The sequence below is a fragment of the Ambystoma mexicanum genome, chromosome 10 (genome assembly GCF_040938575.1).
Source record: "Ambystoma mexicanum isolate Mex_15411 chromosome 10, UKY_AmexF1_1, whole genome shotgun sequence".
Classification (NCBI taxonomy): Eukaryota; Metazoa; Chordata; class Amphibia; order Caudata; family Ambystomatidae; genus Ambystoma; species Ambystoma mexicanum.
In genome coordinates, this window is record NC_090932.1 from 738,677,772 (window position 1) to 738,749,860 (window position 72,089).

At 45.1% G+C, this 72,089-nt stretch overlaps 1 protein-coding gene across 1 annotated transcript; it reads right to left on the minus strand.

Moving 5' to 3' along the window:
- Nucleotides 1-19,866: 19,866 nt before the first annotated feature.
- On the minus strand, nt 19,867-50,377 carry SERP1 (stress associated endoplasmic reticulum protein 1). The gene is made up of 3 exons (XM_069618377.1): nt 50,092-50,377; nt 48,569-48,644; nt 19,867-20,288 (listed from the first exon to the last, which is right to left on the minus strand). Exons 1-3 carry the CDS (start codon nt 50,173-50,175, stop codon nt 20,248-20,250), a joined length of 201 nt encoding a protein of 66 aa, XP_069474478.1. The 5' UTR covers nt 50,176-50,377; the 3' UTR covers nt 19,867-20,247.
- Nucleotides 50,378-72,089: the final 21,712 nt, after the last annotated feature.

The following is a 72,089-nucleotide window of genomic DNA, read 5'->3' on the forward strand; positions in this document are numbered from 1 at the left end:
CTTTGACCCCAAATGGTTTAACAAAGACAGAAGGGGAAAATGGGAAGAGGACGAAAGACGGGATCGAAGAGAGGAGGCAGGAAGGCAGAAGGGAGGTACAAGGAAGAAATGTAGACAAGAAACAAGGGGAGGAACGCTAACTATAATAACTGAGCTGGAAGGAAGAAACGAGGGAGTGTAGGCAACAGTGTTGGCAGAAAACCCAAGGACGTTGCAACGCGTCCGAGAGCCGGAAGTGACGAATGATGACAACTGGCGTCGGACGTGCAGCAACAAGTAACTAGACCTGCACACGACGCTGTGAAGTATGTGCTGGAACCTTCAATGGCGGACGCCGTTTCCATCGGTTCCACACATGCCAACCCCCCAGGTCGTGACACTAGGGTCAGGAACTCTGCCCAACTGCTTCAAGCACATACTGTGGACACATCCGACGCCATGCCCACTGACCTGTGGTAAACTGACATTGATGCCTCCACTTGCATTGACTTTAATTATCAGTTAACATCCATTGTGTTTCTGATCACGCGCGTGGCTCACACTGTTTTCATCACATCTTGCACCTACCCTGCTATCACATGTCAGCTGCATTCTTTCTTGTCTAGGACTCATGTCATCAAGGGGGCCAGGTGCACCCCATTGTGAACCTTGCAAGAACTATGATGCCCAGGAGAACTGGCGCATGCACTGATGACATCATCACATCCGGTGCATGTAGTGTATTCCGCAAAGCCGGAAACTTCTTTGTTTGCCAGCTTATCTAGCTGAAATCTACTAGCTGGTGCTCCTCCATGCTTTTTTGTGTCATCTCTATGTATTCTTGTGTAACTGCTTTTCTTCAAAGCCCCATAATTCTTCTTGGTAAAGTGTCTGCTATCGTTTTTTGTGGATGATGTGTTTGGACGATTAGTGTGTATTTCCTGAAACCTTTACCTCAAGGATTATTCAGACTTTTGTGTTCTTTCTCTTTGATTTTATTTGGATTGTGGAAGTAGCTCTCCTTATTTCTGCTTGCCCCTTTCTCCTTTGGACTGCCTTCCTCCGGAGCTCCTCCAGTATTTCTTCGCCGACCATCTCATATGCGTGGCCCCGTCTCAAGACTACATCTCAGGGGTCGCTCGGGGGGTTTTTGTGCCTTAGGGCTTTTTCCCCTTTTTGGCGTTCCGGGAGGGGGGCCCCGGGCACCCTTTCTTGGGTAGCACGGTGGCTTCCTTCCGTGGCCGTCCATATCTACACAAAAAAAAGGAGCGACCTAGAAGAAGAGGAGAGAAGGGTATGGAAAGGAAAGAAGAAGGTGATGAGCTAGGGGAGGGTGGAGAATCTGAAACAACGTACTCTGACGAGGATTTCGCAGACCCCAGTGACAGTTTGCAATGCCCAAAGAGTGAGATCACGATGGCTACGCCGCAGCAAGTACAAGAACTCGTAGCAGCTGTCCAGAGTCTAAACGTGGAGATGCAGAATCTAAAGGCCACGAATGCCGCCCTACAGCAAAGGATGACTGAGAGAGAACGTTTCCCAACGGACTTACCACCGCTTCCCCTTGTTTCGGGCAAGTTTGATGGCTCACCAAAAAAAGTCAAAGAGTTCTTGGATGCCTGCAATTTACACTTTTCATTTCGCCCCCAAACCTTTGCCTCGGACCACGCCAAAGTGGGGGATATGATCACTCATATGACTGGTAATACCCTTGCATGGGCCACCCCGCTTGTGAACCAACCTGACCCTGTCCTGCAGGACTATGATGCGTTTAAAGCTCTGATGCAGCAGACCTTTCTGCATACAGAAAGCACTTTCTTGGCATCAGAAGATCTTCTCGATATTCGTCAAGGAAATTCAGATCTGTTGACGTACATAACCGCCTTTAAACAGGTGGCAGCCGAAACCAGTTGGCAGGAGCAGGCTCAGTATGCCATTTTCCGGAGAGGTTTGAGAGAAGATTTAAAGGATGAGCTAGCCAGGATAGAACGACCCGTATCCTTTGCTGAACTCCTGACGGCCACCCTCCGAATTGATTTCCGCATGACAGAACAACGCATGGAAAAGAAAAGAACCAAGATAAATGTACCCCCTCTTTCAGAGACTCACCCGGCTACATCCGTACCCTTCCAACGAACCACCAAGGAAGAGCCAATGCAGATTGGAACGGCTCGAGCCCCGCTCACACCAGAGGAACGCAAACAGCGCAGGGATGGCGGCCTGTGCATGTATTGCGGGGCATCTACACATATGTTACGAGACTGCACGGATGTTCCGCCCAGGAGGTCGGGAAACGCTCGCCCTCGGTAAGTGTTGGGACTCACTACCGAGGGGCTGGTTCAAGTCATTATGCTCCTCTATCTGTCTCCTCGTCGGAAGTCTCAGAGGACTCCCGTTTGATGGTTCTCACGGTGACTCTTAAATTAGAGTCAACTGAACTGACTACCTTGGCTTTACTGGATTGTGCGGCAGCCGGCAATTTCATTGATACCCAATGGGCTGAACAAAAGGGTGTTAGAAGAATTGCCAAACAAGAAGACCAGAAAGTTGAAGGGGTGGACGGGGAACCATTAAGTTCTGGCTTGATCACCCACACCACAGAGGAACTTACCTTGTTGATACAACAACACTCAGAAAGGATCATTTTTGATATCATCAGAGCCGCGCATTTTCCCATCATCCTGGGGATCTGCTGGCTACGCAAACACAACCCCTATATTGACTGGTCAAGAAACTTACTGAATTTTCAGTCCACCTTTTGCAAATCTGAGTGTTTACCCGAACCAAAATTTGAAACTGTCAAGACTTCTAACAGCTGTGAGACCAAGACCGTCCATTGCTTGCCCCATTACCTAAAGGTGTTTACGGAGGTAGTTACAGAGAAGAAACCCATCGAGCTTCCTCCACATCGTCCCGAGGATTGTTGCATAGAATTAACTCCGGGAGCTCTGGTAGCATTCTGCAGAATGTTTCCGTTGTCATTAGAGGAGAAACAATATCTCAGAGAATACTTGTACAGCAACATGGCCAATGGCCTCATAAGACCCTCAAAGTCTCCCGCAGGGGCCTCCATGTTCTTTATTTCCAAGAAAGAATCCAAGGAATTGAGGCCATGCATTGACTATAGAGGCCTAAATAAAGTCACTGTGAAGGATCGTTATCCTATGCCTTTGATAACAGAAATCCTACAAGCTGTTCACGGAGCCACGATTTTTTACCAAACTTGATTTGAGAAATGCCTACCACCTTCTCCGCATACAGAAAGGGGACGAATGGAAGACGGCCTTCCGGACTGCGTTCGGACTCTTTGAATATCAAGTGATGCCGTTCGGTTTGGTAAATGCGCCTTCAGTTTTTCAACGTTTTATGGACAGATTGTTTTCTGATTTGTTATGTCAAACCACTCTAGTATATCTCGATGATATCCTAGTATACTCCAACAGTCCTGAAGAACATGAAGGCCATGTCAAGGAGGTTTTTCGAAGACTTCGAGATAACCATTTATCGGTTAAACTCGCTAAATGTGTGTTTTCAGCTTCGTCTATCCCCTATCTGGGATTTATCCTGTCTAACGAGGGTATTTCAATGGATCCCAACAAGGTGTCTTCCATACTAGAATGGCCTTCACCCTCTTCGGTAAAAGAAATCCAAAGGTTGTTGGGTTTGGCCAACTTTTATCGGAGGTTCATTTCTAATTTTTCTCAGAAGATCCTACCCATTACTTCACTTCTCAAGAAGTCCTCAAATCCATTCAAATGGTCTGCAGAGGCCGAAGACAGCTTTCAAGACCTTAAGAATGCATTTTATACATGCACCCATCTTGCTACAACCTGATCAAAATCTGCCCTTCGTCCTTGAAACCGACGCCTCATCAGCCGCCATAGGAGCTGTTCTACTCCAAGAAATCCAGGGAGTAGAGCATCTAGTCGCATACTACTCGAAGACTCTTAACGACAGTCAAAGAAACTACTCTGTAATCGAACGTGAATAACTAGCCATGAAATCTGCCTGTGTGGAATGGCGTCATCTCCTTCAGGGAGGCAGACATCCATTTACTATCTGGACCGACCATAAGAACCTGCAGGTCCTGAAACAATTTGAGTGTTATAACACCCGACAGGCCCGTTGGTCTCATTTCTTCGCCCAATTTGATTTCCACATCACTTACATCCCTGGGAGATTGAATGTCCTGGCTGATTCTCTTTCACGTCGTCGTGATTATTCACCTGATTCAGACTCCCCTCCTGAGCGCATGTTCCCTCAACCCAAGTGTATCGGAATGGTTTCCACGTTTCTCAGTCAGGTAAAAGAAGAGTCGGGAGATCGTTTTGAGGTTGAGAAACATCCCAAAGATCTGGCGTATGAAATAAGAAATGGTCTTTACTTGGTAAAGGGCAGACTCTACTTACCCACGCCCACCTTTCGCAAGAAGGCCCTGAAATGGTGTCATGACTCTAAACTTGCAGGCCATCGAGGCTGAACAGGCACTCTTGAGTATCTTCAACGACACTTCTACTGGCCGAGAATGAAGGAGGATGTGGATCGTTATGTTCAGTCTTGTATCGTCTGTCTTCGAAGCAAGTCTTCCCATCAACGACCGATCGGATTACTTGAACCTTGTGCTATACCTGAAGGCCCTTGGAGCTCTGTTTCAACTGATTTCATAGTGGATCTGCCCATTTCTCAGGATGCACGTGTATTATGGTGGTTGTTGATTCATATTCCAAGATGGCACACTTTTCCCCTTTGCCCGGAGTTCCTACAGCCGCCAGGATGGCTGAAGTGTTTCTCCAAGATATCTTCAGATTACACGGAATGCCCTCTAAAATCATCTCTGACAGGGGGAGTCAATACACCTCCCGCTTTTGGAAAGCCCTCTGTGAGCGGCTGGGAATTGAAAGAGCTCTCACTTTGGGTTTTCACCCACAGTCCAATGGACAAACTGAGTGGCTAAATGGAACTCTTGAACAATACCTGAGGTGCTTTGCCAACTCCCAGCAGGACAATTGGTGCTCGCTATTGGCTTTAGCTGAAGTTTCCTACAATAACTCTCTACATTCTGCTCTAGGGTTCAGTCCTTTTTTCTGTACCTATGGCTACCATCCTCGGTCTATTCTTCCTATCTCCTGTCTCTCTACCAATGTGCCATCTGTAGATTTCTCTCTTACTCTCCTTAGAGAAATACATAAGAAGGCAGGGGAAAGCCTTAGGGCAGCGCAAGATCGGTACAGGTTTCAAGCCAATAAACACTGTCAACCTGTCCCTGGCTGGGGAGTGGGATCTCAAGTAATGCTTTCCACGAGATACCTCCCACGTTGGGCCCATCCATCCAAGCTGTCTCCTAAATACTTAGGGCCTTTCAAGATTATTCAAAAGATCAACCCTGTGGCCTTTCGTCTCAAACTTCCAGCCAGCCTTAACCGGGTCCATCCGGTCTTTCATTCATCCCAACTAAAAGACTTTCATGTCGACACCTGGACTCGTCAAACTGAGAGAGTCACTATGCCTTTGGCTTCCCCCAGGAGGAATATGAGGTACCGCAGAGGCAAATTGGAATACTTGGTACAATGGAAAGGTTTCCCATCCTCGGAGAACTCCTGGGAACCCATCTCCCATATTACTGCCCCTTCCCTGCTGCGCAAATTTCATTTATTTCATCCAGGAAAACCAGGGGGAGGAGCCATAAGGAGGGGGCATACTGTCATGCCGCGAGGCAGTTGGAGCCTGTGGAGCCGCTGGCGGCACAGATACTAGCACTTCACACGCCCCGCTCACCCGTCACGTACTCCGGTAGTACCGTTCTAGTGTTGCGCGCTGACGCGACTCGGAAGCTTAAAAGCCTTCCGCTTCCGGATCGCAGACACGTTGCAACGCTTCCAGTTTCTGTGTTTACCCGAGAGTGCTCTACACTCTGTACTTTTCGCAGCTTCTAGCTCGTGTATTTTCTCCGTTCGGTCCCCGATCCCTATCGGGTCCCGTTTCCTACACTCCTATTCGCCTGTTCCTTATCGCTGAGCTCGTTTTCCCCGTTTTTCTTTTCAGTTCCTCTCATTCCCCTTACTCTCTCCCTCCAGTCTTCTTGACCACCCCGTCCCATCTTCCTTAACCCTGATTAACTTACCTCTGCTCTGATCTGTCTTCTTGTTTCTGTCTCCTCCTTTGTCTCCTCTCATCTTTCTGCTGGATTCTCTGTGTACCAGACCCCGGCCTGTTTATTTCGGATTGTCTACTCTTCTGCTTGGATACCTTCTACAGTTGCTTTCTGTGTACCAGATCCTGACCTGCTACTGGACTGCCGACTAATCCTGATTCTATTTCCTTGGATTGGGTTTCCACCTAGTGATCTTCCTTTCTCCTTTGGACTGCCTTCCTCCGGAGCTCTTCCAGTATTTCTTCGCCGACCATCTCATCTGCCTGGCCCCGTCTCAAGACTACATCTCAGGGGTCGCTCAGGGGTTTTTTGTGCCTTAGGGCTTTTTCCGCTTTTTGGCGTTCCCGGAGGGGGGCCCCGGGCACCCTTTCTTGGGTAGCACGGTGGCTTCCTTCCGTGGCCGTCCATATCTACACAAAAAAAAGGACCGACCTAGAAGAAGAGGAGAGAAGGGTACGGAAAGGAAAGAAGAAGGTGAGGAGCTAGGGGAGGGTGGAGAATCTGAAACAACGTACTCTGACGAGGATTTCGCAGACCCCAGTGACAGATGGTAAAGATCCTTGCCCGCCAGGCCTTTTCTTCCGACCGCTGCTAGTAGTGTGGGTATAAAATGTGTGCTGCAGCTGAGGGATGCATCAGAGAAGCTTTGTCTTGCTGTACCACAAGCGAGACACATCTCTGTTGGCTTCATGGATTCCCTCACTTTCACCATGTTTTACAGACTGCCTAGTTTCACTTTCTGGTACAGATCAGTTCCTTGTATAGTAGGCACTATTAGATAGTTGTAGATTAGGAAAGGGAGTCCAGAGTATCTGCCCAGGGACTTAAGAACATAGGCAGTGGCAAAGATAATGTTTTCTTCCAAAGGACTTTCCCTTTATGTTATGTTATTTGGCATTTATATAGCGATCTATATATCATTGGTAAGACCTCCTGGTAGGTTGAACGCCTTCGGGGACCGCAGTCCGGGTCAGTAGAGAGAGTGTTGTAGGGTGTGTGGGTGCACCAGTTATGTGTGCAGCTGATGTAATTACCCGATGGTAGTTGCATCCTAGCGTTAGGTGTGGTGGTGATAACATCTGTTGAATGTGTGCAGTATGGTGGGTGGACACCCATACTGGGTTCTTGCTGTGTTAGGCCCTTTAGGATGCTTATGTGTGCCGCTAGGCCAGTTTGTCATGGGATATAGCTACGTTTTATTAGAGTGATGAGGTATTCATGGGGTAGTGTTCGTATGTGAGCAGCTAGGCCAAATTTACCGAAGGGTATAGCTGTACTCTAATTGTGTGATGGTGTAGAGAGTAAGCGTAGTGCTATGATATGATATGATGATTCATGCACAAAGCGCCTAAAAACAGTGCGCTTCGAAAGCGCTAGGTGACAAGGGGGGAATGAGGGAGAACGTAAAGACACTCCCACAGGCGAAGCGCAGCATGAATTTGAAGACTAGCTACTGTACTCGATCTGGAGAACCCAGATAGTGCCTGTGCCAAGGCACAGTCAGGAGTGCATTCCTGGGTATGATAACTGGGACCAGACGAGATGGGTACATAGCGACATTGCGGGGGCCGGTGTAGGGGCAAACAGAAGGCATGAAGGGGCAAGAGGTGTGGAGAGACATCACAGGACCAGAGGGGCCGCGGGTATACAGCGACATCAAGGGGACCAGACAGGCTGGGGTACACTGCGATATCTAAGGGGACCGGTGGGAAGGTGGGGCGCATAGCGACACCGCAGGAGCCAAGGGGCTGCGCACATAGTGGCATCATAGTGGACCGGCAGTTTGGGCGCAAGGACAAGATGGTCTGAGCAACAGTGAGACGTGGGGACCTAAGGGGTTGTGGGACCGAACGCCCTCGGGCACCACAGTCCAGGCCATTAGAGAGCGTATGTGTCGTAGGGTGTGTGGGTGCACCATATATGTGTGCAGCTGATGTAACTGCCTGATGGTAGCTGCCTCCTAGTATTAGGTGTGGTGGTGAAGATATCAGTTGAATGTGTGCAGTCTGGTTGGTAGACATCCAGACTAGGTTCTGGCTGCGTTAGGCCTGTAGGACACTTATGTGTGCAGCTAGGCCATTTTGTCACAGTATATAGCTACGTTTTATTAGTGATGAGGTGTTCATGGGGTAGTGTTTGTATGTGAGCAGCTGGGCCGCATTTATCGAAGGGTATAACAGTATTCTAATTGTGTGATGATGTAGAGAGTAAGCGTAGTGATATGATATGATGGTTCATCAATAAAGCGCTTAATCATAATGCGCTTTGAAAACGCTTGATGACAAGGGAGGATGCAGAGACACTCCCACAGGCTATGAGCGGCTTGAATGTGAAGACTAGCTACTGCACTTGGTCTACAGGCACCCAGACTGCGCAAGTGCTAAAGCACAGACAGGAGGGCATGCCTGGGAACGGTACATGAGGACCGGGAGGCTGGGTACACAGCGACATCACGGGGGACCGGGATAGGGCCAAGCAACAAGCATGCAGGGTACAGAGAGACATTACAGGGCCAGAGAGGCTAGGTATACAGCGACATCAAGGGGGGCCGGAGGGGGCAGGGGCACGCAGTGACAACGTGGGACACGAGAGGGGCAAGGGTATACTGCGATATTTTAGGGGACAGGGTGGAAATCTGGGGGTGTGTAGTGTCACCACGAGGAGGCAAGGGCCTGTGTACCAGAGCAGAGTTTCCTCATTTGTACTTATCGTCCCTACCCATGAGCCTTGAACAGTGATAATGTAGAACAACAAGTATTGCACCTTTTTCCTCCCATTGTTGCTCTTCTCACACTTTCCAGGACATATAAGGTTTGGAGATCCCCTGCGTCAGAGTTATGGGATTTCACATGGATTGGAGTGGGTTGTAATCGCAAACAGTTGAGTTGCAGGTCAGGAGAAAATGACTGACTATTGCTCTTCTACAAAATTCTGGTTTCAAAAGTGGTTCCTTCATATCAAAGCTCAGAACCTCATGGTTAGGGATTGGCTCATCTTTGTTATTGATTTTGATGGGACTGCAGATCAGGATCTCGGTGTGGCACCCATTCAGGCACATAAAGCTGTGGCTTGTCTATGCTTGGATTTGGTATAAAAATACAGTCATGCCAAGGTTGATGGATTTCAACCTTTCCAGATGTATGGGGAACAGAGGGGGAAGTCAGCAGACAATCGGAAAAGGATCTTGAAGGATTTCAGCAGTACAGTGAAGGGCTTCATGCAAGTATTCAAAAGGCCAGTGGGAGAGTGCCGAGCCCTCTGGTACCCCATATGGTTGGTGAGGGTAAATGAAGACCCAAGTTACCCATGGGAACCTAGCCCCCACTGAGGAATGTGATCAGGCAAGCAAGAGCAGTTCCAGTGATCTCCATACAGTCTTCCAGAAACTGAATGAGAGCATAGAGGGCTACAGTGACATATGCAGCCGAGACGTCCTGTAGGAAGTGTTTTATGGATTGGTGGTGGTCAAAAGAGTCCCTTCTATGAAGCTGGGAAGGGAAGTCCCTGTACTCGTGGTGGGGATGAACACTGACTGCCATTCATGGAGGAGCAGGTCTCTCAATGTATTCGTTCATTTTATCCAGGACCACCTTGTCCAAAAGGTAGGTTTGAAATTGGGCAATAGTTTGCCGTGGTATCTGGGTCAGCACTGGGCTTCTCAGCAGTTGAATGACCACAGTCTTGAGTGGCTCGAGCCCCTCTCTATCCCTGCAATTAACAATGAGTAACAGTCAATATGAAAGAATATCTAAGCAAAATACCTTCTGAAAACGTTGACCTACTTTTGGAACAGTTTGAAAGACTTGTGCTATAGCGTGGGATGAACAGGATACACAGGTTTAGCAATGTATTTCACACAAAGGAGGGCCAGATGAATGCCTGCATTAATGGGGAAGCAAACAACAAAACCAGTAGAGCCTCTGCGGCTTTACCAACGTAACAGTTAGCGATCTAATGATTAATTAGCCCTGGGGTCTCCAGTGACCGTTGGTCCTCACAGTGGACAACACCAGTAACCCTCCAAGGTAAAGGTCGAAGTTAAATCTCAGGTGATACACAATACTGGTTCTAGCAAGTATTTCTTCCACCATGCTGTTGTGCTTGTTTCACTGGCTATTCTGCCCACCAGCCAAGGCTCGCCCTCTAGGGTGGAGTCTGTAACAAGCTCAACCATGGTGGCCTTCTTCAACTGGCTATGGACCAGGTCTGGATTATAGCAGCAGCCCCTCTCCCATCTCAGATGGCTATGGAAGTATTTTGTCTTCAGGGATATCTGTACTTGGCCGGTATCTGTGTTATAGCACCATTAGGCTTGCTACATTATGCTCTGCCTTTTGTCTGGTGTAGGTTAAGGACTGAGCAATAGCATTCATTAGGCTAGGTCTCCTTGCTCTTTCTAGGTATAGGGTCTACTAACTGTCAGTAAGCTTATTGACAGTTACAACTGATTGACATTTTAGGTCAACACTACCAATTGATGGTCATCTTACATTGACTGACATGCCAAATTTACATGCATTTACCTGGTCATTTCCCACAATGCTTCAACTTCTCTTTCGGAGAGCTACCTTAACGGCAGTCATAGGCAGTGCTGTGTAGATAGTGCACCCAGTACATGCTGTTTGCCTTGCACAAGTTCAGAAAACATAGCAGGATTATGTGCAACAGTGGTTTCACTCAATCTGTACAAAATGATAAGTCATGATTAAATAAGGATGCACCACAGTGAACAAACCATCTACCCGACGTTGTGGGCATGTCATACATTCCGTTACACATGCTGTGCCCACCGGCCATGTTGTGTGCAAAATCTACACTGCACACGTTGGCTGCCAAAAGGGAATTGAGAAAGGACTACGGTGTAAATGAGGAGTAGGGCAGGGCATGAGGAAGATGGTCCAAGAGTACACAGGGAGGAGACGGTCAGAGTCAGTGCAGGAATAGATGTGATGGCCAGAAACATTATTTAAAGTCTAAGTGGTACATCCCAGGTGAACCATACTAAAGCATGGGATGTAAATTGTTATTTAATTAGCAGACAGCTTCTCAATAGATTGGCAGGAAGAGGCCAGCTTTTTGGACGAGAAATGTGGGCAGCAAAGAATCGACCAATGGGAATTGTTGATGAAACGTAGGGAAGACAAGACTGTGATGCACAGTCCTATTGGAAGAGAAGGGGAGTCAGCAAATGGTTGCATTGTATGGGAGAGCTATGGAGGCATCACTAGACGGCCTATTTAACATGTCGACCAACAGATGGCGATCACTGTGTTACTTTCATTAACATTCATCAATATCCATCACTCTGTAAGGGGGGAAGTTAACGTTGGTCCATTTGTATGTCAACCCTTTCTTGCGCATCAGTACACATGTATCTTATTTCCTTCACCACTTCTCTGGATCGGCATCTTCACTCCCTCATAGCCTGTGCTCGTTTATACGCCTTACCATCCCCTAAAATGCTTAATAACCTAGTGTAATGGCAAAGCAATCTTGTCATTATGGTCGTGCTACATGATTGGCTAGAACTCTAATGGCCTGCTTTTCCCCCAGTGTTCATAATTTCTAAAGTGGGACGACATACGTGCCAGATAAACCTCCACTTGGTTCTCTCAGAATCAGTCATTGCCTCCTTGCACTGAGAGCTTAAAACCTCAGTACACATGGTTGGAGTCAGGGAGAAGCTCTTTCCTCATTGCATTGCTCGACGCTCCACACATATTTCAGCGTGGGTTCTTCTCTCCCTCGGTTTGGGTGTTCCATAGGGTTTTGCAGCACAATGGTCTCCCCTCAAACATATGCCGAGCTTCCCTTAAGATTGCAGAGGCTGGTGAGCAATGTATGCAATGTAACGTTAAGTCATGTTTTGGTGTGCATGTAAAGCACACATGCCAAGAACAGCATTTGTCACTGAACTGCTTTAGCATGCACTCACCATTCTTAAGCCACAGAGATGGGATTTCTGAAGTTTGCAAAAATTGAGAGGATCTTCAATGCTTCTAAAAGAATTCGAAAGAACATTCCACAAATAGCGTACTAATGAGGAAGGTTGCACAGCTAATTCTGCTTCGTCGAAAGTGTGGAAGGATTTACCTTCCTTTGAGGAGCACAAATGTCTAGACAAAAAGTATTTCCTGAGGCAAAGCCCTTAAACGTTTGGACCAACTTTCGAGACAGCGCATTGCATTAAGAATACATTCTTAAAAATGTGTTGTCTCCACCCGGAGCCAATCTAGTGCTCCCAGGTTGAGTGAAATGCGAATATGTGTTGGGGTATTTGACAGGAGGCATGCAAATGAATTCTCCAGCCTTTGTAATCTCGTATGTAAGACCTATATAGATCCCATTCTAAGAATAGCCTTGATGGAGCAGGGTTGGGCCAGGTGACAGTGAAAGTCTCCTGATCACCATTAGGTGAAAGAGGCCAGTGTAGCTAGAGATAAACCAATTACCAGGAGAGCAGATGTGTCTTTTTTAACTAATGAGGATGATGGTGAGCATTAGCCTAAAGATGTCTGCCAAAAGAGGAAGAGATCTGGGGGGTTGGATTTCTCAGAGTACCTCCCTCGCTCAACAGTGCCACATGTGCCAGAATAAGGCTAGACGTAGTAATTCTTGTAGAACCGGCATTTCAAACATCACAACCTACAGCTTTGATTGATAGGTGGATTGCACAGAAAGGCAGTACTGTGTGGACCACTGTAGAGCATTTTTCATGTTCACTCATTTGTGAGAAAGCGTATTTGGCCTGTTGAAAACCTGTTAAAAATGGAATTGTATAGGTTTCCCTGAAAGGCCAAAAAAACTGTTGTGCCCTCAAGAACATACATTGCATGGTGACACAAAGGCAAAGGATCAACGATGGCCAATGACACACACCAAATCGTGTTGCTGTGGGGGCTTTAGCAAGGTACACTACTTAAATTAGTCAATAGGATAAAATGGTAGATGCTAGTTTCCAGCCTTTGAGTTAAGGTTTTAGATTGACTAGTTGCAGAAATTAATAGTCTAACAGGGAAGAACCTATATATCACCAGAGAACCAAGGAGGTCTCACATTGAAAAAGGGGCAGGATGACCAAATATTAAATACTATTTGGACGTCAGATTTGAATTTTGCATGACACATAAAGACCACAGTGCAATCTAGATCAAGGTGGCTTTGCTATATCAAAGTGCTTTTGCTTTACCATTGTATAATTCAGACATCTGGTGAAATGTCCTGTCCTTGACGTCATGCATAGCAAAGACAGAGAAACAGCTTAAGCCGGTAAAATGGCTCAGCAGGTTAAGCACTCGTTGCTGTAATCTTTGTTGGATATGCAGGTCGCAGGTTCAAATCCCAGCAAGGTCGACTCAGCCTTTCATCCTTCTGGAGGTCGACAAAGCGAGTACCTATTTCGATTGGGTAATAATACATGCAAATATGTGCTTTGGAGAAAAGCGCTATACAAGTATCAAATTAATATTATTTATTAAATATAGCTCGTAGCACAAGGTGCCAGTCATATCTTCTTCACACGTTACTGTTTTCTAGACTAAGTGCACAAGGCTGGGAGTACAGGTAAGTTACAAATAGAGGTTCATCCTCCCCAATGTCTTGGGTATCATGTAGAATGAACCACACTTGCCAAAGTGTGTTTGGTTGCAGAGTCAAGTATTAGGGCACACTACCTCTTTGATTTTTACGTAAAAGAATATAAGTATAAATAAAAAAACACACCATCAGTTATTCATTTCACCTAGCATTATGAAAGTGACATTTAAAAAAAAGAAATTGCTTAAGCTATAACCAACGTCTAACGAGAAATTCTAAATACTACATTATAAATAAGAAATCATAAATCACCTGGAAATCATTATGCATAGCCAGTCAGGCCACATTTTTCTGCATTACATTCGTTGATATTTGAAGCTTCTAAAGAGCGCTGTCACCAAACATGGTCTGCTGGCACTAAGAAACACGCGCATCATTACCATGCAAGAGAATGGCATTGCTGGAACAGCAAGGCCTTACGTTTATTTCTAAAGCTCACACTATTTGCACTTTGGCAGTTGGATTTCAGGAGGCCGTAATAGCATTGAGGTGCTTGGACAACAGAGCAGCTACCAAGGCACCAACCTAAAGAACCTCACTGCAATATTCAAGGAGTCAATGTAGTACAGGCTGTGTCACGGTACGTGGTGCTTCAGCAGACTAGACATTACTTTAGAGACAAGCCTGTAAAAACACTATGTAGAATATAAGCTGCATTATATATAAAGCCAGTGTAAACTGGCAATAATAGGACTTCTGTGAGGTTTTAGTCTGAATGCAAGGCAACTGAATGGTGCCACATCTGGGGGCAATATGCAGGAACCCACATTGGCATAACAAATCTTCGAAACATTAAGGGTTACAATTCATTGCATTCTGTGGAAAGGGAAGAAAACTGAGAATCCTTCTGATAACATTTAACGGGTAAATGCCAGCTTTCATCACATATGCACTTGGTGTACTCTGCGAGCATTTTGAATCAGCAGGACGTACAGACTTCTACCTTGTCTTAGGGCTGTGAACAGTCACCTACAGCAGTAGGCAGGGTTGTGTAAGAGCCACTGGTGACCTTAGGCTCAGTAGAAACGCTGTGCCAGCTGCATACTTATAAAGCTCACATCGATATGTATTGAAACGTTCACCTAGTTGCTATGTAAAGACGAAATTCAATGCAAAACCATGTGAAGACCTTCAGAACCCTCAGGGTGAGCTACTGTTTCAGAGGGGGTGGTGCAATGGGCACAGCCAAGAATCCATCTTCCAGAAACAAGGCAGGGCCCAAAGGCCGAGATCAACCTCTCCCAAATACCTCCTCAGGGTGAATGACAACCAATATAGAAATCTGCTCCAAGTGTTTAGGCGACAGACGATTCCATCTAGAGAGCCTTAGGGAGGGAGAGAGGAAGTGAGTTGCTCCAATGATTGAGTTTATTATTGCATTCACTCACTCCAGAATTTCGAATAGTATTTTGTTATTGTTTTACCAGTGGTTTATAGTACTGTAGACACGGTTTTGAGTCTTGGTTAAAAAAAAAAGTTCAGATATTCATTGAAACTGGATTTAAGCCATTTTTCTACTGCGTATGTTAAACTATCGAATTTCAGATCCGGTTAAAATACAAACAAAGGCCTCTATTTGAGTCAGTAATGTGTTATTCCAGTTCAAAAAGCAGTCCTTCATAGTCCCCCAACACTAAGGAATGTGCTAATAGTAAATCTAAATTGGTCCACAATTAAAATTTGCAAGCAACACACACATGCAAACCACACTGTCACAGAATGGTCTTCAGATGATGATGATAATAGGACAATTGTGTCGCCCTTGCTGTAAGCCAAACAACACAGCTTAGCAATGCAAACTTTGGTCCACCCAAATATTGCTGTGACCTAGTAGAAAAGGATGGCCTTCCATAAGCTGGTCTGCAAAGTGTTATGTGCTGGTATGATATTAAACAGCCATCAGCCCTCCCTCTCCTCCACCCAAATGGGTTTACCAAATATTGCATTTCCCAGACGTGGAGGTCTGTGGGAAGATACTTGGGGAGTGCAAGAGTCTCCTGGCTTAGGATTTCCTCAGTGTGGCCAACCCAAGGCACACTTGCATTTCCCGTGGTCATGCACCGCAATGCCTTACGTGCATCCGTTTCTGGCCTCTGAAGTCAAAATAGATGAGCATGGCAATTTCAAACAGGAACCAAATGTCTGGGCAATATAGTATGCGTCCCTGAACTATGAGACTGTGAGCATTCTAATTTAAAATTACATCGTAGGAGTTCGCTGCCCCAAAACACTGTGCAAGTTAAGATCTTATTGCAATTGGCATTAACTTTAGCAGCGTTTGCTCATCCTCTACAATTACCCAAATAAAAATGTAAAAATAAAATACTGGCACAGGGCAGTTGCATGCGCCCATGCAAATGCTCTCCACGCCAACGAACCAAGCTGAGATATATTATTTTAGATCTATTTATGCCACGCACCACTGCTATTTCCATGGTCTCCAGGTGCTCTCATTGCTCCATAAGAGAAAAGTGGGGTGGGTTGGATAATGAAGAAGAGAGGGATAAAACAGGTGTTGTGCTCATCTGTTAATGCATGTAGAACCAGGAGTTACTGGCTTTTTTTTGTATGTTAGGCTTTGTTCTGTGCACTGAATGGTTCCGGATGGGCAGCGTCCATCGATTGTGTGGTTGGGTGCTATTTGGATCTGTGTGATGATTTGAGAGGGATGTGCAGTTTGGTTTATTTCGTGGAAAGGTTTGTCAACTGGGAGTGTGCGGTGGGTTAAAGGATATGTTTTGGGTGTTCTCTGGCTATTGTAGCAATGTCATGGTTTTCATTTTGGAGGGCGTTCGTCTTTACATAGGCATGCTGAATTTGGGTGCAGTTTGGGCGGTGTAGGTTTGAGGTGGCTTCCCCGTAAGGATGATTGTTGTCTAGTAGCCGTTAGACCGTTTTAATCCCAGCAATTTAAACAAGCATGTTTCAGGTGTTCTCTGAATGTTAGGTCTGCCGTCATCCCAGTTGTCTGCAGGACAGAGTTCCCCAATTTGCCTACGAGATTGGAGAAGGCAGTTTTTCTGAATTTTGATTTCTCAGAGTGTCTTGTTTCTATTTGGAGGTCAGTGTTAGATCTGAAGGTTCTTCTGGGAACGTATTGGGTGATATTTGCTTGGGGTAATGCAGCTCTTTGCCTATGTAGTGATCTATGGTCAATGCAGGGGGGGCTTCCAAATTGATTTGTTTCTTGATTGGTAGCCAATGTAGCGTTCTCAAGGTTGGAGTGATTCAGTCTCTTCTATTCATTCTTGGGAGTAATCTTGCTGCTGTGTTTTGGATGACCTGTAGTTTTTTTTGGTGAGGTATTTGGGAATTCCTTGGTAGATTATTTGCATAATATATTCTTGATAGTGCCAAGGAGATAACAAGGGTTTGGTTAGGGAAGTTGAGCTAAGGGAAAATTCCTCTTACCGGATGAAGGGGGTAGAACAATTTTTTTGCTATTGCATTGACCTGTGTTTCCAGGGTGAGACCATTGTTTTGTTAGTGTTAAAGTACCTACCTGTGCAGGGCGACAGCTGGATTCTAGGGGGCGGGCTCATTCTTGGCGGTTGTATCCCTGCCTCAGGTTGTGGAGGAGGCGCACCTTTCTGGGCTCACTTTCTTTGAGGGTACCATATGTCCAAAGTAGAGCGGGGCACGGGTGCCGTCAGCGCAGTCATGGAGAACGGGCTTTTGTTCCAAGCCTCGGTCTCGCAGCGGCACCCGTTCGCGCATGCGTTTCCACCTTGCGCCTGAAGCCTCTCTTTCATGCCAGATCGCCATTTTAGCGATCTGGTACAGGGAATCTCTGCGTTTCAACGCGGTTTGGTGTTCCTTCCGCTACGCTCCTCCTTCGGCATTTTGTTGCCGTCTTCTGGTTCCTGTCCTGGTGCTGGGGAAGGGTTCCCTTCCGTGCCCTTCCTTGTGCTGGGTCCTGTTCTGACTTTCCTTCCCTTGCTTTCCCCTGCCTTAGACCGTAGCCCGCTTGCCCAGTCCGGTCCAGCCCCCTCCTGGTTGTCCCTTCCAGACCTTTCCTTCATTTCTTCAATCTCCTACCTGCTTTCGCCTGCCTCCTTGCTTGGGTACTGGAATCCTTGGCTCTCATCTGCCCCGCTACTGTGAAGATCTCCTTGTCATCCTGCCTGCATTGCTGCTTTGGGCATTCCGCTCACTGTCTATTGAATTACATCAAAGACCTTCCATACCAGTGCTTGCACTGTTCTGGCGCCACGTTAAAATAAGGGAAGAGTCATCCGTGATATCAGGAGCTGGTCCCCATTCAATCCTGTGTTTTCAGGAGGGATCCGGGGCCGGTTCTTTGCACCACATTTCTTCGTCCAGTTGACTTTGTCCTCTGCGGTCAGCCCACACCTACCACGACCTGGCTACCCCAGTACGCAAGACCCCTGGAGAAACAGGTACGCATCATCCACGGGACACACGGCTTAACTGTTAGCAGGATTTATAAAGCGCACACACGCCCGAAGGCATCATGGCACTATGAAGAACCAGGACAGTTAAATATAGGCAGACGAAGAGCGTTCTAGAAGAGCAAAGTTTTTAATGTCCGTCGGAAGAGAAGGTGGTCAACAATCTTCCGAAGGTCGAGAGGAAGTTCATTCCAGGCCTTTGCTGCCACAACAGAAAAGGCACAACTCATGAGTATTCCCAGGTCTTTGATTACTGTTGAGAGTTCAGGTTAGATTCCCATACTCCTACTTGAGTGCCAGGTGAGAGAGGTCCTCATTAGGTTATCACAACTGAAAGCCCTTGTCAGCTATTAACCAACATGTAAATGGCACGAGCCTTACCACCCTTTCAAATATGGGCCAAATTATCTGACCTTCAAACCCTGTTTGAGTTACTTTCATGGTCACATCATCCATTTGATTTCGAACTTCTCATTGTGGAGTCTTGGATCAGAAAGTGGGCACATTTGTAAAATGATTGGCACCCTGCCAAGACACTTGGTGGATCCTTTTAACCTACAGAGCAAGAAAATGTGAGAGTAGTCACAATGAATTAAATTCATAACGATCCTGCCCACCTAAAAAAAAAAAAGAGGAAAATAAAAGGCTGCTTCATTTTTCAATGCCATTTAAATACACATTTAAATACGAAACGTCCAGTAATTAATTACCCACCTTTCAATTGATTTCTCCTTTCAGAGATTAAGACAGTGGCCCTCATTACGACCCTGGCGGCAAGGGGTTTACGCCAGCGTAAACATCGCCGACCCTTACCGCCTGATCCCTTAGCGCCATGGCGGATCTAACACCTGCTTTTAGCAGGTGTAAAAATCCATGGCGCTAAGGGACCTTGATGTTAATTACGCCACCGTAATTTACGGTGGCGTAATTAACGCTTTCCCCACTCCCATTATGCCCTATGGGGAAAAAAATGGGAATGGGGAAGGGTAAATGGGGATTGGGGACTTACCGCCCCGCCAAGGTCGGAATGGGGCGGTAAGTCCGCCAACCACCATGGCGGAGTTGGCAACTTAGCGCCATGGTCCATGGTGCCAATAGCGCCATGGACCTCCGCCAAGGTCGTAATGAGGCCCAGTAACAGTTACTTTGCATAAAAATTAAGTAGATGCATAATTCAAAAATCACCATGTCATTATGAAGATGCTACCCAAGAGAACCACTCTTGTGGAAAGATTCCTTCGGTTAATCACATAACGCTGACGATAACCACATAAGCAACTACATTCGAAGGTCTTATTTTTTATTACAAAATTGTCCACGTCGGTCCGCTTTATTTTTTCACCTGAGAGGCACATTACAGTTTACCCATCAAGTCCCTTGACACCTCCCCCAAATGGCATATACGAACAAGCAGCCCTAAAAAATATTTTTTTTTAAACGTGGAAAAAAACAAAGCATTTTAGTGCTTAGTGTTTTAGCATCACTTTCGACACCTCACGGCCAGCACATCTAAAATTCATATTATCTCAAATGGCTGACTAGCACGGAACAACCAAGGTAAAATGCAAGTCATCATTTGGCCTGTGTGAATAGGTAATGACAAACAAGTTTTGGGCTTCTACCTTACTCAGTAGGCATAAATGAATGCCCATTTCCATAAAATTCCTTCACGGTTTGGTGTAAAATGGAAACCAATTCACTTTACATATTAAAAGCACAAACATGAGATAAGCAAAGAACCGCCTACACGAGGACAGATTTAATTTCAAAGTATCTACATTGCATACAGAATGATAGATCCACATAAAACATGAATTTACATTTTGTAGAATAAGTAGCTCCACGACTGCAGGTCAACTTTTATTGCATTACGCTTATGGTGCTTTTCAAGGCACTGTGGCATGAACAAAAACTTGGAATGGCTTGTGAAGACACTTGGAATGACTTGTGTGAACGAGGCCATGGAAAAAGTCAAGAGACCGTGGAGAGAGCCATTCTGGAACAGGCTGTAATGCAGAGTTTATAAGCCAGGTTGGATACCAAACATCTTGAATAACAGTTCAAGTTACTTTTCACAGGAGAAAGGAAACCGCTTTCAGATCATCGGATTCACATGCCCATCCGGATGCTCTGAATAATCTGGAAAATAGCTGAAAGGAAAAAAACATTTAAAAAAAATTATGTTAAATAAACCAACCCAAAACAAACAAAAAAAAGATGAGAAGAAAACCACACAAGTTAGAATGTTTAATCTATACCTGCCCAACAGAAAATGCCAGTAACTTTTCAGAAATGTCCAAGATTGCGTAATGACCGACCATTAACCATAGATAACATACGTTGTCTGCAGTATAAAATGTACCCGACACCCAAATACGCATCAAAAGACGATTTTACAAGAAAACAAGTCAATGTTTACACCAACCTTCTTCAGGGAAGTTCCTTTTTACTACTAATAAATCCAATTAGGACTGTGTTCCTCTACTCTCCTATACTTTCAGCCTGCCTTCGATACAAGGAGAAAGAAAATCGAGAGTGGTAACAGGGAAGCTGCTTTGGCCCAGGTTTCAACCTTTAGTAAGCCAAGATTTGGCACAACGTTGCCATTTCTTTTAACAAAGGAAAGTACATTGAACAGATGAGAGTCTACATTTGCACTTTTCTGCCAACGGGTCCCTTCAGCGCCATTTGTCATTTGCTCTAAGAAGTGAAAAAAAGTTCTATTCAGCTTTTTTTTTTGCTTCTTCGTGCATAAAGTGTAAATATTGGCAACCATTTACAATGGATTCCTACGGAATCTTCTTGCTTTTAGCAGGTACAAAAAAAAAGGTGGATTACATAGGAATCCATTCGTTTTTCGCTAACATGGAAATGTCATGTTGCCGTAAAGCCAGGTTTTTTTAAAGTAGAGCAGGAATGTATGGCAGACACAATGATTCCATTGCATGCTGCCATCACTTCCGCCTGCACATACCACACAAATGCCCTACATTCAAAAGTGACGTTAAAGAAGGCATAACACTCGTACACGCCCACTGCACCACACTGCGTGCTCTGAGACTTTGGAAATGATGCCATATGTGATTGAGGAGCTAAACTAAACATTTAGTGCTCTGTCTTACAGTAGTTTCCCTTTAGGTGTTTCTATGATGTTGGTAGTATATTTTAAGCGGAACAGGAATCTTCAAATTACTAGTCTTTCTGTTTCAAAAAGCGAGAGCATGGAAAAAACGTGCATCTTTCTAACAATGTCAGTAAAACGAACCCTTCATCCCCACCCCTAAAAGCCCTCTTCCACCAACAGTACTGAACTAGTGTGTAAAACGCAAAGGCCAATACTGGCACCCGCTCACTGTAAAACGCTCTGCTGCTTTTAAGCTAGATTTGAGCTATAAACTCAAATAAAAAATGGATTAGAAGTAAGACACATTTATAGTAGCATGGCGACAGATTCACCGTTAGTTCAAGTATGCATCACCAAGTTGTCCTCTTCCAACTAGAAAGCAAAATGACATCAACACAGAAATGTTACAAGACTAGGAGTAGTGTCTTGATGACGTTATGGAAAACTAGGCTATTGTCAATGGTCCTGATGTGCGAAGGGAGAAAGTCCCAGAGGCGGGGAGAGCAAATGGAAAAAAAAACACACACACACATCAACTTCGGCGTTGCTACGGTGCAGTGCTTGTAGAAAATTAGACAAGGCTGAATTAAAATTTTGAAATCAGGAACACTCAAATGGTTGGTGGACGACTCAAAGGACAATCCAGAGTGATTTAAAATTTGATGATTTTGTCCATAAGTGGCCAGTGCAGAGAAACAAATACAGGGGTGAGGTGGTCCAATACCCAAAGTTCAAATAACTGATGGGTGAGACAATCTCTGAGGACACAACAAGAGGAATGAGGGGCAGGATGGGTGTGAAAATCAATGTAGACATTAACTTTATAGGGCGAAGTCGCACTCTTAAAGGTAAGGAGGTGAAAGAAGCAAGTGCTTACCACTTAGTTGCTTTTGGAACCAGACTGTCATCAAGACTAAAAGCAAGGTTTTTGACTTCAAAAGAGGGTGATGTTGGAGACCCAAAGCAAGGTGACAAAAGGTCTGCAGAGATCAGTGGTCGATTATCCACAGATTGATAAGATTAAAGCTGTGGCAAAGTCCCAACTGGCTCAAACTGAAAGGTGAAAACTTTTACTTAGTACCGGAAGGAACGTTCAGAGGAAGACGAAGAGTAGTCATCAGGTCTTCAAAGGTTGTGGGTATAGTCTGCATAGTAGTAAAGACGCGAGTCTGAAAGATCTGATGATTACCAACGTCCTAGCAAGAGAAGAGGACATTTGAATCAACTAGATACCAGTGAATGCGGTGTGAACCTAGAACAAGGCAGAGACATTTGCTACAATCTATCAGAAAGGAAAGAGGCAATCAAGTAGCGGACTGCACCAACTTCAGCAGAATCAAAGCATTCAATACGGCTATAGCGGTTATCAGTAATAAAAGCAACAAAACGGCCCAAGATCATAGCACTTAGAACGCTGCTGTAAGTCTTAGTTTGTCAAGTACCCAGATAACGAAAAACTGCTTCTCTAGAGGAAGATGGCAGCCTAGTTATCATGTAGGTATGAAGACGTGAAAAGCACATTTGCCCGTTCAGAGTCCTCACTCTGTGCTTTGGTGCATTTATCCCAAGGGTTGGGGCTGCAACATGAGAAGGAGGGGGGGGGGTGGGATCAGCTCCTATGGGAGCGGGGCCGGGGGTGAACACCTCCCACCAGATAAGTCATAATTCTGTATTTCGAAGGCTGCAAAATAAACGGCTGAAATAATCAGTCTTTTTTTAGTTCTGCCAACACAATGCAGAAATATTATATTGAACCGCTGGGCCAGTAGACGAGGGAAGGGAAGCAACAGAGAGCTCACCAACCCTTTAAGGAGCAGGGACCCAGGCCTTTAAAACTTGTTACAGAGTGATTGAGAGGATTCACTTACTCGATGGGAAACCGGGATAGAGGGGTGAGATATGAAGGCTCAGAACCCGCGCGTCTGCTTGAAGGTTTCCTCTGTCATCTGTTTCCTAGGAAAGCACTCATCAGTGGATCAAAGGTTAGCCTGCTATGTGGTTATAGGTGCAGGATGCAGATCCAATCTTCAGAACTAAGAAAAGAGCAATTAGATCTTCAATGAATGACCAGCAGGTACCCATATCGCCAAAATGCAACTTCTGAAGTCATGTTTAACAGCCAGTGAGTTTACTAGAAGGCCTCTAACTAGAGATGCACTAGCAAAATAGTGCCTCAACTGGGGGTGTCTGTTCGAAAGCAGGCAATGTGTATCAAGTCGTTACCATGTAACCTTGCAATCGAATATACCTGGCCTTTGTATAAGAGTTAGGTGTGCAGTGGATCAAACGAGGACAGTATACAGTGTGGTGGGTTAGTGCTTGGTTGCCAGTCACTCTTTAGTTTCAGTACTAGTTGGCATGAGAAATTTATAAGAAAAAGGGCTCAGTATGCCAAACAGCAGTCACAGGGTTCACTGGTGGTTTTGGCTGGATAACTATGTATTCATATTCTTCCATGAAAGTGTTTGACAAGGTAGGCAAACAGAAGGAGAAAGCCAACTACCCGCCCTCCCCCTTAAAAGCCTGGGCACCTACTACTGGGCCTCATTCAAACTTTGCTGGGATCCAGGAAGTAGAGCAGCCAGGATACCGGCAAATGTAGTAACCATTGCCGGACGATGCCGCCGGATTGCAGATGCCAGAGTGACAGTGTAAATCCCCATTCATGGAGTCCCGCAGGACTCCACGAGGGGATTTGCCCTCATTATCAGCACCGGCAATACCAGTGATGGTAATGATGTCTTTTTATGCTGGTAGGGTGCCCGCCTTACCTCCAGCTCTTAGCTGAAGGTAACCCAGTTGCTCCACCGGCAAACCTGTAGTCAGCTGGTCCAGTAAAGTGCTGGTATCCATGAATACCAGCACTTTTTTTACCAGCCCGGCCGACTTAGAATGAGGCCCACTGTCTTTTCTTCAGACATTCCACACTTCTCTGATCTCTCTTAGCACACCCCAACATCCTCAACCAGAGTGTGGGCATGTGTGTAATACTATGAAGTCTGCAATTGATCATCCATCACACTGAGCCGTGCCATATAAAACATGTATGATATGATAGGTTATTTATAACACGCTTAATACCCAGAGGTTTCTAAGCGCAGACCCAGGGAATCGGACCTGTGTTGCTCCGTGTCGCCTTGCTTCCAAGCCGAGCACGTTGCCGCTGAGCTAAACTCCCTGAGACATCATCGGAAGGGGTTTGTACCGAGGAGGTCAAGTGAATTCGGGGATACATTGGCATTTATTAGGATTTATGTCTTGCCAGCAGAGCACCCTCTGAATAGTGTAGCCCTGGAAAGTCTAGGTAATTTCATTCAAGAAGACATCCATGATCTGCGTTATTTGACATGCTCAAAACAAAAACGCCACTTCGCCTGCAAAACACTGCAGAATCTGGATTCACCAGAGTAACTAATGCAGCATCTCATGATCCAAGGCTGCATCTTGCATGGGATGGTTGCCCGTTTTGCTAGATTCTTCTACCCTGCTCCCCCCTCACCCACCTCAAGCCTACTTCTGCAGGAGTCTGTCCTGATAAACTCTGGTTTCACCATCACTGTCTTGTGGCCAATGCTGAATTTTACTTTTATGGACTTCATTGATTCACGGTGCGTCACCCTTTCTCAACTCTCATGCTGTTCCCCATCTTCATCTTGTATCCTGGCTTGCAACATTTTGTGTTGCTACTGACTGCTATTGTATTAACTCTCCCTTTGCTTCTCTACTCTTTTGACTGCTAACTCTGTTCTCTCCTCCCTTTTCCTATCTCCTCCCCTTACTTTCTTCTATGCACTTACTCTATCGGAACGGTCCCTGGACCTAATATGATAGCAACCTCGTCTGTCTCCTCCCCAGTCCCCTTACTGTTTTTTTCCTCCCCACCTCCCCTCCAGCACTACCAGAAATGTCATCAGGCGTACTACGGTAGTCACCTGTCTGTTTCCATTTCCTTCCCACTCTCCCCCTCCCTTCCTTATCTATGTCTTAGCTCTTGCACTATCTGAAATGTCATCAGGCCGAGTACGATAGTTAATTTCACATCCTTACTGCTCATGGCCTGTAAGAATGTCATTGTATAATCCCTTGTTCCCTCCCTTGCCTTGAAGCGCTTTGAAACATATTGTGTATATATATATATTTTTTTATTTTTATTTTATTTGTAACAATTAGTTTGCATTTCAAACTTCAATTACAATCAAGAAAACCAAGATAGTTCACATGAATCATAAATTCACAGTATTGTTGTTTCCAGTATAATTATTTCCAACGTAACACAGCATCCAATGTATTGATTTCAAGAAGTTGGTTATCATACAACACTGGTATTTGCTGAAATGAGGAAATCATCATTCAGGTTGTGCTCTAGAAAGTCACATACTGCACATGTAAGTGGTACATTATTACTCGATAGTATCCTGTACAACCAGCCTTCAGTGTCACCATCAACAGGCGCGTAGCTCCCGAGATAACTAGTTCACGAATGCGTGAGATGTGGGCATTTCGTGATCAGATGTTTCAATGATTCTGTCGAAAGTTCACAAAACCTACACAAATTATTGGAGACGTGTGTGTCGCGTCTAAACCATAAGATCTCCTTGGTTCTAAGTGCATTTAATCGAACTCTCAAGAATTGATTTCGATGTTTCCTTGATGGAAATTTTCGCAGATATTTTGGTAATCCATCTAAGCTGTTGACTGCTAGTCCTAGATCAATTGAGGTTTTCAGAACATTTCTTCATTCCAAATTTTGGATCCAGTTCCATTCTCTCCGGTTTTTTTTGGCAATTTGCGGTGTTGCTAGTAATGTTTCCCATTTTATGTCTGCGTATTCGAGTATCCGTTTTAATCTGGTTATCCATTCTAACAGAATGCCATGGTATGAATTAGAGGGGTCTAAGGATAAGATTTGATACGGGGGAACCAGATCTTCTAGTGACATCTTCCTAGCATGGCCATAGATTTCCATACAACAATATTGTGCATGGAATCAATTCCCAGCTCGTGTCTTATGGAGATCATCGATACACTCGTTGGCAGTTTGAAAATACGTCTCCAAAACGTTCCCTCCAGGGAAGACCACATTTTGTAACTTAAATTCCAGGCAGCTTCAGCTCCAAATGTGATCGATGGAATCACTTTTTGGGAGTAAAAGGTTAATACAGGGTTCAATGTAAATTTTCCGTATTCGGCGTGTAACTTTGCCCCTTACATATTGTGTATAGGCGCTATATATAAATAAACTATCATATATCATATCATATATTATCATATCATGGATCTACATCAGCATGAGATAGGAATTGGAACTATGCTATGCACTTTGCAGGTTCTAGTGGTGAGTCTAGTGCAAGTCTCCCTACAGCACTGACCAATTCGATACTCATCATCCTCAACTTTCATTTCTTGCGATCACAGAAACCTGAATCTCCCCTCACGACAGCTACATTTGTAGTTCTCCACACGGAATACCTTCTCCCAGGCTCAACCAACCTGTTGGGGAGGCACAGTGTGGGGTTTGTTATAAATAAGGCCCTCAACACTGCCCTCTAAACGAGTCAGTCTTCACCCCTTCCGCTTTTGAATGTGAGTATGACACCTTTCAACTCCTACTCCTCTCACTGTTTCTGGCTCCGACTCCTTGGTCCTCCAAACTCCTTCCCCTCCTTGATCTGAACCTTCTCCTAGAATCACTTCCTACTAACATCCTCATTGTAATGCTGCAGGGTTTTAAGAAGTCCTCTCCAGCCAACTGCCTTGAACTCACCTCCCTCCTATCTAGCCATTCCCTCTACTTCTTCCATGACCAGCCGATTCAACTCTCTTGATATTTTCTTGATCTCTACTTCACTCTCCTCCCTCCTCTGACCTCTGCATTGACCCCTCTCCCTCCGACCACTCCATTGTTCACTTTAGCATCACAGTCCCTCCACCTCTACTCCTCTCCTCAATGACCAAGAGGAAATTCAGGCAGGACTCTAGCCCCTTACTTTGATGAAGCCGGGACCCCTCTTCATGCCTCTTCCATTGACTGTGCCTTTTCTGACTTATTCTTTGCACTTATGACTCCATTTGACCTTGCTCGCACATTCACACCTTCCCGTACCAGTCCTCAATCAACTCTGTCCCTCAGAACATGCACGCGTCTTGACCTGTGACATTGGTGCAAATTACGGACCAGTACCCTACAAAAATTCCCTCGCTGCCTTCCTCTTTGTAATTGTAATTGGTTATTTATAGCGCGCATAATAACCAGAGGTTTCTAAGCGCAGACCCGGGGATTAAACTTGTGTTGCTCTGTGTTGTCTTGTTTCCAAGGCGAGCACGTTGCCCCCAAGCTATCCTCCCGAGTGTATTGGACTTCACTGGACTCTGCCAAATTCTGCTCACACCTCACAAGCCAATACCCATCTCTTCCTGCTAATGACGTTTCCTCTAAAAGTCTGGACTCTCACAGCCCCTTCTCCCTCTTCCTCTCTTAAGAACCCTCATTCTGTCCACCACCTGCACCCTACCCATTCTACTTAACTACTTTTTCTCCTATTGAATTTTCACCCATCCTTCACAGGGCCAGCTCATCTTGCATTCCTATCGACACTTTCGCACCCCCAAATACTCCACCTCCCTCCCTCAAACCTATAACTGTCTTACCCCTAGTGAAAACGCTCTGCTGACCCAAAAAACCCAACAAGCTATCGCCCAGTTGCCCACCTTCCTCATTATTCTAAGGTCCTTGAGCAGGTGGTCTTCAACCGGATCACTAATCTCTGGGGGTAATGGCCTTGGAGAGCCACTTCACTCTCAAACACTCTACCGAGACTCCACTCATGAATGCCTCCAACTTTCTCTCTGATGCTCTCCACTTCAAACTATCTTCTATACTCCTACTTTTGAACCTATGTGCCGCTTTGGACATGGTCAACGACTCCACTCTCCTTAACTTTGGGATTAACAAAGCAAATTGCCTACTACCTCGAAGGTTGAGCCTTTAAAATCTTCTCGAACTTGCAAATCTCTGACCCCACCACTCAACCGATCATCGTTCCCCAGAGATGAGTCCTTGGACCTCTGCTCCTCACCCTCCATACCTCTGCCATTTACAATCACCTTTTTTTGCTGTTGACACTCAGATCTTCCCCTGACCATTTTCTTCCTTCACCCCAGACACCTCGGAACAGATTACCAACTGTGTCACTGCAAATTATCACTGCACGTCTTTCTCCCGGCTAATGCTGAACTTTTCAAAAACAGACGACACCCTGTTCTCAGCTTCCAATGCAATCCCCCAACCTCTCCTCCCCATCTGCTTCCTGCTTGACCATCTTGCTCTCCCGCCCATGGCTCACAACCTTGGGGGTCTTAGCGACCTCAGACAGCAACAATTTCATTGCCACTGCCCTCTTCCCCTAATATTTACCTCCTCAACTTTTGGAAAATGAGCTCTTTTCTTACTAAAAAGTCTACTCTCCACCCTTGTTTGCTACTTAGCAAAATGGACAAAAAAAACAACAAAGAAATAATAAATAACTTTGAGCTTTGATATTGCGCTACATGCCAGAGAACTGCTTCTTACACATGGGACAGGATTCAGGTTGCCCCCGAGCTATCCTCCCGGTTCCTACTCCTTGGCCTTCACACCTAAACTTACAGTCTTCAACTTTGCTACTCACATCCTCTACAACCTACCCAGATCCTTCCCCACTTCTATGTACCAACGGTTCACAGTGACTGTTTCGACAGTCACAGTTTCAAATGACAAACGTTACGACACAAAAGTTTAGGAAAAAAAAAAGTTTCAATTTTTTACATTTGTATGGGGGTGTCCCCCCAGACCCCTGGTTTTTTTTAAACACTTATTTGACTTTACAAACTTAAAAACAAAAATAAAAAAAAAATAACTTATAGCAAAGACTTTTTTTTTTTTTCCGAAACTTTTGTTTCGGAACTTTTGTCATTCAAAACTTGTGTTTCGAAATTTTGGCTGGACACCCGTACCAACATCATACTGGTTGGCTCTCAATGTCCAATAATCCCTTTCCAGTTCATTCTCCTGGTCTACAAAACAATCACTGGTATTGCTCCTGAATGTATATTGGTTTACTCACCATCTCGTTCCCTCAGATCCTGCTTTGAACTCAAACTCATTGTCGCCCCCCCATTCCCTGCCGTTCTTTCCTTCACTTCTGCTCCTTCTCCCTACTCGCCCTGCTCCATTTGAACCTGCTGCCCATCAAAGACAGCCCAACTGTTGATCTCTTGGCTTAAGCTTCACTTACTTGCTAAAGACGGAGCTCCCACTGCCCTGCCGCTCATCCTCTCTGCCAGTCCTCACCACTCCCTCCAGTGACACTTGATAATGTAATTTTGTATATTTATATAGGGATCCTCTTTAGTTTGAAGCACTTGCCCACTTGGGTTAATGTTACCTTTGAAACTTACCTGAAAGATGTATCCACATATATGTATACATTGATCTTTCTGATTTTCTTGGCAATTTTTTTTTTTTAAACACACCCTCGAACCGTCTCACCACTCGTTCTCATCTTAACGCTATTGTCCAGGCACCCTTCGCAGGAATGCCTCAGCCATCTGTAAATGTGTTATTGTAAGTCATATCTGATCTAAATTTACATCTCTGTTCGTCAAAGAAATATAAAATAAAAATAATGGAAGGCTTGAAACCGGAATCTGTAATTCTGGCACATCATCTACTACAATGTGCAGACGTGCTAGAAAACGTGCAACAGACTCTGTCATTTTCAACACTACATTTGCCAAAATGCCAGTGCTGCTCTACAGAAATCCTCTGAATAGGGATCTGTACTTTAAAAACTTTTCTGAGACATTGATACCACATAACAAAGAAGGCATTTCGCACAATGCATTGTATTGGTCCACTGCAAGGTTTGGAAAGCTTCTAAGGCTCCCTGGGAAAACCTCTGACAAATTCGTAAAACACTGCTGAGTTAACTAATTCTGGCACAAGCACTTCCTTATGGTTGGGTCTTTAAATGTACTGTCCAATAGACCTGCATCTAATGTGAGTTGTCTTCCACACAGATGTAGAATTTAACTGTTGCGCTTAGTTTTAATGCAAGATTCATCCGTAGTGTGAAGCAGAGTGGTAAATTTCATCGCAGACAAATACAATTTTTGGTGGTGGGGTGTTTGGGGGGGTGGGGAAGTCCCACCACCAAGCCCCCCGTTTTTTAACCCTTATAATGCCACCCCAACCCATTTTCACCCCTTTACCCCACTACCTTTAGTTAATGTTTGCTGTGTTTTTCGGTGTTATGGTCCACTCTGAAATTTACCACTCTAATGTTTTAGATATATTGACTGGATACCCTTTTTTGTTACAGTTAGTTCTGTTCCTCTACCCAAGTAAGGCAGAGTGTATTATAATGTGTAGTTCAGTAAGAACCTCCCGTCTGTTACCCTGAGCCCAAGAACATGGAGGGATAGGATGACGGAGTGAGGCCCAGTTACCCCAAATTAATGGGACTCAAATAATGCCAATGGAGCCAAACGTATAGTAATCCTCTCTTGATTCCCTCTACACTCTTCTGTCCCTGGCTCTCGTAGCCCTTTCTCTTCCTCCCTCGTTCCTGTGCCCAGTCCTTCATCTTCCTCCTTTAAGGTCGTCCTCAGTTTAAGGAGGACTGTCCCTAATCACACACATCTCTCCCCTGCTTATCTTTGTGGGCGACCACTCCTTCTGCCTTATTGCCGGACTTCTGGGTATTCGTCGTGCTTTTTCTGCCATCTGTCTTCCATCTCATAGATCAATGTGCTCTTTCAGTGTTTGAATTCAAAAGTATAACGGAGAAAGCATTAGTCAACATCATGACAAAAATGAGTCCAACCACGTGTGTACGAGAAGTTCTCCTTCCAAACTCCTCCTAAATAATAGAGCACTGTTTCTTCCCTTCCTTATTCGTCTTTTTGACGTCAGCTTCAGAGATTGTTGTGTCCCAATGGCCCTGAAGAAAGTATTTGTGAACCCCTTATTAAAAAAAAATGGGTTGGACCAAACTAACTTCAGGCCCATTTCCAATGCCCATTTCCTTATGAAGATTTTGGACAAGTTGGTTACTTCCCAATTTCAAGAATTCCTTGAAACCTCTGGAGCTCTACACCATAGACAATCAGGCTTCGGGGCTAATTATGGCACTGAGAGTGTTTTGTTGAATATGAACTCTGAGATGCGTCAGATCATGTTTCAAGGCAAGGCTGCTGATGATGATGATGATTTTGGATCTATTAGCAGCCTTTAACCTTGTCTGCCATGACAAATTGTCATGCAGGCAGATGAACGCAGGTGGTTTTTCAGGCAAGGCTCTGGTTTGGATCAAGTCATTTCTGACGGGTCACATGTCTAGGATAGTATGGGGCAATGCATATTCACTTAATAACCTCTGAAATGTGGCGTGCAACAGGGTGCCTACATGTCTCCTTCCCTCTTCAATGTATATTGCCGCCCTCTCTGATCTTTTGGACAGGCTGGGTGTACACTTTACCAACTATGCTGATGACACCAAGCTCGGTTTTGATTTGAACAGCAAGTACATCGAGGATGTGGAGCTAATCAATAAAGTGTGTTACTATCCAGCAGTGGATGTTAAACAATGGAATGTGCTTCAACGCCAAAAAAACAGATCATGATATTTGGCTCACCATAGGCAAGATCCAAACTGGACCCGCAATAAGTTGGTCTTTCCATTGAGAATCACTTTATTACAACCGTGGATAAGGTTGCGACCTTGGGAGTCACCGTCAAATCCTCACTGAACATCGAAATATGTACTGCAACTCATAATTAGGTCTCGGAGACTAATTGCGCCACCCTGGTCCATGCCCTTATAATGACAAGGATAGATTACTGTAATTCCTAGATGCTGGGGGCTAGTAAAAAACAGTCTCAGACGCCTCCAGGTTTTGCAAAATGATGCTGTTTGGATCGTTAAGAATATACTCAGACACAAACAAGGAGTCTGCACTGGCTCGCCGTGGAAAATAGTGTCAATGTTAAAGCGCTGAGAATAGTGCACAAATGCCTGTATGGCCAGGCCCCAGGCTATCTTAAAGAGTCTGTTAAGATCCACAACTCGGCCAGACTCATTAGATTGAGTGACAGGGTCGGTCTATCTGTCCCGAGGAGTAAGCGGGTCAGAGGGATGGGCAGATAATTTGCCTCTCAGGCGCCATTCGATGGAATAAACTTTCCAAACTCTAGTGCACCAAGAAAATCTTCTGAAGTTGAGGAAATGGGTGAAAACGATTTTCTTCGAGTGCATTCTTTTCCCGTTTGCTCTCTCATGATGCCCTCCATGCCTCCTCCTGTCTTACCTTCTGCGCCCTGATGCCTGCGGACTCAGGTGCATTATGAATGGACAAATAAAATAAACCTCCTCCTCCTTCCTTACACCTGTCCCTCACTTTAGGGCATTCCTTTGGGTCCACCTCTGCCCTGCTTTCCAACTCTCTCTTTCGCCTTTGTACTGATCTCATTTTCAGTTCTTTGTTACTCTCCTCCTTCAGACTGGAGCCAAGGTCTCTCCTTTCGTCTCCTGGCCCCTTCGCTCTCTTCTTCCCCTTTCGTTATGTTTCCCTCTCTTTCTGATATCCTTATCTTCCTCTGTTTAGTCTCCTGTTTTTGACCCTCATCTTCTGTGATCCTTGTTCACAAGCTTTCTCCCTCCTGTCTCCTTTCCATTGGTGTTCTTTTCCCATTGCTCTCCCTCTTCCTAGGCAGCTCCCCGTTCCTTCTGCTCCTTACTCTTCCCCCCCCTCCCCACTGTCCCTTATCCTTTAGGAGCATCCACCTTTCTTTCAGTCTTATCTTGATACTTATCTCACCAACGTCATTTAGTGCTGGTGGTACTTCGCCGGGCAGTGGAGGACCCACAGATTGTTGTGGAGCAGCATTTGTCCTCTCTCTTGAACTGAGGTCTATGCTTGGCACAAGAGCATCCAGTGTATTGAATGTCAACGTGGGAAGTCCTAATCACTGTCTCACCCCCCCACCCCCCATGTTCTTCTTTCTTTGTGTTTTCTGGACAAATGCCCTCTGTGGTGTCTTTTGGCTGTGCTTTCTCGTGTGTCCTCTGGGAGTGCTCAATATCTTTTTTCTGCTGGTCTTCATTTGTCGTGTCTCTGTGTCCTTTTCCAGTGAGTGGCAGACAGCCATCTGTTTGAGCACCAGGCCGGAGTGTTTTCCTCTTTTGCAGTGTCCTTGGAAGTCCAGCACGGTCAGCATCTCCCCAGGTGGGCAGATGCCTTATAGTGGGGTTCCTTGGAAACTGGAGACCCTGGTTGCCAGAGCGGCAGGAGTTCTCTTTGATGAGCGGAGGTGTACATGGAGCAGCAGTGCTGTTCTCGTTCCTCCTCTATGCTGCCCCCTTTTGACGTGGTCGGCTGAAGCTCGCACGGCCCGAGTGGCACCATGATTGGCAGCATGCAGTGGAGTGCTGTGTGCATAGGAGCCTGGTTGGAACCACCATGCAACAGTTAAGCAAATGGCAGAGTGGTGCTCCCTGTAGGATGGCGGAGTGGCACTCGCTTTTTTTTTTTAGCAGCTTAAGTAAATCAGCCTTTCAAAATGCATAATAAAAAATAATTACATATATCAAATTTTGCAATGAAAAGGAAAGAAAACCAATTTATATTCATCATAGCAGATTAACCACAATAATGAGCAAACAATGTAACTTCAAATAAACATACACTGTGATAAGAAAGCAACAAGATAAAATGTGCAACCTCTGACAAACATTCATAGGGTATAAAATAGAAAGTATAAAAATAGAAAATGAATCAACTGATGTTGGAATTGATAAAAAAAAAACTGACATGAGTAATCAATTACAGTGCGATTAAGATAGCATTTAAAATGGCCACGTTTGCAGATTATTTTACTTCATGTATCCTCAAATTGCAAGCTTGTCAAGAAATTGATGGTGGCTATTTGAATAGGCATATGTGATGAAGAAAGAATCAGCGGCCAACTTTGATCACTTGGTAGCCCTCCCAAATACTTACAATGTCAGGCAAAATGGATCTGTCTCGGGCCTCGCAATATGATACATTCTGTGATCAAATGGGACAGTGTTTCCTGTGTATCCACCAGCATGCAATAGCAACAGAAATTAAGATGGGGCAATAGTAACTAGCGCCTAGCTTTGATATCCTTTGTGGGCCATAAGTTAAAGTGCAAGCGTAGTATGCCCGAGCGATAGAAGGCCGCTGGTGCTTTCACCAAATATTGTGGCAGTGTACTTTTTTTTGGGGGGTGGGGAGGTGGGGGGTCTGCTGATATCCCCATCACGATATTGCAGACATAACTCGCATGTATTAATCCAATCTAACTCAGAGTTTGGATTTGGCTTTCTCAGGATTGTTTAGTAGCAGATCAATCGAAACACACTTGCAGCCACCAAGATTTGATATACCTTCCGTGACCATAGCATCACAAATGCATGGTTGGCTGAGAATACATACGTAGATAGTGTTTTCCAAATGACATTGTTATCGTGGAAAGGAGCACAAAGGCGCCAATGATAGAGCGCTTGGAGGGAAACCAGCCCCAACTCGAATCTGATCCAGGCATGAGGGAAACATTCTGGTAGACATAATAAATGTTTCCAAAATTTGGATTCCCATAGATCAAATTTAAAGCAGGTGTTAATTGCTAAAGTTTCAATGCCACACAAAAGTCATGGCACGATCTTCATGGTCCAAAAGAACCATATTGGTTTAATGGAAAATTTGCCATAGTTATGCATCAAACTTTTTGCCTGGAAAATTGCTGTGGCTAGTTTTACCTCCACACGCTCCAGCTGACCAAATGCTGCCCCATGTCCTTCAAAAGAGATGCCCAGATAGATGTACTGTGGCACTATACTCAAGGCAAACTTGTTAATAGACCACGCGTATGAAGCATGCCCTTATCTTTTTGGGGAATATGTCATAATCTGGGTTTTTCCTATATTTATGCTAAATTCATTTTGCTGTATGTAGGACTGAAAGGACGTTAAAAGGTTTTGTAGGCCCATCTGTGTTTTTGATAAGGGGACTAAATCATCTGCATACATTAATGTTTCAATGGCCTGTTGATTGAGTTTGGGTGAGTCGGATATCACTTTTTCAAAGGCATACCTGGCATCATGAATGAAGTAGTTGAAGACTGCAGAGGCTAGTAAACACCCTTGTTTGAAGCCACGAGTCGTCGGAATCTGCTCTGACAGGGTACCATCTAATGCCAGTCTAATACGGACAGAGGTATTATAGAGTGTAATGCCTGAATAACGTCAAACAATGTAGGTCGACACTGATCTCTACGCAACTTAGATAACAAAATGGAGCGTGAGACAGAGTCGAACGCGGTGTGAAGATCTACAAACGCAAGAAAAAGGGCTTGTTCAGATGTCTGGCATTGGGCTTGAATAGCATGCAAACAAAGCAAATTGATATTTGTGCCCATGCCCGCAACAAAAGCCGTTTGTTGAGGGTCTCGAAAGTGATGTTCTAATGTCCATGCATTAAAGTCCCTTGGGAGCAGTTTAGTAAATATTTTCCTAGTGGCGTCCAATAACGCAATAGGCTGATAGTTGCACGGTAGACTACGATCTCCCTTCTTAAAGCCAGGAATTATTATAGATGTCTTCCAAGATTAAAGGTAACATTTGCGATCTTAGTATTTCTCGGAATATTGTGTTAATGATTTTGGACCAAGCAGCTGGATTTTCTTTAAGCATAGCATTATTAAGGCCGTCGGGGACCGCCGCTCTGGATGAACTTGCCTTATTAATCAGCTCTTCAATGACTTCAGGAGTGAAGTCGATGCTCCAATGAGCACCTACAGGTGGACCTGCTGGCAATTTATAGTATTGACATCGGCATATAGGTCAGTGTAGTGTTGGACCCAATGCTGCGTCTTTACACCATTAATTTGTGCATCTGCTTGTATGTTGCACGAATTCTTTTTTTTAAAGTTGCCACATGTCAGCAGAGTTCTTGTTCTTCATGGCAGCAAGCATAGCCTTGCTGTCATGTTGAAACATCAAGGACTTCTTGCTCTTAAGCCAATTTTTATAGCAACACTTTGCCGTTTTAATATTTTGCCAGCAAGTCTCCGAGTTGGAACATAGTAGGGTTTTCCTTAGATGCCTGTACTCCGCTCGTCTGTGAATGATCTCAGGATCATAAATGTGGCGATGTGGAATACAATTTTTGTATGGAATGGTGATAGTAATAACACATCTCTTTAAGAGCTCTGAATATTGCAAAGGGTGACAAGAAGAAATGTATTTGTCAATTAGCGTGTGAAAAGCAACAGGTTTGGCTGGATTCAGACGCAGCCTGCTTCTAGAGGTGTTAATAACCAAATTGTGCTGGCATGCCTGTGGGCTGACAATAGAGGTATTCCAAAGGAAATCTAGGGATAAAGGCCTATGATCACTGATCATATCAATCATGATCAGTTTTTGGATGGACTGTAGCAAGCTTTACTCTACATAGATATAATCTAGGATTCTGGAACTTTTGCCTCTATGCCAGGTGAATTGAGGTAGAATTTCTCCTGTGTTAGCACCATTGACCATATGAAAATTCCGATCTTTCATGTACGTGATCCAAGTGGACACCTATTTTGATGCACAGCATTACCCCAGCAGTCTAGATTTAAGTCGCCCATGATTATGGTATGTGTGACATGAGCGTGCAAATATATTTTTTCAAGAATTCTGGTTAGGCCGGTGTAAAAAACCTCTTCGCCCATGGCTGCTGGATTACGATACAAGTTGACAAACGCTATTGTTTTTGTGTAGTGGGTAATGTTCACAAGCTGGATGGAGGCACTCTCCGAGGCCTAATGGGAGATTTCGAGGCCTAGGGCTGTGTTAACTGCTACCAGGAGCCCAGATTATGGTATGCCCTTACCAGAGAGAGCTGGGAGCAAGGATAAATCGAAGTCATCCCATAATGGGGCTACGGTAAACCATGTTTCTTGTAAGGCCATAATATGATATTTATTAGGCAGCTTTTTTAGAGAGGATTGTAAATGTGAGTGGCCTCGAGTATTCCAACTCAGAATTTTCAGGAGCGAAACTCCCTCCTGCTTTGAAGGTTAATGGTTTGTAAATTCAGAGGTTGGAGCTCATCAATGAGATGTTAACTGTGAACCTGAATAGGTATTGGGCTTTGAGATCTCCTGTTGAGGGCATGGAACAAAACGATCTGGATCCTGCGCAATTAAAAATCCCATTGCAAACGGGCGCATTTTGGACTGCCAGATGGTGTTCATGAGCATTCCAGATGGGATCCAAAGCTTGACTGCTGTGCACGAAGCCTCAGAGAGGAACTCAATTTGTTTGCTATCAGATGAAGGGACTTCTTCCAGTTCCACAACATCACTAAAAATGTTCAAAACGATGAGCCTACTTAGATCAAAAGATGGAAATGGTCCGTCCCCACACTTCATTATGAGAGTGTGGCACGGTGAGTACCAAGCGTGAGCATGTCTTGAGATGATCTGGGGATGGCTCTTAGCAGGAAGCCCTTTGGAATGGTCATCTTTAGCACTCACCACAGTACTATACGTTCTGCAGGTCTGTTTTGGCATTTGTGAGTGATGGGATAGCCCAATTGTTTCTACTGCAGCCACAGGACCAAGGCTTGTATGTAATTGCAAAGGCGTGAGGCCTGGTAACTTTGATTGTAAAATACTGGGCTGAATAGTTGAAATGAATAACCGTTCAGCCAAGTATTGATCCACCATGAGTTTGAGGGTTGCAGTTGAATGCTGCTGCTGGTCCTGGCCAGACAAACGAGATGAGCGCACAGGAATATCAAATGTAACCGCTTTCCTGGCTAGTTTGTCCTGGACAGGACAATTTTCACCATCGTTCTCCTGCTGAATAGATTGAATTAAATCATTGAGGAGAATGGGAACACATTTTTTTTAGGCAAAGAGGGAGTTGGAGCAACATGGAATGGGTTATTAGCAGACATAGGCAGAGTCGTCGTTGTCTGGGGCTGTGTGCGGTGGGTAAAACATTCCTTGTGCGTTAGTTTGGCGGTATTGTCCAAGGCTGTACTTTTTACAGGTTTAGAGGCAGCCATGTTTTGGGATTTCTTCTCATCAAGAACAAGGTCCTTTCAACAAGGATTTTGTGCACTTATGTTTTTGAGTGATTGCCCGCACCCCACCTACGCTACGAGAACGTTGAGGGCACACCTTAGGAGAGGAAATTATGGCAGCACTTGGGGACTGGGACAGGGCAGACATCCAAGAATCATTCTATGGGATATCGATGCCAGGCAGAGGCTCAATAGTGCCGGCAATAGCATGGATTTGGCAGATGAGTTTGACCAGAGGAGTTTTGCGGCCCGACACTAAAGGCTGGATTTCATCCTCCTTTGGGCAAACGGAATCAGTGACTAGGATTGGCTGCTTATCAGGCACATTGGGTTAATCAATACTGGGGCCATTTGTTGGACGTGAGACCACTTGGCCAATGTCTCTAATTGAGCGGCTTGTCAGGACATTTGGGTATCTAGGTTGCTATATAATGTCAAAGGCTCAACCACGTGGTATTGATGGCCACTAACGTTGGGTGTAGCAAGGCAAATTGTTGCAAATCATGTTCATTCAAGGGTGGCCTGGGCTGTCTGGGTGTCAGCTGTACGAAAGAGTCTATTAAGGATTGTGCCTGCACCATTGTAGAGTTAAGTGTAACAGCCTGAACGAAGTTGGCAGGCTCCTCTGCAACAATGGAAGTTGGTGACTCACATTGGCTGGCATAGATGGAAATGCCTGATGCATCTTCAGTAATAGGTGGAAAAGATATTGGTGACAAAGAAAAAACTGGAGCGGGCACTACACCATCACCCTTAACTGAATCTAATATCGTGTTGTCAGAAAGAGGGTGATGGTTGGCACGCTCACGCAAAGGCACTGAATACGTGGCAACACTGTTTACATGAGGATTAGGTGGGGTAGCTGAGGAGGCTAAGGCCCGTCAATTATTGCTGAACAAGCCATTTGAGATTGTGGTGTTATTAAATGTGAGGGGTTGCAAGGGTTACAAGTTAAGTTGGCACTAATATGAGCCCGGATGGGCATAAATGTTAAAGCAGACCGGAACATACGGGTGCCTGTAGTAGAAATAAAATTAGAAGGCACCGTCAGAGTGCTAAACGGGTATTCAGGCATGGCAGTTTTTAACATATAAGCAGCAAATGCCATGGGCGCAGAACACAATTTCACAGGTCCTGCACCGCGTCCTAATGGAATACTCACTATCTAGACACCAGGGTTAGGAACCGCTTGTTGCCTGCTGCCTCGCTGCGCGGCGCTTGTTGCCTGCTGCCTCGCTGCGCGGCTTAGGGCTGCTTAACCGTGTACTTCCCTGTGTGCGCGCATACGGTGAGCGTGCTGGCCGGAGATATAGGAGGTTTGCGTAGCTCACGCAGGCAAGTGGGTGGGCCAATCCACAGGCTGCAACAAGGGAAAAAAACAAAGAATCAGGGACGGGCCTCGGAACAGAATAGTGACCGTTACAAAGTCGTTTACAAAGTCACTAGTGCTCCAGAGAGCTGGCAGCTGCGAGCCGCAAGGACAAAGTCACCTTTGAAAATCACTGCAAATGGGCACCAAGTAGAATCCGCAGATCAGGGGGCACAGCAGGAGTAGTGATCCAGCAGCGATCCACACGGCAAAGCGGTACTTAACTGTGTACTTCCCCGTGTGCCGCTCACCTTTCTCTTTATTCTCGTAACCAGCCTTCGTTCAGCGGGGCGGACTGCCCTTCTTCCACAGTTGCGGCAGACTGCCGTCTTCGCACTATTGATGCAGTGGTCTGCCGTCTCCTTACAGCTGTTAATGCGGCAGACTGCCCTTCTCTTGTATCTTCCTTATTTCTTTTTATGCAGCGGACTGCTGTGGTCTAACTTCTGTAATGCATCAGACTGCCGTCTTCTTGCCTCTTGTAATGCGACGTACCCTCAGTCTCCTATCATACAATGGGACGGATTGGCCTTCTTCAGTAGTTGTGTCGGACTGCTGTTTCCTGCTGGACCGGTGCAATTGTACGCAGTGTTCGTTTCCCTTCGACCCCAGTGACAGAATGATGGAACGAGGACCCGGGACCTCGGTTGGCTCCATTGGTATTATTTGAGTCCCAGTCAAATGTATAATAATCCTCTTTTTATTTCATCTACACTCTTCTGTTCTGGGCTATCGTAGCCCCTCCTCTTCCTCCCTTATTCCTGTGCCCAGTCCTTCCTCTTCCTCCTTTAAGGTCAACCTCAGTTTAAGGACTGTCCTTAATCACTCTTCAACCATTGGTTATGAGGCACCTAGACTATAAACTTGGAAGGCATATCATATAGACTGGAAAGACCACAGTCCTTTATCCCTGGAATTAACAAACTAACTACATTTCATAGCCATTCTTTATTTATTAGCAGAACAATGCTGATATGATAGCAACAAGCAACCAGGAGGTGCGATAACTAGGATGCATAGGAAGATTAGGCGAAGAGGAAGATAACTGCGGGTGTGAGAGCTTGGGAGAACAGTTTCATGCCGTCTAGACAAGAAACTGTATACTATAATAAAGATAACACAAAATAAGGTTACACAGCACCATTTGTAGTTTACCTGCCAGTGTGCACAATGCATAGTGTGGTGGTCCCAATTGGTTTATTTGTTTGGCTCAAATTTGACACTGTGGACCTGTATTTATATTTCAATTATGACTCAGCACATGGGCAACATCTGCAGCTCGAAACACCCAGCATTAATATGCACAAACCACACAAACTCCTGCAACATTCACAGTAAATTTTAGAGTTTATACTTTTTCCAACTTTAATTTTAACGGGCAAGCTCTTGTACTGCTGCTGACAGTGTTGTCACAACAGAGCAGGAAGGAGTCATTTGCCCAAGATGTTAACAGCACAGCGTTTTCATTCTGGCGGGGAAATACACTAAGTTTCACATACAGTCACGTATTTGGGTAGGGCTTGCCTTAAAAAGCCGAGTGCTAATCCAATCCAACGTCGATGACAGAGAGAACACCATTTATGTTTTAGACATGTGTAATTGACTATTATTGAATTTGAGAGATAACGTGTAACAACTTGATACTACCCCTCCGCCCACTTTATTTCAACAAGTACCACCAACTCCATTGTAAGCAGTGGAAGGAGGATTCCCCAAGTTAATTTAGATGTCACTGATGGTGCAAGTGTTACACAGTAAAAAATGGTTTGGGATTAGAGGGTCAAACTGTAGTTAATACAAAATCTCAGGTCCAAGTGTGGAGAGCATGGAAATGTATTGCTGTCCCAAAGCTCTAATGCAAGTGGAAATGTATAATTCACCAAGGCCATGTCAAAGATACCCAGTCTAATGAAATAATAGCAGAATAAGATGCAGCTCTATGAGATCTTGACAGAACATTTCATTCAGAGCCATTCCTAAACACGCCTCGTTATGGTGTGGGATGATTCAACCCACTTTTTTGCTCTGCTATGCGGCATCATTGTGTTCTGATGGTGCCAGAAACATCAGAATGGCTGCAAAACCCTTGTGCGCGCCAAAACCTCTGACAATCGCGCTCGGCAAAGCACAAAAACATGGCTGCCCAATCTGCCCAATCTGCCATGCATGTTGTCAGTGGGGGAACAGAGATCTCACTCCTGAAATTTGTCACTGGGCTCCACAACAAGTGAAAATGGAGCATAGAAGGAAAAGAAGTGTTTTGCTAAAGGAAATCCCAAAAAATCTTGCCTTAAATCACTTTTACTTTGTCGCTGAAACTGCAGAATGCCGGTACAAAACACCCTCAAACATCCAAAATTCTTGCTGGGTGCTACAATTCACTGAAATCCTGTGAACTTGCAAGGTTCTGAAAAACTGAAGGCATTAAGAGATTTTCACAGCAAAAGTTGCCTGCTGTGGATCTGTCAAAATCTGGGTGCAGTACCCTGGGCCGCTTGAATGACAGCTGTCAGAAGCCTGCATGATAAACTTTAAACCTATATAAATTGAAATCAAATGTTTTCAATATAAGTGGCCTGTTACTGAGAGTAACCTATGTTGTAATTGTTTGAGCCCATGGTTTAAAATCTGGAATAAGTGTTCTAGCTGCTCTTTTGAAATCACAAGTTTGTTTTAAGCTAAGGAAAAATGCAACAGAATTAACATTTAAATTTAAGCCTGGCTAAAAGCTACCAAACTGGAATTACATTTTTCGTCACGGGGCAAGGCCTCTCCCTCCAGCAGGAAATCAGACCTAAGTGATGATTATAGGGTGGGGGGAAGAATTTGGTCTGCAGTGGGGAAGGAGGCAATGGACATACTCCAGCTAAAGGAAATGCTAGGTGTGAAGGGTCGTAAATTGCCTCTGCCAAGGAACAAACGGGGAGGAGACTTCTTGAACTGCAGGGAGACAGAAGGAGGCGGATCCAAACAGCCATCTGTGGCTAGACATTCACAAAGAACAATTTAAATACATATAACTCGCCACTTAAAATTGTCAAACACACAAAAATAACAGCATTGTTAATGTAAATCGTGGCTGCATGTTTCAAGAGGCGCCAGAAGTCTGATATATTCAGGAAAGAAACAGCAGAAAATGTGACTTTACACAAAATGTATTTCTGCTATAAGTATGAAACTTTATACACTTATGCCCATGTTCAAAGCACACATTTGAAGAAATTTGCTTCTAAAATTGGACATTGTGTTCCGGGTGAAAAGGGCAACATTCTGTGAAAAGCAGACAAGATCTCACAGCTACAGGGTTTGGAAGAGTAGCTGCTGTACAAAATATGTAATCTGTATATGTGGTTGTTATAGAGCTTGCACATGTGTAAATATGGATTGTGCCAAAAGTAGATTGTGTTCAAGAGGCTAGGGATGGACTCTAGGCCTCAAACCTACACCATAAAGGTGACACCCTGTTTCTCTCCTCCTATCAAGGCAGAGTGGAGACCCTGATCAATCCCTGTCAAAGGGGCGGGCTTAGGCTAAACCAGCACGCACACACCCTCTATCATAAGCATAAATAGAGACAGCTCAGCACTCAGAAAGAGACAGATTCACCCACTATCCGAATGCTGGAGAAGCACCCTGCTGCAGAACTATCATCTTCCTTGCTCCCGACTCCAGAAACTTGGCAAAGCAGAAAGGCGCATTGCATAGCTGTACCATTTTCAGCTAGGCCTTAAATTTCCAGAACCAGAACCAACCCGATAAATCTAAGGGGAACCAAAAGACAGCCGGGCTGCGCTGTACTGCTTGCCTGCTAAAATAATTATCTTCAGAACCAGGAAGGGCAGTTCAATCCAATCATGTGCTGTGACCAGAGCGCCTTGCTGATTGCAGATCCAATCCGATATGACCAGCTGTCTGTCCCAGAACCAGATTCCCTTCCGTGACCAGAATTGACAGACCAGAATCCTGACGGTTCCGTTTAAAAGCATATCTAGTGAGTATCTATAGATAGAACTGTGTCACTAGCATACGTACCGTCCATAGTAATCCCTGTCTTAAACCTATCCTATCTTGTATTCAAAACCAGTATTGGTAGGAGTATTTTTGAATTGCCAGAACTTTTCTTGCGCTAAGTTTCTCTCATTCATTTTCTAAAACCATAAGTCATTAGTGTTGTGAGTAAATAAAGTGAATCCCAGAAAGAAATTGAGTATCCACCACGTGAAGGGTTCCCTGGCTAGGAACTGTGGAGATTCATGTGTGGCATTCTCTTTTTCTATAGTTATAACCTAGTGTAAGAAATCCCATTTGTTTGGGGGGTTCCAGGAGAGGGGCGTGATACGAGTGGTATATCGTTCAGAATAAAAGAACTTTTAGACAAAAATAAATAAGGATTTAAGTTGTGCATTACAGGCCAGGCATTGACTTGGCGGAGTGCCGGATTGAAATCACTTACAATGGTAAGAACAATATTCAGCAAATTCAAAAAGATCTTTGGTTGAGTGGAATCCCATCACTAGACCCTGGGGTGACCCAGCCAAAAGTACAGAAAAGTCTACGGGCGTTGGTTACGGAGACGTCAAAAGAGACTAACAGTCTAATTCTGAGTGGAGCAGATGTGGAAAAAAACTTGGCTGCGCAGATTTCCTCTGGATCTCCCACAAAGCTGGTGGAAACAGGGGTATCGGGTTATTATGCTGCAGGCACGTTTTCGCTGCTCTTGTTTTTTGCCTCAACAATGCCAGTCCAAGGAAGTGGTACAGGCTCATGACATCGCAGGCGAGGGGGTAGTAGAAAAGGGGGAAAAGGATTGAGGGAAAAAGAGAAGATAGGGGCCACAGAGGGAATTGGGCAGAAGAGGGGCCCAAGAGGGAATTGGGCAGAAGAGGTAAAGGAGTGGCAGGCATGGTTCATGGACAAAAAGACCTACGGAATCATGACCCTGATAACCAAAAAGGAGCTGCTGCATTGTATTATAGATTATTACTCAGTTCAAACGCCTCAGGTCGGGCAGGAACACCATTTAGAATCCACATTCAATATGTTTAATACTGGTGTTTTATATGTCCGGTTTATGAGTCACAATATTCACAGCATTACGGTTCTCGCCTTTCTGTCTCTCCAGTCTGGGTTATATTACGTAGTGCACATTGGTTCTGGTCATGCAGGCTTGCTTTTTCATACCTGTTCATTTGTCTGGTGATGAAGACATATGTTGAGTTGTGTAAAGGGAAGAAAAACATGGGGTCTATGATTCTGTTACCTGGTGCGGAAGGTGGAATATGAGGCTAACCCTGGTCCTGTACGCAGAAAGGTTGGAAGGGCTACCTATATTACAATTTGACTACAACTGTTGAGCATGCAAACTTGACAAGCACTGTTTCCTCCCATCTTGACTAATAAATTAACCAACTACATATTGCCTGAACCGTTTTATTTGCTAACAAAAACAGTATTACAACAAATGGCTACAAATGGCTACTGGAAAATGAAGGGCAACTAGAAACGATTACATATAGCACTGGTTGAACTGGAAGAATCCCATTCAACGCACCGATATAACAACTCAAATCCACTGCTTTAACATTATGGAACTAGAAAACAAAACAAGACAGAATATTTCTAGAAGATGTGTACAGACTGCCAAGGAAGCGAGAGGTGTGCGATAGCTGCCAGATAGGTAAGACCACATTACAGTAGAAATACAATCCAACTTGACGAACAATAAATCTTCCTGACGGGTGGAAACGGGGTGAGACAGATTACATGAAGTAATCCCACTCTGCTCTGACCAGACTGGGAAACGGGTCCAGGCTGCAGTTTCTCTCTGCCATTTCTGCTGCACAGATAGTGTGAAGCACCTGACTGGGGGGGGGGGGGGGGGGGGGGGGAGTCGGGGGACAGGCAGAACCAGACATCTCTGTCCCCTCGCTGGAGCGGAATCAGGCGAGGGGGGGGAACGAAAAAGATCAGACCCCCTCTGGACAACACTGCATGCATACAGGCCTCAATGAGACCCATGGGTTGGCACCACAAAACCCGTCCCAATCCTGACTAGCTCAGAGCCTAAAACTGGGATGATTTCCTCCTAGTGACGATGGTACTGCAATACCAACTTGGCATTCAAAGGCAATGGTAGAAGGGGTTGTGGGTTGATTAACATTGTGCATGCCTCAAACAAAGGTGAACCCACTAACACGCCTGGCATGGCTCCAGCAAACACTTTCTGGCAGGAGCCTCTGCCTGGTTGCGTCGACAATCTGTAACAGGGGGCAACAGGCCACCAGGTGGTAGCCTCACCTGCCAAAAGGCAGAATGCTATCACCCATTCCTTAAGGAGGGCCACAAGCTCTACGATACCATATAGGCATGCAATATCATGGGGTCTTCTGTATGCAAGTTCAATAATGGGGAGTCCCCAGGCCAAGTAACATCTGCAATACATAAAAGTAAATGTACATTTCTGCATCTGGATACAGTTACTTAATTTCTCGATTTCCGCAAAACCTAGGAATATGTGCTTATAGGCAAGGTATCTCTGGAATATATGATATGAATGGTTATTTATAATGCGCTTAATACCCAGTGGTTTCTAAGCGCGGACCCAGGGATCGAACCTGTGTTGCTCCGGTCGTATTGCTTCCAAGGCGAACACGTTGCCCCTCAGCTATGCTACCGAGAATTGTTTCAAACCAAGTATAATAACTGATCAAGATATTTTACTGTTGCAGTGCATACAAAAATAACCAATACATACTCGATCTACTAATTATATACCGCTGCAAAATGAAGTTAGCACAAATACTAATAGATCTATTCCATCAAAAGCAACTCATTTTATAGCTTGACTGATCTGGTATGTTACAAAGAGCTTCTGAAATGTATATAGTTTGAAAAGTCAGTCTAATGCAAGGAGCCTAACAGTTTGACTTGAAAAACAAAATTAATGTTTTAGCCAATAATATTTAAAAAATTATTAAAATAATACTTTCTTCTTTATGTGTAAGTGCCAGAGAAAGTGTTGGCGGAATGCAAATGTGTGGCTCCTAAAAATGTCAACATGACGTTTGTCCATACTAATAAGGACTATGTGTGCTGGCATAGTTGGAGGTGTGACAAATATTTAAAAATCCATAATATTATAGCAGAAGTCCTGTATGACACACACATGTTCGCATGGTGCGTTACACAAGATGGCTCAGGTAACTTCATATTATCAAGCAGATGTGTGATGTATGTGTTCAGGCGTCACAGTATAGGTATACACCATACAAGATACATCATGCACTCACATTAGGTTAATTAAAATCCGTTTTTGTACATTAACAGCGAGTGGATTGTCACCAGAAACAGTAGACCTCGAAGCTGTACATGTGGGAACTGCATTATTTCCCATGGGAAAACCTACGCACATAAGAGCAACTGAACACCTGTGCTTTACCCAACCATCCAATGGAACATATGGGGACTTTCACCCAGGGGACACCTGGACGGTAGGTATTCATCCAATGGAACATCAGAAGGTGAATCCATTTTTTACTGAATACGTGTCAAACACACATTGGTCCAATGAGATACACGTCCCTCAAATTGTAAACGTGCAGTATGATCTAAATGTGCTGTAATGAAAATATGAAATGAAAAATGTAACAGCATCATATCCAAATTAGTAGATCCACATATTAGGCTGATCGCAACGAGACCCAAAAACCATAGTGTTCTCTATAGTTCCTAAAGAGCACCTGTTCTGCTGCTGTTTGGAGCCATGTCCTACATTGAATGCCTAAAATAAACCAAACACATCAATACCTAAAAGGTAGTCATGTTGAGCATTTTTTTAAGGCGTATTGTTAATATCCCACGGCTAAGGAATCCCTGAGCTGTGCCTTTCTATCATGCAACAACACATTGGGGACACCTGTGTGGTATGCATCTGTTGCTCTGAACATACGGCAGCCCTCAGTTGCAGAAACACGTGTGGTGTGCACCATGCCAAAGCGAAAACGCAGGTTGGCAAAGGAAATGCAGCACTAATGGACAAGTAGAGGTTATTTTACTGACCGGAGGAAAGCATATAGCCAATACGACATATGAGCAACCAGTGTAGCAATTCATGCCCTCACAATCTACGGAACATGCAGGCCTCCAGTAATGAGAGGCACTGCCATGTGTACCAGAAAAACACACATACAACACAGCAGAGTGATGTGGTAAAAGAACAAATGGGTGTTCAAATACGGGCAGCTAGAGGGCTGGATGTTTTCTGGGCTTAGCAACCCGTCAAGATACTGTACATACACTGGGGCTAATTTTCGAGTCCCCCGGACCGTAAAGATGTTAAAGGAAAACATAGAAGTGTTATATCTTAACTTTTGTCAAAATCTTTTGTAGGTGGAGTGGGGGCATGGCACAGGAGTAGCATTTCCACCTAGCACTCTCACAAAAAAGGAATGTTTTTTTCATGCTGGCGTAAATCAAATGATTCCTTCTGTTTTTAGCATCTGCTTAAAGCCTACATATAAATCAATTGTAATTGCTTCCCAGGAGCATAACTTTGTTACGTAGATGTACACTTATTTTCAGCACAAAGTGTAAAACGAACTTGTTAACCTGTATCCACGTTTAACACGTTGGTTTTGCACTTGGCACAAAAACGGGTGATACAAGTGGAAACCTGGGCGGTGCCTGTGTGCAAATTACACTTTGGGGAAAGTGAGCCTCAGAGCCTAATAGCGCATGGAAGTAGCTGAAAGATATTATACAAAATACCAAAACAATTCTGTCACCAGCAAAGAGAAACTCACCTGAGCCGCACACCACAAAGATGAATAGCGCCAAAAGCCACGGCCCCACTGAGGATTTCTCCTCCTGTGCGTTTCTCTGTCGGGAGAGAGAAGGGTCAGTACAAGGCTACACCTGATGATATAGATTAAAAGGGTCAAAACAAGGGGCTACACTGTACACCAGCATGGGAAGATTCAGTATGGGGCGAGGAGGGTTCCAAACCTGACCCCAAGAGTGAGTAAATTAAGTAGAGTGGAACTAACTGGCCCCCTGGGTGAAGATGTTAAGTACTGCAACAGAGGATTGTCCAGGCCAGGCCCTGGGGAAAGAGGGCTCATTACAGAGGTTCCAAACCTGAACCCAGCTTGGGATAGTTCAGTAGGGAGAGTCTAAACTCACGAGTCATCTGTCCTTGATTCCCTTTCATGAAGTTGGGTTGAGAACTTAGAAACCTTTGATATGAGTGCCTACTTCCATTATCTCAATAACAAAGAGGATCAGTATACATAGAAATTACCCCAAGTGAGAGAAACGTGGTGCTGGCCAAGTACAAAAGCAACAGCTGATGCCCAGGCAGAGAGGGTAGTCACTACAAAGACATTGTCCTGACCTTCAGCATGCTCAGGCACATCATGAGGATAGTCAATTCCAAACATACCTCCTGGCACGGCAAACACCTCTCTCCAGCTATCTGTCCTTTTGACAATGCACCCCATTAAAGACAGCTGAGCCTCCAACTTTTCCTTCTCATACCTTTCTAAGCATCGTATCTAAATCTATCCTTGTCACTCATCCAAAGCGATCTACCTGATTGTGCTCCTCTGTGCCACTACTGCATATTCTACCATACTACTTATTTGCCTGACAGGCAAAGCTCTTAACCTATGGCAGGAGGCACGATAAAAATGAAAGGTAACATAACCTTGGAGGAAACCGAGTTTATACCTGAACTTTGGCAGGTAAGTTAGTTATCTGTATAGCCTATACTTGAACTCTCTGAGAAAATGCAACTTCCACGGAAGATTAGAGTTATAGCTATGTCTCTGTTTTATGTGGTCCCTCACTCTTTAACTGTCTGCCAGGAATAAAAACACGTTGGATCTGTATCGCACAAATCGGCTAGGAGTTGAGAGTAGCTCCTGGGAGTAGGTGGCTTCCCTGCTAACATGGCTTTTATATGCTACAAACAGGTACTACATAGTGGCCACCAATTTCCAACCATGTGAAAAATGCTACAATTTTCAGCAGAAATGTGTAACACCTGACCGCAGAGAAAGGCAACGGTGCGATGGTTAAACCCGTCGTAGAAGAGCCACCATACGGGCGGTTACACCCAACACATTTGAGAGGGGCAGGTTCGAAAGCCATACGTGATCCGAGAAGGACAAGCAAGTAACAACAATCACTACACCTGACAAAATATTCCCTGTTAAACATCCCTAGGTGAAAGCTTTACTCTTAGTGGTACCCTGTATACCCTGCCTTTCAAGTTGTGCCACTGGGGCGGAACAGGAGTGACGGGGGTCTGCAGAGGAGCGCGCACCGTGGTCTTGGCTACATTGCCACGCTGGGTGATGTTCTTGCTATGCTTCTCGTTAGCCATGCGAATCCTTTGCTTGGCCACCATGGCTTCTATTCCCAGTGAGCCGCTGCGCAGGCAAAATACGATGCGTGTGGCGTTAACGTTGGTGGACTGCTGACAGGAGGACTCCGGGCTGCTTGTCAGACTGCTGCCGCCGCAGGGAGCTCCGGCTGAAAAATAAGACACAGAGCCAAAAGGCAGCTGCCAGCGTCAGCAACTGGGCAGAGCGGACCCGCCCCCGATCCGGAAGCACACAGAGTACGCCTGCTAGAGAACCTGTCATCGAAAGGAAAGAAGGACTTCATCAGATCTTAGATACGTGTCATATTTATGCTGTACAATATAGTACTTCCAGAGCCGACTTGCGACATAGCAGGTTATGCAGGTGTAATGTACTTCTATGCAAACAGTGATTACAATTAACAACGTCCAACTACTGGTTGAAGAGTCTGGTCACGCTCCGTTTGCTGTGTGGTTTACAAAAAAATATACTTTCCAACAATCTCCATGTGTAATTAAAAATACTATATCTTATTTTATAATGAACAATGTTAAGTGTTATTGGATCATCCAGCCCGTTCATCTTCAAGTGAAAGGTCATCTGTGCAGTTGCACTCCGACAGCCACAGTGAGGCTTCCAACTCCTTTTCCACCCCAAGCCCCAACCGACGACAGAAACAGCTCCTCGCGGGCGGCGGCTGAGCCGGTAGGAGGCGCATGCGCAGTGGAACTGCCTGAGACGTGTTTGTGCCACGGGTACACCTGCTAAGGCTGACAGTGCACTGCTGGCCGTGCTTAGCAACCTGGGTTTGCTGCCCGCTAGCACTTTAAACCTCCGTGCGTGTACCACAGCGCTCCGTTTTCAACCAAAAATGTGATGTCTTAACATGTTTGTAAACTTAAGTATTCCACTCTCCGAATCAAGAAGCTAAAGTATTCCTTAGATTTCGGCCGAAAACGCCCCTCTGGGCTTTACCAGATGCTGAGATGTATTTATTAGTCCACAGTCCACTTGTACTAAACCAAATGGCAGAAGTGGCACCACTGCAATAGTGTTTAGTGGTATTGTTTTTGGTAAACGTGACTCCAAATACCCTCTCAACAACTTTTGGATTAATGGGGCAATTGGTGGATTTTAGATGTGCTTTATTTGGATTTGTATTAATGAATTATTTGAAGTAAGCATTCTTGAAAGTTTCATTAAGGGAGAGAAGAACAGCACGATGAACCCCACATCTATAACCAGAGTACGTATATTTTATATTAATTTATTTTTATTGTTTTTTTTTTGTTTTTTTATTGTAACAATTAGTTTTTTACAAACTTTAATTACAAAGCACAAACAATCACATCACAATACACTTCATTAGATGATTAAGACACACATAGGTCCACACATACATATGGGTTCAACCAATACTTTATTTAGCACCCATCACAAACGGCGAACAGTCGATAGCTATTTGAATTATGCTCATCATTCAGAGAAAGCTGGAAGACCAAGCTGGTCCTACCCAGATAGGAACCTGTGATTTGCAGAGTTATAGACATGTGCTGCGTCCAGTGACTTCTTTCTCTTTGACAGATATATTCTGGCAGAGTGTTTTTTAGATGCCCAGGCTTTTGCCTTATTACTCCAATGTACCGGGTTGAAGTTGGTGGAAATGGAAACTATTTAAAGTGGGATCCCACAAGGCCCGGGGTGGTGACGAAGTTTGGAGGAGTGGGCAGAATTCAGAAGGGGTGGAGCTGGCAGTTGAACTCCACTCTAAGGAAATGTTCCAAATAATAGTTTAAAAATGGTGCAATTTCAAGCAGCTTGTTTCCAAACTGCACATTGTATATTGATTCTATGTCAAGACTCTGAGGCTCAGATTATGCGGTGAACTTTCCTTTACTTCTCGAACAGCAAATTATCAATAAACAATTGTTATTATTTTTTTTTATTTACTTCATTTAATCAAATTAATGATTTTTACAAGGAAGAAAGTCACAAAACAATACAATCGAAAAAGTCAATCAGAAAAATCAGAAAACAGGGACCAGTCTGGTGCTGAAGTTATGTACAGGTAGGTGAAGGATGGAGGGACCCAAGGATCTGTTTCAGAGACTGTGCTGTGGCGATGGTCCAAGCGGTCATTTTGCCACTGATTAATCTGCTACACCACTAAACAATTATGAAAAACATTAAACATAAAAAAACTACAATTCCGAAAACTTGCAGCGAATTTGTATTCCGTTTTTCAAAAGCTGGCCAAACCATGTGATTCTTCCAGTCCAATTAGATCTCACTTTCCGCTATAAACATTATCTAAACCAAAGTCCTTCCTCTTTCTTTGCTGCAAGAGCAGCCGAGATAAGTACCTTGCTTATTATCACAATTGGAATGTTTTGTTACGAGTGAATGTTTATAATGATCAATATGTATGCAGGGCGCACATAGATAGTGTATTGTGAAACACGCGGCGCGTCAGGGAACATTGGCGGAACATATCCGCATAAGAGTGGACGCGCCGGGATTTTCGTTCCTCGTCTTTATCTCGCCTCGTTAGGAGGCACTGTAACAGAAGTTTGCAATGGCGCAACGTGACTTTTTGGTTCCTGTGCCATTGCGAACCCTCATTGGCAGACATTAGGAGTTCTTCAGTGATAAGAGCAGGTGAAAAGGGCAGAATTACTTTTAAATCATTATCTGGTAGCAGCCATACTCAACGCACACTACACGGGGAGGAGAGTGAAACGAAGCACTATCAACAGACTGCAGACGCCACTTGGTGGCCAAAAGCAGCACAGCAGGCTTGATTAGCAATCTAAGTAAGTGACGGGCTCAGTCCCAAGTAAAACTACGATCAGACCCCTCATTAACTGCATGATTTAGGAGGTAATACCTTTTTAAGGTATTTGTAATAATGAACTCTCTTAATCTGACGGGCATTGTCCCAGGAAAATATAATATTATCAGAGACCCGCCTAGCTACAAACAAAAGATAAGAAAATTGACGGGGGCAACACAAGAGATCTGTGCATTAATTACACAGCACAAAGTTAAGATGAGTGGTTACTCAGATGACTCTGAGGAACCTAATGTTAGCGGTCAATGCATGAGTGGAGCTGTACAGAGGATGAACAGTGCCGAAAGACCCCATAGAGAAAGGGGCATAATGCAGGACCTGGCTGCTTTGTCGGAGTGGAACAAAGCACGCATGGACAGAGGGGGAAGAAAGAAAACGACCTGCAGGGATCATAGCTCCCAGACCCCCTGGGTTTAACACACAGGTCCAGAGCGGACAAGAGAAAGGCGAGGCCTTGTGAGAGACATAACATCAGTTCAAGCGAATCATCTGATGATGACTGCAGAAGCAGTTCTAGATCTGACAAAAAGACCTCAGAAAACGACGAGGGGGAACACAAAAACAAAAAAGGCAGGAGGGAAGACGATGAGTCCCATAGGGATGAATTTGACCCAGACAAATTGGTGCACTCGAGATCAAATGAGTGGGAACCCCCCTGAAAGAATTACAGAATATATAAGGAAGATACTGAGAACACCCCTGAGTAAGCAGGCTAGAAACAAATTAAGAGCTGAATGTCCCAGACCTAGAGTGCCGAACGGGGTGGCTGATACACCAGATATCGTCGAGAGAATAATCACGTTCCTGGGGAGATACAGCAGGGATGTGAAGAAAGGAATTGACAGGTCCTGGAGATCCTGTCAGGACAAACTGTTAGACATGCTGTGTCCTATCACTAGGATATGGCAACTCGCTGAAGAAGCAAAGATGAAGAAAGAACCCATCGATCCGGAGATAGTGGCTGGATGGGCGCAGAGAAACCTATGTCTGTTGGGGAATGCCAACACAGCGTTGGCAACAGAAAGGAGGAGATCTATACTAATGAAGTTGGACTCTAGACTGGGAGAGCTGGCTTCTTCTGAGCAAGCAGCAGCAGCGAAAGGCAAACTGTTTGGGGATCTATTCATAAAAGATATGGCAAAGTTCGCCAACACGTATGCGTCCATGGACATTGCACAATCATCTCTTAAGAAAATCTTGGGAAGAACGTTTTTTGACAAGGTTGGAGGAGGAAAGGGCTGCTCTCCCGCTGTTATCAATATAGAAGGTCCTACAATGACAGAGCCAACTGGAAGCAAGAGGACCGGAGGTCGAACCCTTTCTTCCCTTCCAGAGGAAGAAGCAGAGGTAGAGGTTGGAGAGGAAACGGTAGACAGCAACACCAGAATAACACAGGTGAGAGAAATAAAAGCGCTGGTGGAAAAGATGGAAACACATATTCATCCAGTAGGAGGAAGAGTGAAGTTGCATGTAGAAAAATGGGAGGAGATATCCTCAGATGCATTGGTGAGGCAGACAGTTCGAGGTTTTCAGTTAGAATTTTGTCAGGAACTGTCACAGGTAACCACACCAAGACAGATAAGGTTCAGTAAACAAGACGTGGATCTGTTAGACAGAGAGGTAGAGTTACTCAAAATAAAAAAGGCAATTGGCCCAGCCTCAGAAGGACAGGGAGGTTTCATAAGCAACCTGTTTTTAGTGAAAGGCAAGCACAAGGTAAGACTAGTAATAAATCTCAAGGGTCTAAATTATTTTCTAATATACAGACACTTCAGAATGGAAGAGATTTACCTTTTAAGGGACATCCTACAGAGAGGGGATTGGTTAGCAAGGATAGACCTCAGAGATGCATATCTAACAATTCCGATTCATCAGAATCAGAGGAAACTGTTACAATTCCTCTGGAAAGAAGAGAAATGGGAGTTCAAAAGTCTTCCGTTTGGTCTAGCATCAGCTCCATGGTGCTGTAACGCTCACCTGATTCTCGCAGAGGCGCCGGTCTTGACTGGGCGACTACCGTATCTTCAAAGGTGATGTGTAGCACCCGGTTGGCTCCTTGGGCTGGACCTCTGTGCACTGTATGCCTGACGTGTAGAGTAAGATGTCTGCAGATAGAAAATATGGGGTTAATGAACTGGGGTTATTGGGGTGTCCCTATCTCTTTCCTCTTCTCCTCTCCTGTAGACCCCCAAAGGTTAACGCTCTCACCTTAGGTAAGTGAATGCCGAGCTCTCCATCTGCCTCGGGGCAGGGTGCTGTAACCAGTTTCTTCACTGGATAGGTAGCGCAGGCCTCTTGACTTCAGAGGACTGCTGTCCGTCGTTTACTGCACGAACGGTAAGTTTCGAGTCATTCAAATGTCTTTAAAGTCTTTAGTAATGATGTCTCTTGTTTTGCAGGGTTCCGGCGATGGCGGATGACGGGCTGAAGTGAGTTGAAGATGGAGCCCGTGTGATGAATAGAAGCGCCTGGAAGCACGTAAGTAAGCGCTTGTTGCCTGCTTCACTATGCGCTCTAACTGTCTTTTTATTTTGCAGGTACGAGTTCGGAGCGGTTGCAGGGTGCCGGAATACCCACTGGATTAGATGTGGAAAGGAGTAATGGCACGTGAGTATTAAAGTTCCCCAATGTCTTTAAACGCACCTTGTTTTGTCTTTCAGATGCGGGATGCAGCGCCGAAGGCCTCCGGAGCGTGCGAAGAGTTGGTAAACTTTTGTCTTTCAGATGCCGGAATGCTAACCTGTTCTTTCTTGTCTTTATAGGTGTTGCTGAAGACTGGATTCAGGATGGTAAGCCTTTGCCTTTCAGATGCCGGAATGCTAACCTGTTCTTTCTTGTCTTTATAGGTGTTGCTGAAGACTGGATTCAGGATGGTAAGCCTTTTTCCTTAGGCCCAGGACCGGATGCAGAAGACACGATGAGCGTTCTGCTGCAGAGGTTGCAGAATAACGCAAAGCAAGATTCATCCACCGGGTGTGGTTTAAATAGCCTCCTGTAGTGCTTAGGTGTCTCCTTCCACAGCCACGCCTAAGTAAGAAAAGAGTTCCTGGTAAGAAAAGAGTTCCTGCCTTCCAGAAGAGTTCCAGTGTTCTGAATCTAGGGAGTGGCTCCAGCCCACCCAACAGGAAAAGTAGTTCCAAACAGAAGAGGATCAGAGGCTCAACTGGCAGGCAAGTAAGCAGCATGGTCTGCTGAAGGTAAGTCCACCCAAGCATTATGAGCCCGGCGCTTCCAGCGCTGGGACTGTGCATATTTATGAGCCTGGTGCCACTGGCGCCAGGACTGGGTCCAAAAGGTCCCAATTGGGACTGGTTGGCACTCGGAACCTGGGTTATGGATCTGCTTCCAAGGGAGTTGGGAAAACCCTGACCTTTTGGAAGCAGAGATCATGACAGTACCCCCCCTCAAGGCCCCTCCCAAACCGGGCTTCTCCGGTGGTTTTGGCTTGTCAGGAAATGTTCGGTGAAATCTTTTGATTAGGCGAGGAGCGTGGACATATTCAGCAGGTTCCCAGGATCTCTCTTGGGGGCCGTAGCCTTTCCAGTCAATTAGGTAGAATAGTTTAGATTTGGAGATCTTGGAGTCCAGAATGCTTTTGACTTCAAACTCGAGTTCTCCATCCACTAGGATAGGTTTTGGAGATTTGGTTAGTCGGGTTTGAGGTTGCACGGGTTTTAATAGAGAGACGTGGAAGACCGGATGTATCTTCATGTGCGGGGGCAAGTCCAACTTGACCGCTACTGGGTTTACTATGGTAGTGATGGAATAGGGACCAAGGTATCTTGGGTTGAATGTGCGTGGCCCCTTTAGAGATAGATATTTGGTGGATAACCAGACTTGATCCCCTACTTGATAGTGAGGGGCTTCCTTCCGATGTTGATCTGCTCCTTTCTTGTATTGTTCTTTAGCCCTTTGAAGGTGAGAAACAGCTTCCTTAAAGGCTTGGGTGATTGTAGAATGCAGGTAGTCTACTGCTGGTGTTTCAAGATCTTGGAGGGGATCCAACTCCGAGGTTCGAGGGTGACTGCCGTACAAAAGAAAAAACGGGGTTTTCCCAGTTCCCGAATGGACAGAGTTATTGTAGGCATACTCGGCTATCCAAAGGATATCTTTCCAAGTTTTTTCAGTTTGTTGCAGCATGCAGCGTAAATACTGTTCCAGAGTTTGATTGGTCCTCTCGGTTTGTCCGTCGGTCTGAGGGTGGTGACTGGTCGATAGTCTCACATCAATTTGAGCCGACCGACAGCAACTTCGCCAAAAATGAGAAATAAATTGACTACCTCGATCCGAAATTAGAACCGAAGGAAAACCGTGCAGTCGGACGATGTTTTCGAGAAATTCTCGGGCCAGAGTTGCTGCTGTTGGCAAGCCTTTGAGCGGAATGAAATGCGCCATCTTGGAGAATAAGTCCACGATTACTAGAATCGTATTGTATCCGGAGCATGGAGGTAGATCGGTGATGAAGTCCATAGAAAGCGTATGCCAAGGGCGAGGTGGGATGTCAATAGGGCGTAAGAGGCCTGCTGGTCTTTCCTTTTGACTCTTGTTTTGGGCGCATACTCCACAGGACATTATAAAGTCTCTGATATCTTTTTTCCAAGACGGCCACCAGAAGTAGCGCTTGATCTTTTCTGAGGTCTTGGCTATACCGGGATGACCTTACTTTTTTCTGTAAATCTGTGCTGGGTAGGTATAATCGTTCTTGGAAATACAATAAGTTGTCCTTTACTGCAAAGTCCTTTCCCTGCAGATGCCAATTCTGTATGTCTGCTGGAGTTACAAGTTGCCTGGCTTTATCCTTAACTTCCTCTATGGATTCTGTGGCGATTACACCCAGAATTCTTTGTTCGGGAATGATTGGTACAGGTTTAGGGTTGACCAAGTGTTCTTCCACTCCCATCCGAGAAAGGGCATCGGCTTTACCGTTCTTTGTACCAGGTCGATAGGTAATTATGAAGTCAAACTCGGCAAAGAATAATGCCCAACGGAGTTGTCTAGAGGATTGGGCTTTTGCGGTCTTCAAATATTGCAGGTTTCGGTGATCCGTAATCACAGTAACGGTGTGTCGGGCCCCCAGCAGATAATGCCGCCAAGCCTTAAAGGCAGACTTGATAGCCAGAAGTTCCTTGTCAGTAATCGTGTAATTGATTTCAGGAGGCGAGAATTTGCGGGACCAAAATGCCACGGGATGCAACTGATTGGTTACCGGGTCCTTTTGTGATAGAACTGCCCCCATGGCAAGGCTTGAAGCATCAGTTTCCACGATGTAGGGGAGTTCGGGGCGAGGGTGTTTTAAGATTGGTGCAGAGATAAATTTAGTCTTCAAATCCTGGAAAGCTTGTTCCGCCTCGGTAGACCATTCAAAACGTTTGTTTTTCTTTAACAAGGCAGTGATGGGCTGGACTATTCGAGAGAATTCGGGGATAAACCTGCGGTAAAAGTTAGCGAAGCCTAACATGCTTTGCACACCTTTTACGGAGGATGGTGATGGCCATTTGAGAACTGCATCGACCTTCTTTGAATCCATACGCACTCCGCCAGGTGATAATATGAATCCCAAGAATTCAACTTCAGTCACGTTGAAAACACATTTTTCCAACTTAGCGAAAAGTTTGTGTTGACGCAATCTTTCGAGGACCATTTTCACGTGTTTCCGATGTTCAGATTCCGATGAAGAATAAACGAGGATGTCGTCAATGTAAACAACAACACATACATCTATGAGCTCTCTGAGGACATCGTTCATAAAATATTGAAAGGCGGCCGGGGCATTGCAAAGTCCGAAGGGCATGACCTGATATTCAAATAGCCCATACTTGGTGCGGAAGGCCGTCTTCCATTCATCGCCCTCTTTTACTCGTACCAAGTGGTAAGCTCCTCTAAGATCCAGCTTTGTATATATGCATGCTTTTCTGACTTGGTCCAGGAGTTCAGGGATCAAAGGTAACGGATATCTATTCTTAACGGTGATCTGGTTCAGGGAGCGATAATCGATACAAGTTCTAAGGTCTCCTTCCTTTTTTGGAACGAAGAACAAAGCTGAAGAAGCAGGGGACTTGGAAGGACGAATAAACCCATTTGCCAGGTATTGATCCAGGTATTGTCGAAGGTGAAGGTTCTCAGGCTCGGTGAGGGCATAAATTCTACTACAAGGAGGAGTAGATCCAGGTATCAGGTCTATCTGGCAGTCATAAGACCTATGAGGAGGTAGAGAGTTAGCCTGATCCTTCCGGAAAACATCTTGGTATTCTAGGTATTCAGGAGGTAACTGGGGAGTCTCTGAAAAAATTGCGGCCAGTGCAACACCAGGTGGAGGGTGACAAGTAGAGACACATTCTGGAAACTGGACCGTTCTTGCTCGCCAATCGATCAGAGGATTGTGTTTCTCTAACCAAGGTATTCCTAGAATAATCTGAAACTGAGGGGCCTTGATCACATCGAACACAATCTTCTCATGGTGTCCATCTTGACTTACTAGCGTCACCTCTTGAGTGGTATGCGTTACTGGCCCGGAGGCTATCTCCGTACCATCCACCGTAGTAATGACGTCCTTTACAGCCTTGGGACAAAGAGTTAGATTCATCCTCAAAACCATTTCATGATCCACATAATTGCCGATGGCACCGCTGTCGACGTAAGCTTCAATTGCATGTAATCGATCCGGATTATCAGGGCTAATGAGGACCATAGGTATCACGAAATGCGAGGTCACGGAACTGGTTTTCACGCTCGGCAAGAGGACCTCTATTCTTGTCGGGCGAGGTCGTTTCCCTGCTCAGAGTTTGTAACTTTGGTAACTGCAGCTCCTACTGCCTTCTTGGCAGGTTTCACCGGACAGTCTCGAAGAAAGTGCCCTGAGTTTCCGCAATATAGGCATAATTGCAACTGTTTCCTCCTTTCCCGCTCCCTTTGTGTTAGAGGACCTTTCAGACCCCCTATTTGCATGGGTTCCCCGGAGTCTACTCCTTTGGAAGGAGTTGGCGGTTTGGAAAATACTCGAGCATCAAACTTGGAACGATCGGCCTTCCTGTTCTGCAGCCTGTGATCTATTTGAACGACCAAGTCTATATAATCTGAACAGTCTTGTGGGGGATTCACTACTTGGGCTAAAACGTCTTTGAGCTCTCCACGTAGACCTCTATAAAACAGCGTAATCCTTTTGTCCTCAGGCCATTGAGTTTCCACTATTAGTCTATTGAAAGATGCAATATAAGCCAAAAGGTCTTGATTACCCTGTCGCAACGAAAGAAGCTCATTGTCCAAGGCCTGCCCCTGTGAATGTCTTGCGAACAGTTTTTCCATACTAAGCTGAAAGGCTTGAAAATCATGGAGAACCGGATCATCTTGATTAACTAGAGGGATCGACCAGTCTGCCGCATTGCCACTAAGGTACGAAAGTACAAAAGCTACTTTTGCTTGATCAGTTGGAAAGGCTGCTGGCCGGCATAAGAAGTGCAACCGGCACTGATTAATAAATACTGCAAACCTCTTTGGGTCACCAGAAAATCGTTCGGGCGGAGCCAGAGGTACATTCCCAGGTAGGTTGATCTGCACTGGATTCAGAGAGGATGTTGAAGGAAGATTTGCCCCTGATGCGGGTAACGGGGTCTGTCCGGCTTGTGACTGTAGCACTTGTCTAGCAAGATTGTCTGTTCTCTCCTTGGAAATAATTAGTTCCCTTCTTAGAGCATTCGTTTCCTGACGAGCTGCATGCACTTCTGCCCTTAGTTCCCCAAGTAACCGGGCTAGGGGGTCAGTATCCGAGGTTTCCATAGCGCCTGGGCGAGAGTTTTGCGGTAGGCTTTGCGTTCTGTAACGCTCACCTGATTCTCGCAGAGGCGCCGGTCTTGACTGGGCGACTACCGTATCTTCAAAGGTGATGTGTAGCACCCGGTTGGCTCTTTGGGCTGGACCTCTGTGCACTGTATGCCTGACGTGTAGAGTAAGATGTCTGCAGATAGAAAATATGGGGTTAATGAACTGGGGTTATTGGGGTGTCCCTATCTCTTTCCTCTTCTCCTCTCCTGTAGACCCCCAAAGGTTAACGCTCTCACCTTAGGTAAGTGAATGCCGAGCTCTCCATCTGCCTCGGGGCAGGGTGCTGTAACCAGTTTCTTCACTGGATAGGTAGCGCAGGCCTCTTGACTTCAGAGGACTGCTGTCCGTCGTTTACTGCACGAACGGTAAGTTTCGAGTCATTCAAATGTCTTTAAAGTCTTTAGTAATGATGTCTCTTGTTTTGCAGGGTTCCGGCGATGGCGGATGACGGGCTGAAGTGAGTTGAAGATGGAGCCCGTGTGATGAATAGAAGCGCCTGGAAGCACGTAAGTAAGCGCTTGTTGCCTGCTTCACTATGCGCTCTAACTGTCTTTTTATTTTGCAGGTACGAGTTCGGAGCGGTTGCAGGGTGCCGGAATACCCACTGGATTAGATGTGGAAAGGAGTAATGGCACGTGAGTATTAAAGTTCCCCAATGTCTTTAAACGCACCTTGTTTTGTCTTTCAGATGCGGGATGCAGCGCCGAAGGCCTCCGGAGCGTGCGAAGAGTTGGTAAACTTTTGTCTTTCAGATGCCGGAATGCTAACCTGTTCTTTCTTGTCTTTATAGGTGTTGCTGAAGACTGGATTCAGGATGGTAAGCCTTTGCCTTTCAGATGCCGGAATGCTAACCTGTTCTTTCTTGTCTTTATAGGTGTTGCTGAAGACTGGATTCAGGATGGTAAGCCTTTTTCCTTAGGCCCAGGACCGGATGCAGAAGACACGATGAGCGTTCTGCTGCAGAGGTTGCAGAATAACGCAAAGCAAGATTCATCCACCGGGTGTGGTTTAAATAGCCTCCTGTAGTGCTTAGGTGTCTCCTTCCACAGCCACGCCTAAGTAAGAAAAGAGTTCCTGGTAAGAAAAGAGTTCCTGCCTTCCAGAAGAGTTCCAGTGTTCTGAATCTAGGGAGTGGCTCCAGCCCCACCCAACAGGAAAAGTAGTTCCAAACAGAAGAGGATCAGAGGCTCAACTGGCAGGCAAGTAAGCAGCATGGTCTGCTGAAGGTAAGTCCACCCAAGCATTATGAGCCCGGCGCTTCCAGCGCTGGGACTGGGCATATTTATGAGCCTGGTGCCACTGGCGCCAGGACTGGATCCAAAAGGTCCCAATTGGGACTGGTTGGCACTCGGAACCTGGGTTATGGATCTGCTTCCAAGGGAGTTGGGAAAACCCTGACCTTTTGGAAGCAGAGATCATGACAGGTGCTTCACAAAACTATTGAGACCAGTGATAAGTCACCTCAGAGAACAGCGAATCAGAATGATTATTTACCTGGATGACATTTGGCTGATGTGCCAGGACAGAGAGATTCTTATAGAACAGATTCGGAAAACAACAGGTTTACTGCAACAACTGGGGTTTCTGATAAACTGGGAAAAGTCAGAATTAGAACCAGCACAGGAGATGGAATTTCAGAGACAGCTCTTGGGGAAGGTGCAGTCCATAAAGAAGGAAACAAAGAGAATGATGACAAGACAGGTAATTTCTTTGAGGGAGATATCGAGATTGGTAGGTCGTCTGTCATCGCCAATACAGGCAATCTTTCCAGGACCTCTGCACTACAGAACACTACAGAGATTGAAGATAGATCACCTCAGGAAGGATCTGTCTTACGAACAGAAATGCCCATATCTCAAGAAGCGAGAACGGAGCTGGAATGGTGGTATTGCCACATGGAGGCATGCAATGGCAGGGCTATATTTGGCTCATCCCCAGACCTGGTAATAGAATCAGATGCCAGTCGATGGGGATGGAGAGCCAAATGTGGCGATCAATCTACCGGGGGGGGGAGATGGTCAAGCGAGGAATTGGGATTACACATCAATTGCCTCGAACTTCTAGCGGGATCCTTCGCAGTCCACTGTTGGACACAGGAAGGAGTGAAATGTGTCATTCTACTAAAGATGGACAATGTCTCAGCAGTCAGATACATAAATCGATTGGGCGGGACGAAATCCAGGATGCTGACAGAGATAGCCAAGGAGTTTTGGCAAATATGCTTGCAGAGGGGAATCAGTGTCAAGGCAGAACACCTGCCGGGAGAATTCAACCAGGTGGCGGACTGGAATTCGAGATACATGAGGGACTCCAGCGATTGGCAGCTGGACAACTCAGTATTTCAGGAGATCATGCATCAGAGAGGTCCATGTTGGACGGATTTATTCGTGTTGAGATTGAACAGGAAGATCTCCAGATTTTACAGCTGGAGACCAGTTCCAGAAGCAACAGCGACAGATGCATTTCTCCAGGTATGGGGACCAGCGAAGGAATACGCTTTCCATCCGTTCACCATGATAGCACGCACTGTGGCGCAGGTCAGGAGACAGGAAGCAACAGTAGTTTTAGTGACACCCGATTGGAGAGGTCAAGCATGGTTCCCGGACCTGCTGGAGATGTCGTATTATTTTCCAATTCTGTTGCCACACAGAGAGGATATAATATGAAGTCCAATAGGAGAAATGCACCCATTGGTACAATCGGGGAACTTGAACCTGATAACATGGGCCAGGACTTTCGGGGATGGCTCAAGAATTTATCAAAGAGTCATGGGCCCCAGCAACTGGGAAGGCCTACAGAGTGGCATGGCGAAGATGGAATAATTGGTGTATGTAGTGAGAAGTTAATCCCATACAAACTGATGTAATTCATATAGTGAATTTTCTGGCAGCTCAGGCAGCTGAGGCTAAAGCTTACAGAACCATTAACAATTACAGATCTGCAATATCGGCAGGTCATGAGTATATTGATGGAAGACCAGCGGGTGAACATCCTTTAATCTGCAGATTACTGAAAGGTGTCAAGTGCATGAAACCAGCGGCTCCTAGATATTCGCATCTTTGGGATGTGAGTGTGGTCTTGAGGATGTTTGAGACCTGGTCGGACAATGAGAATCTTTCTAGGAAAGCTTTATGGGCTAAATTAACTACTCTGTTATGTTTAATTTCATGCAAAAGAGTGTCAGATGTCAAGGCGTTAGAGACAAACAGGAAATCTTTCTCGCCTACAGGGGTAATATTTTACATTGAGAAAAGGACAAAAACAAACATTAAGACTGTAGAGTACATGGCATTCCCGGATAAGCCCAAGTTATGTCCTGTTAGGTGTTTGAAAGTTTATGAGAATAGGGCAAATATGGTGAGGCCCACTGAAGAATATCAATTGCTGATAGCTATCAGGAAGCCTTTTAAACTGGTAACTTCAGCCACATTGGCTAGATGGGTGAGATGGGGCATGGCAGAGGCAGGTATAGACGTAGGACAGTCTGGAGCTCATTCGACGTGAGGTGCTATGGCATCGTCGGCCTTTATATCAGGAGCCTGCTTGGAAGATATTTTGAAGGCGGCAGACTGGTCTAATGAGGTAACATTTACATTTTTTTATTTTAGACCAGTGGATCAGATAGCATCGTTGGTGGTGAGTAAGCTTTAAACGAGCATAATATGAGCCTCCGTGTCTTGACATAGAATACAGATTTTCCATACATTCGTTACAGAAAGTCATGATTCTATTTAAGACTCGGAGGCGAAAGATTATTCCACCCAATTCAATCGCTACAATGAATCAATGTAATGCCAATATGGTTTTCAAGAGTAATATAATTTTGTAAATGGTAATGTAATGTTGTTATTATGCGATTGCCCACCCGTTCATGAGGAGATATGTCATGGTATATACATTTTTTGACAGGAGCAGAGCAGAAGACAACAACGCGGTGAAGTGGGAACAAAATAAAGATTAAGAAGTTTTCTACCGGCACGTTTTAAGTTGTTCGATCAGCAGCAGAAAGAGCAAGGACTGTGAGTTAGATAATGTTTATAGGGAAAGTGAGATCTAATTGGACTGGAAGAATCACACGGTTTTGCCAGCTTATGAAAAACAGACTACAAATTCACTGCAAGTTTTGGGAATTGTAGTTTTTTATGTTTAATGTTTTTCATAATTGTTTATTGATACTTTGCTGCTCGAGAAGTAAAGGAAAGTTCAGAGCATAATCTTTCGCCTCTGAGTCTTTAATAGAATCATGACTTTCTGTAACGAACGTATGGAAAATCTGTATTCTACTTTAAACCACTTCTATGGAAGTGGTGCATGCAAAATATGTTATCGTTGCCACTTTATAATCGTTTTGGGATACCATCATCTGATGAGGTGTGAAGGCAAGCTGCAAGCGCTGGGGTAGGGCTTACATGTGAGCAGTGGTGGAAATGGAAAAAAAATGGTGGGGATCCCTGAAGGGCCAGGGTTGGGGCGGAGTTTGGGGGGGTTGGTGCCCGAGGAGGCAGGGATAAAGGGAGCAGAGCTGGCAGTCGACCTCTGATCAAAGGAAATGTCCAAAATAAAAGTTTAAAATGGTGCAATTTCTTTCATGCTGCTTCTTTTCCAAACTATATATCAATTCCACTTTAAACCACTTCCATGGGACTGGCGATGAGTTACTTCACTATGCGGATAATAGTTTTGACCAGTGTTGCTGAGTGAATATTTTTTAAATGCACAATTTGCATCCCATTTTATTAAAAAAACTTCCCCTTGGGTACTATTTCTGTTCACCATAAGCAACGTTTTCTTGTACTTAAACCCCACCCGGCACAGCTCCAGCAGCTCCCCTCTGACAGCAGTTGGGTGGCTGCATCGTGTGTGATCGTTTTAATAGGGGTATTTGTTTGTCTGATACCTGTATATTTATTTATTTATGCAATGTTTGTCGGGTACCTATACCCGACAAACATTGCATAAATAAATAAACCGGCCTTGGCTGAGGACTGTAACTTCCTCTTGTGACCTCTTGCCCGGAGTCACCAGAGGAAGTTACAGTTTGCTCACGGGCGCTTATATTTTTTCCCTTCTCCCCAGCCTAGAGCAGGGGTTTGGGGCAGCTGACTCTGGCCGGATCCCGAGATCCGGCTACACATCTGGTGCCGAATCTTGGATCCGGCAAGAGCCGGCCCAATGACCAGCGCTGCATGTGAGGAGGTTATGGTAAGGAGTCTATTTTGCATGTCATTTGCCAGACTTCGGAAAAATTGCTGTCAATCGATTTCTATATCAACCTTTCTCCCTCCATGCAAAGTAACCCCTTGACATTTTAGAACTTTGGCAGATTCTGTGGCAAGTTTGGTGAACTCTGCGTGCCTGCCCCCTGCTGCATTATCTGCTTTACAATGTGTTGTTTTGACCTGGGGGATGAGTAGGGCTCTCTCACTTCACTCAGTGTGGGAACTTGTGCCCCCACAGCGAAAATCAAAAGCTGGCACCCATGAATACGCACAGTAAGTGATCATATCTTAACATATATACACATTTAGTTCAATTGCCCTTACCCATTAGAAGAAATTGCTCAAGACAAATGAGCAACACCAGAAAAATAACCTGAGAGATAAAATTTTCCAATAGCTACTCTGGCAAAAGTGGGGATTTACACCATTCCGCCTCTGGAATTCCCGGGTCACCAGGGTTGTAATGCCCCAGTAATTCCGGGAATCACGGAGGCGGAATGGTAAAACGAGTCCGGCGGTAACCAGGCGGTTTTACCGCCTCGGTTACCGCCGGACCCGTAATGAGGCCCAATTTTATGTGGTCTTGTGGGTAAGTGGCAACACTGAGAATGTGACAGCCTGGCTGATATCCTGGTTGTGAAGAACTTGTGCAAGCTTGCCGGCCTCAAATACACCTAAGGGGTGTTGTGTCTGCTCTCTAAAAAAAAGTGACACTATCCACCCACATGTATCCTTTCCTTGTGCCCCGAAAAGCAGCACATGACCACAATCAGGCAAAAATAACCGATCCAGTCTTGAGGATTGCAACCTCTTTTACCACATCCTGGGCAAATAGTCAATACTCACTTGCCCTCTCCTCCTTTCCCCTCTCACTCCCATGTTTGGCTTTCAACAATACTGTATTTTATAAAGATAATTTGAAAAGTACACAACCCATAGTAAAGTAAGTGTACAAATATATAAATCCTTACAGAAACATTCTAGGCAAAAAGTTTTCAATTTTGGCATTATCCCATCCCCCTGCCTTGAATGAAAGACTACAAATACCAGAATGAAATTAAGCAGAAGGCAAACAATGGCCTGTTGATATTGAAAATGTACTTTCAAGACTTAAAGACTCATATCAAAATGTAATGTGTGAATAGGTTACCTATGTGTGTTTCAATTGGTGTGATAAATATGAGCATGTGAAAATAAGGCAGATCATTTAAACTGGTTTAGGGGGTATGTTTAATTGTCCTGGAGGAGGGCATAGATTTAGGCAGATAACTGGTGCTTTGCGTGTGATTTCACAATAAAAATGTCCCTTTGCAGTTCTTAACACAGAAACGTTAACGTCTTACCCATACCCTGGCATATGCCTCTCCAGCATGGATGACCCGCCAGGAGCGACACCGGAAGAGTCTTCAGATAGTTCAGAACAAGGCCCTGTGGATATCGTCTGGAGCTCCAATCTTCCCAAGGATAGCTGACCTTCACAGAGAACTGGACATCGAGATGTTGGACAAACATCTAGCGAAGCCGAGTAAGAACTTCTGCCAAGGACTGGATCAGAACCCAAACCCTCTGATAAGAAGACTCACTGCCACCACTGCATACCCTTTCGACTGCTATCTGCGGCCCATCACGGCGAAGACCCTGAGAAACCTGCCCTACTGTGACAAGTCCACACAGACCAAGAAGTATCCTAACCCACGACTAAATACTAACCCGAGAAGATGGAGTAATGATGCTCAAACCTTGGTATCCAAAAATCACTGCTGATGGATAAAATCTATCAGCAAGAAGAAGACAAACAGTGGTCTCTTCAATGGGCCATCACTTGTAAATCATTGCCACTTTGAATGCTCTGCTTGAAGAAAGGAAGTGATAAGCAGCACTTAAGGGGCCTGCAGGGTGTGCTGGGCCACTGAAAGGCGAGTATTTATCTCGCAGCAGGAAGTGCCATGCCTTGGGCCGGCCCTGTCTGCCAGGACAATGAGGGTGTTAAGCAGGAACACCCTGCTCCTGCTCAACATCCTCATTGTCGTGCATTCACCTTGAGAGTGCCGAACAGGAGAGGTATCCCGCTCCCAAATGTCCCACTCTGAACTGCTTGTCAGGGCCGAGACAGGCTAGTTCCGGGACATATGATGTTGTATCTCAGACCCGGCAAGTGCCGGCACATTGAATAGCGCTGGTTGTGTCTACTGATTCACCTTACTGGCTGATTAGGCAACCCCATTTCATGTATCGGTGAACCTAGGACCATCTGAAACTTTTTCAAGGGGAGTGGTTCAATATTTTGTGGCTGCAAATTAGCGAACCACACTTGTGTTTACAAAAAAAAAGAAAAAGGTAGGCCTGGAGGCCACAAAGTGTGTCCCTCGTGAAAGAGCATTTCCTGTGGCCGCTGCACACAATGGATGTGTGCTGTCTGGAGTGGAGATACAGGAAAGGGAAAAGATGAGGGAGCGGGGCGCCACGCCAGGACAGGTGGGGGCAGCGAGGGCCCCAGTGAAATGAAGAGTACGATAGAGGCAGCGAAAATGGCGTGAGCAGGGTCATGTTATGCGGGAAAGTCTTACACATAAACATGACCTCGATCCTTTGCAAGATGGGCTTTGGGGCAACCCTCCACAAAGGTTTTCTGCTCTGCATGAACTTGCATTAAACAAGTTCACGCCTTGTTATTGCATGTTTACGTTTGAAAAAAATGTGGTGTAAGTGTAACCCACTTCTTTTTTTAAGGCGCTACACCTGCACGATTGAAAAGGAGCAGGTCACAGCAGTTTCCACCTAAGTGCCTCAAAAGCTTGCAACCACTCTCTTTCCTCTGCAATGATACAGGGTGTTGCTGACTGAGACTGAATCTCTGGATCTCAAATTGTTCCTTGGCAGATTTGAAGCCCTCTGGAATATTCGGGAAAGGACAGTGTGAACAACTTTATTGCACAAATGTAACCCGACAGGTCTTTCTTCACAAGGCTGTCACAAGCACAGCAACTGGGCCTGTGCATATGTGTCAGTCTCTTGCCAGGGGACAATCCCTACGATGTGGCATTATTTAGGCACTACGCAGCCTGGTACTAACCACTCCCGATAAGACACATGAAAGAGGAGTTGCGCTACAAGTCCCTTTGTATGGGGCCAGCCTAACCGCTCATGGATAAGTTGCGTGGTGTCACAAAGTCGTGTAGGCTCAACAGGAGGCATACATTTAAACAGGTATATTAGGGCTATTTACAGGTTTGAGCAAAATTAGAAACATTTAATAAACAACAGGATGGCTTCTCCTTGTGTTCAAGAGTCTGAATCTTAGCTTGTAAATCTCAGACCATATTTCCTCCCTACTGTAGGTGATGAATTCACAGATGCTTCTCTCCTGTCTCCTTGTAGATTCTGGTCCTTTGCTTTTCGTTCTTGGTTGTGGGTGTAACACATTTCCTCGGTTACCAGGCCTCTTCTGTGCTTGCAAACTGGGGCTGACAGGGAGTAAAAGCTGGTACAGGACAGTAGTTGGAAGAACCCCAGAGCTTTCACCAAGATGCAGGTAACATGAGCTTATTTAGAGGCATTACTCCAGCCTTCTCACTACCTCTCTGTCTCAGGGTCATCTTTAATCACCAAAGCCTGATACTCACTTCTACAGTTCACAACAATATCGTACCTAAGGGGAAATCTCAAACTTCACCTGTCCTCTCCTCCTCAATCTCTCTCTCCACCTGCACTTCTCAATGCTTGCCACAACCTTGTACCACATCCCTTCCCAAGCTCACGCTTGTTAGGCGGCAGGTTTGCCTCCTCCTAATCTTTAAACACTTCTCTCTATTTCAATCTTCTTTTATCTTCTCCTGCTAGCTCATCTACAGCCTCTTCTTCACTTGAATCCTGAATACAGTCTCCAAACTTAATGTTTCCCCAACCTCTTTCATGATCTCCTCCAAGCCTTCCTCGTTAGCATTTACTCTAATATTCTAGCGCTGCTCCCTTCCCTTCGCTTGGATGTTCTCTCCTTCGCACTCTCTAATACCTACTCTAACATTCTCCTGGTGTCACCTTCGAACCTCCTTCTCCTTGACTCCTTTCCTCTTCCTTGATGTTTTCTCTCGCTCTTCCTCCGGAATATCTCCTCTACCCTTTTTCTCCCGTTTCCTGCCCTACTTTGTGATGTTTGATGTTTGCTCTTTGGTACTCTTGAATATCTCCCTCCTTCCTCTACCCCTCTCAGCCTCCTTCCCACTTCCTCTATGATGTTCCTTCCATCCTCCTGTGCAATATACTCTCTTCTTTCCTTTCATTCTCCCTCCAACAGCCTCTCTTAACACTTCTTTCACCACCTCTTTTTTTCCCTGCCTCAAATGCCTCCTCTTTCAATCTTCAGCAACCTTCACAACTTGCTCCCCAGCTCTTTACGCCTTCACCCATGCCAAACTGCCTGTTCCTTCTCTACTTGGCAACAGAGACCCCGGCATCTGCTTAATGTGACTATGAGGCGATTGGAGCAGCGGCTCTCTGGCATTGAACTGACCTGATTGGAATAAGCCTCCACTGAGCCAATTTCAGCTTGACCTCCATCTGTATGTCATGCATGTCTTTGAGGTCCCACTGAGCAGACACGACTCACTCTCTCTCTCTCCCATAATGACAGCAGCTGCACTTGATCTGCCGCAGATGCCATCAGAATGCTGCCACTGCGTACATCAGTTTCTGTACGTCTTTAAGCTCTTTTCCTCAATTTTGGCTGCCCCAAATGTGAATCATTAAGTACATTGGCATTGGTGTATTGTCTCATAAAAAGTACAGGAGGACCCCTTAAAGAGGCATGAGAATTGAGATTGTCCCTCCTGCCGTAACAGAAAGTCATAATTCTATTAAAGACACAGAGGCGAATGATTATGCCCAACTCTATTCTTTATTTTTCAAACAGCTTCATAAAAAAACACTGTTAAACACACAATACATGGAAAAACTACAATGACCATGAAAACGCCAGTTCATTTGTAGTTTGAACTTGGTAGGGTGAGAAAAGTCCATGTGACCCTGCCAGCCAATCCAAGTCTCTCTGAAGCTGCACCACTCCTGACTGGACAACTCTCTTCCTCTTTATTTTGCTGTCACCAACTTGAACTGGCGTTCCAAACAGTAAATGCTTCATAACCAAGAAAACGTATGCTGCTACCTCATGTAGCCGTTGGCTTGGCATCTGCGCCTGCAAAGAAAACCAGAACATACTACATTGACTGGATGCTAAGCCACTGGCGGCAATCGCAATACAAAGGTGTCATGCTACGCCACTCATACTGCTCCCATGCCCACTCCATGCGATTGCTTGGGTGGGATAATCCTTTGCCTCTGTTTCTTTAACAGAATTATAACTTTCTGTCATGATAGTAGGGAAAAACGGAATTCTATGTCAAGACGGGAGGCTCGGATTATGCACGTTCAAAGCTTACTTACCACCAAAGTCAACATTTGTTCAATTGGTTTAAAGTAGAACGTCTTAAAGACTGACTTGTTGGACCAGTCGTCACCCTTCATGATATCTTCCAGGTGTACTCCTACAGTGAAAGCCATGGCACCTTGCGTCAATTTGGCTCTGTAACCCCAAACATTGATGCCTGCCTACTGCATGCACCAGCACACCCACCTTCTAAGAGTAGCTGCAGAAACAGCCTCGAAATGTTTCCGTAAAGCTAACGATAATCAAGACTGATCCCATGGGCTGAAATGGGCTGTCATAGCTTCGTAAATTACTAGACACTTGACTGGACCGGGCTGCAGTTGGTCCGGGAAAGATGGATATGACACTGCTTTGATCCCCATTTTTGTTCTTATAGTGGTGTGAAAGGTCACCTCTGAAGGCAAGAAAGACTTATTGTCGATCTCCAAAGCAGTAACGTCTGACGTCCTTTTGCATGAAATGAGGCAGAGCAAAGTTGTGAGTATGGCTGACAGCGCCTTGCCCTATAAATCTTTGTTCGTTGGCTAGGACTGAAAAAGTCTAAGAACTCTGTCTACGTCCCACATTTGAGTGTACTTATGCGCTGGAGGCGAGTCTGACTCCCTGAAGCAGCCTGCACACCATAGG

Coding starts and splice junctions, on each gene's coding strand:
- SERP1 (XM_069618377.1), bottom strand. CDS start 50,175: ATGGTGGCCAAGCAAAGGATTCGCATGGCTAACGAGAAGCATAGCAAG. Junction 48,645..50,091: donor GCAATGTAGCCAAGACCACG/GTGCGCGCTCCT, acceptor CTCTCCCGACAG/AGAAACGCACAGGAGGAGAA. Junction 20,289..48,568: donor CTTTGTGGTGTGCGGCTCAG/GTGAGTTTCTCT, acceptor TTTTCCTTTCAG/CTATTTTCCAGATTATTCAG.